Here is a 72,089-nt window from a genome sequence, read left to right on the forward strand (position 1 = left end):
GCGTGGGTTTTCTCCGGGTGCTCCGGTTTCCCCCACAGTCCAAAGACATGCAGGTTAGGTTAACTGGTGACTCTAAATTGGCCGTAGGTGTGAATGTGAGTGTGAATGGTTGTCTGTGTCTATGTGTCAGCCCTGTGATGACCTGGCGACTTGTCCAGGGTGTACCCCGCCTTTCGCCCGTAGTCAGCTGGGATAGGCTCCAGCTTGCCTGCGACCCTGTAGAAGGACAAAGCGGCTAGAGATAATGAGATGAGATTTAGGGACATATCCATTTACAGGCGGCACGGTGGTGTAGTGGTTAGCGCTCTCGCCTCACAGCAAGAAGGTCCGGGTTCGAGCCCCGTGGCCGACAAGGGCCTTTCTGTGTGGAGTTTGCATGTTCTCCCCGTGGGTTTTCTCCGGGTGCTCCGGTTTCCCCCACAGTCCAAAGACATGCAGGTTAGGTTAACTGGTGACTCTAAATTGACCGTAGGCGTGAATGTGAGTGTGAATGGTTGTCTGTGTCTGTCAGCCCTGTGATGACCTGGCGACTTGTCCAGGGTGTACCCCACCTTTTGCCCGTAGTCAGCTGGGATAGGCTCCAGCTTGCCTGCGACCCTGTAGAAGGATAAAGCGGCTAGAGATAACGAGACGAGATCTCCATTTACAATCTTATATACCATGCTCAATTCAATTTGAGAGACTCCACCCTCAACCATCCCAGCCTCTTACAATGATGAGGATCAAGGTGAGTTCTTGGGGGCAGATCCGAAATGGTCCTTACTAATTTATTTTGTGAGGTCTGGAGCTTGTTCTTACAATACCTAGTAAGGCCATTATACCAAGAGCAACTGGGTTCCAGCTTGCCTGCGACAGATAATGGATGGATGTTTGAAGACATTCTGCTTTGCGACAATGTTTATTGTTAAAAGCGCTACTATAGAAATAAACTCGACTCGATACAGCGCACTGTTTTGATGGACAGATTTCTCTGGTGGGTGATGGGTATCGAACACCACACGCATGAGCGGCCATCACATCCTGAGCCCGGCTCAAATCGGTCACGTGACGAGGGGATGAGCCGAATTAATGCTGAGACAGGAAGGGAGCAGGGGCTGAGCACAGCAGAGGGCTCTGAACGCATGACGCACTGGATGCTTTCGCTCTGAACGCACGACGCGCTGCAACCCATCGCCATTCGCTCTCTGACAGGCCTACATGAAATAACTGCGCCTCGTGTAGAAGCAGGAAGATGATTTCGCCTTGGGAGAGATGGTACACAACGAGCTGCTGCCTCTGTTGCCATGTTCGGACGGGCACCATTATCCTGGGGGTCTGGTACATGGTGAGTGGCATGAACGGCTCTGTGTGCGCCCTCTGTGCACCAGCTTTCACCATCATCCCTGAGCAGCAGAGAGCTGCTGGAGACTCAGAGCAGGACATTTTATTCATTCACAAGGGGAAAAACCACATCATTGATTCCAGCAGTAATGCTGTAGTATGTTCCTTGCCCTCCAATGGAGGTTTAGTCTCTTTCTTTCTCTCTCTGTCTCTCTCTCCAACTTAGAAAGCTGTATTAGAGCAGCTTGAACACTATTTCTATTATTGTATCATTGTAGTGATCCTATGACACTGTCTCCTTAATTATTAACATTCATTTTCTGCACCATTTATACCTCCTCCAGTATTATTTGCTCTGTTCTCTTCTCAGTTAGTTTGTAGGTCTTTGTACACCTAGTCCACCTTGGCTTATCTCTTCATCTGCACCGACACCGAACAAAGAATGACCCTTATAAATCCCTCCTTTATCTGTAATCGAACACATATACCTGAAATGATTCTAATTCCAGGCCAGGGTGTTTTTTTTTTAATTGAATCATTGAAATAATAGAATTGTAATGTTGTTCATTTATTGCAAATTTTGTTAGATGAATAATATAAATGCACCAGCTCTTGATTTTTTTATTAAATTAATCATTAATTTAATAAAAATAACTGTAAATTTCAAAATATATATCAATGAATAATTTATATTTTTACACTTAAAAAAATTAAGCCAAGTATATTATTTATTTTTCATCATTCAGTTGTATGCCATTGTTTTTTTTTATTAAATTAATCTTAGTTGTTAATTCATATATAAATATTTTCAGTTTAAAAAAACCCAAACCCTCTAGTGTGATGTTAATGAGATTAATTCCTTCTATATTTATGCAACACTTTTTGGGGAGACAAAAAACAACTCGTACTGATTTAACTAGAGTAAATTAATGTTTAGTAAAACTAATGATGTGTTAATGTACATATTGTTTTGTGAGTTGGGCTTTTTTTGTGTTTTGAAGCTGTATCTTCAGAGTTTTTTTTTTTTTTTTTAAAGAAGTGAGGGCTCTTTGTTATAAATAGACGCGTAATCATGTTAAATCCCTGACCTCATGCGTTAATCTGTGACCATACTGGTGCTGTAAAATATAATGCATCTAAAGCAAGTCATAGATATGTAAGGTGTATGAAATACGATCGAAAGGGGAAATAATTTCAGAAATAATTTTGTATTGAATCCAGTAATTGCATAAATAAATTAAATTAGGGGGTAGTGAATGTTGATTTAATGTAAATTTAGTTCATATTAATTATATAAGTGCACCTTATTCATTTTTATTCCACCTGTAATTTATTAAAATATTTAATTTTAATTTAATAAGGAAATGAAATACTTCAATCTTGTGAATATGAATAATTAAGAAATGTTGTACATTTACTTCAATTTATATAATATCTGTGCCTCAGTTTCATTTTTATGAATGATTTATCTGTAATAGTAATAAAATAAATACTTTATAATTTTGATTTACTTCTACAAATAAAAAATGTAGTTTAATCATATAATTTAAATTCAATTTTATAAATCCGCCAGGGTTAATATAATCAATCTGTTAATTGAAATAAAACTTTAATATTTGTATAACTTTATGTACATCTTTACATTTTATAGCTGATTATAGAATGTAAATTAGTTTCTTAAACATAATTAATTTACAAAATGACAGATGAATTATGCTATAATGTTTGCATATATTGTATTGAACAGATTTTTATGTTGGATTTGTTGTTGTACAGTTTTATAATAAGTACAAAGCCTGTTAAAGTGTCGAGAGAGATGGAGATGTTAGCGGATGTGCTCAGGTTCGCTCAGTCGGTTAGCACTGTCCAACATTTCAGCTTCTTTTGTCGGGCGACGACAGAGCGAGCCTGTCTCTTCATTTCTTCTGTGTATTTGTTGAGTATGAATCCATCTGATTATATCATCAGCTAGAATACATTTTATGTATCTGATTTATTTACATTCTAATCGACAGTCCATTCAAATAGACTGAAGTCATTTATGTTTATTTTTTAATTTATATAGCAGATGCTTCAATTAAAGACTTGCAGCTGAGGCGGAATGTAAATGAAGGTTACAGCTGAGCAGAAGGGGGGATAAGGGCTTAGGGTTTTGCTGTAGAGATAAAGAGCTGCTCTGCTGTGTGGCAGTGCTCTGGATATCTTATCATTCTTACAGAGTCTGAACTGCTGAAAGATGGAAAACTGCATTTTATTTTAGGATCATCTCATTTCTACCAGGGTTTCTCAGGACATAATGAGGTGTAGCAGATGGTGTGGGTCAGGTGATGCTCAGTGAATAATTAAGCAGAAACTTTCACATACACTGTCTGGCCAAAGATTTGTGGACACCTGATCGTCATGCTCGTATGTAGGTCTTCCTTGAATTGTTGCGCAGTTGTATAGGATTTCTTTGTATGCTGGAGAAGTACAATTTCCCTTCGCTGGAAGTAAGAGGCTCAAACATTTTATAGCATAAAACTGCTCTTGTTTTCAAGGTCCTTGAAGACATGGTTTGCCAAGGTTGATGTGGAAGAACTTGAGTGGCCCTGACCTCAACCCTACGGAACACCTTTGGGATAAACTGTTACTTGTACCCCAGGCCTGACTGTAATAATGCTCTGGATAAATCCCCACAGCCAGGCTCCAAAAACAATAAAATGGAACCCCTTTCAAGAAGAGTGGAAGTTATTATAACAGCAAAATGAGGACTAAATGTGGAACAGGACATTCAGTAAGCACATACTAACATGATGGTTAGGTGTCCACAAACTTTTGGCCATATGGTAGTGTAAGGTAGGTTTAGCTTTGTTACCACCAGACCAGTTCATCTTTTATGCAGCATCTGGGTTTATTTTATAATCATCGCTGCGCACCAGATTAACCATGCTTACTCCGTCTGTCTGTCTCCTACACAGCTCATAAATGCTGTGGTCCTGTTAATCCTGCTGTCTGCTCTAAATGACCCGGTGCAGTATCACTACCACCTCACCAGTGCCGAACTTGGCACAGACTTGGATGTCATGGATGACGCAAGTAAGTTAAAAATGTTCTCCCAGAATTCCTCAAAGTAATAAAGAGCTATACGGCTTTCCCTGGAAATAAAATACAATGTCCACATGGTCAACTGCTCACCAGGACAGGAATGTACTTCCTCTTGCTTGAAAGCTAGACTGCCTTTCAGATTTTTCAAGTGTAGGTCATAAAAAGAATTTTCCCCAACACCCAATTATTTTTGTTTAGTGGACTGAAAGCTGCTGAATTCGAATCACAGACTTCCAATTTTATTCGTTTAAAAAAAATAGAACAATTAATGAATTTAGAGCCACGTGGCCCTAAATTCTCCGTTATTTTTTCCTGCTTCACCATGACCCAATTCAAGATACCACGTCATGCATGACGTGGTGGGCTTTCCCCGTTTGCACCAGGCATTGTGGGATACAAATTTGAAACAGGAGAGAAAAATGGAGGATGTGAGCGTGCGAATGAAACGTGAAAGACCGACTACATTAACGGAAAGCGAGAAAAAAAGACGTTATGTTGTGAAGGAAAGGAAACGCAGGACCAAACTACAACCCCGATTCCAAAAAAGCTGGGACAAAGTACAAATTGTAAATAAAAACGGAATGCAATAGTTTACAAATCTCAAAAACTGATATTGTATTCACAATAGAACATAGACAACATATCAAATGTCGAAAGTGAGACATTTTGAAATTTCATGCCAAATATTGGCTCATTTGAAATTTCATGACAGCAACACATCTCAAAAAAGTTGGGATGGGGCAATAAGAGGCTGGAAAAGTTAAAGGTACAAAAAAGGAACAGCTGGAGGACCAAATTGCAACTCATTAGGTCAATTGGCAATAGGTCATTAACATGACTGGGTATAAAAAGAGCATCTTGGAGTGGCAGCGGCTTTCAGAAGTAAAGATGGGAAGAGGATCACCAATCCCCCTAATTCTGCGCCGACAAATAGTGGAGCAATATCAGAAAGGAGTTCGACAGTGTAAAATTGCAAAGAGTTTGAACATATCATCATCTACAGTGCATAATATCATCAAAAGATTCAGAGAATCTGGAAGAATCTCTGTGCGTAAGGGTCAAGGCCGGAAAACCATACTGGGTGCCCGTGATCTTCGGGCCCTTAGACGGCACTGCATCACATACAGGCATGCTTCTGTATTGGAAATCACAAAATGGGCTCAGGAATATTTCCAGAGAACATTATCTGTGAACACAATTCACCGTGCCATCCGCCATTGCCAGCTAAAACTCTATAGTTCAAAGAAGAAGCCGTATCTAAACATGATCCAGAAGCACAGACGTCTTCTCTGGGCCAAGGCTCATTTAAAATGGACTGTGGCGAAGTGGAAAACTGTTCTGTGGTCAGACGAATCAAAATTTGAAGTTCTTTATGGAAATCAGGGACGCCGTGTCATTCGGACTAAAGAGGAGAAGGACGACCCAAGTTGTTATCAGCGCTCAGTTCAGAAGCCTGCATCTCTGATGGTATGGGGTTGCATTAGTGTGTGTGGCATGGGCAGCTTACACATCTGGAAAGACACCATCAATGCTGAAAGGTATATCCAGGTTCTAGAGCAACATATGCTCCCATCCAGACGACGTCTCTTTCAGGGAAGACCTTGCATTTTCCAACATGACAATGCCAAACCACATACTGCATCAATTACAGCATCATGGCTGCGTAGAAGAAGGGTCCGGGTACTGAACTGGCCAGCCTGCAGTCCAGATCTTTCACCCATAGAAAACATTTGGCGCATCATAAAACGGAAGATACGACAAAAAAGACCTAAGACAGTTGAGCAACTAGAATCCTACATTAGACAAGAATGGGTTAACATTCCTATCCCTAAACTTGAGCAACTTGTCTTCTCAGTCCCCAGACGTTTACAGACTGTTGTAAAGAGAAAAGGGGATGTCTCACAGTGGTAAACATGGCCTTGTCCCAACTTTTTTGAGATGTGTTGTTGTCATGAAATTTAAAATCACCTAATTTTTCTCTTTAAATGATACATTTTCTCCGTTTAAACATTTGATGTCATCTACGTTCTATTCTGAATAAAATATGGAATTTTGAAACTTTCACATCATTGCATTCCGTTTTTATTTACAATTTGTACTTTGTCCCAACTTTTTTGGAATCGGGGTTGTAATAAATATCGGTGGTCAGAGAGCACCTTGGTGTGATCAGCTGTTCGTTTAGCGTCAGAATGATGGAACCATCTGTGCATGGTCAAAGGTAAACCTGCGCATGCACACATGGACTTCCTCTGTCTGCTTGACTGCACGAAGCGAGCGATTTCATGCACGTTATTGGCTTGGGAATCTCCTCAAATTAAATAACTTCTCAGTTACAGAACGGTCTGATATTTTGTGAGATGTAACAGAAATAAACATATATCGCAATGACCAAATTTCAGAGGGAACTAAATTTCACCGGTTTTATGAAATTGAAAGGCCGTCTAGCTTTAAGGTGAGAAAATATGTGTAAAGTTGTGCTTTAATGCCCAAATCAAATAGATTTTCAGATAGAAGAATAACAGATCTTTTTTCCCCCCCGAAAATCAGTATACTGTAAAATAATGAAGTTTTGTATGGGAACTGAGAGTTTATCTGTGTTGCGTGTCAGATTCTGACACAACACGATTAATCCTGATGAATTAGGGCAGTCCGATTTAAAGTTCAGACTTATTGCTGTTGGCTTTGGCCTTCTTACGTCTGGATTCTGCACATTCCTAAAGGGTTCTTTTGTTTGTCCCTGATGTCATATTTGATTGCATTTTATTTTTGTTTGATTATTAATTCTCTCTCTCTCTCTCTCTCTCTCTCCTCTGAACTTTTTAGTGTGCAGTCATATAGAGAAAAACACGTGTTGTGGGATGAAATGTGTATCTAGATCTATATTATGTTTACAACGTAAAATACAATCATATTTTTTACATTTTGTAACAAAAATTTAAGTTATTGTACAAAATCGAGTTGTACATGAGCCGATAGCCATAAACTATAAGCCATGTTCGATGAGATTGAGTGGAATAACTGTTTTATTCTATTCACATTCACTGGATTTTGAGAAATGGAGCATTTTTATTTTTTGCAAATTCGATAAATAAAAACTTTATACAAAATGTCCGACAAAATAATTTCCGCTTAGAATGTAAATAAACCGGTGAAATGACAGCATTTTCCACAAATTGCTACTATAATAATAATTCTTACCATCAAATACTTTCATTCCACGTTTTGTTGCTTTTTTTTGTATTTTTTGGGGGTTTTGTTTTCGAGTAGAGATTTTATTTCGTCCTCGGTTGGTTCAGCAACACGCTCCGCCATTTTGTTTTTCTCTACTCATGGTATATGAGCTGATAGCCTAGTAGTAGAGCAGCCAATCAGAGTGCACGATTGCTCATATCTAGTGAATGTGGATGGAATAATAGCTGTTATACACTGCTATATGGCATAAGTGATGAATGTTTTTAAAATGTGAAAGGTTTTATGTTCTGAAATTGAAAATTTAGTTCACTAACGTTTTTAGGTTGAACTAACGGAAGTCAATAAGAGCTAAAGGAGGATTTGTCACTTGTACCTCCTGGATTTTGCTCTCAGCCTCGTTTTCTTTCCATAGACATGTGTATCGCTGCTGCAATTTCCCTACTGATGATATTGATTTGTGGGATGGCGACCTATGGTGCTTATAAGGTACGGCTACATTATTTACTGTTAATAATGTTATCAAATGGAGAAAAAGTAAATAATAATGTGATTGCAAAATAGTACCTTTGACCCATTAATTATTGCTCCTTATTTCCGCAGTGTTACATGCAAGTTACATATATTATCATGTAACTTTTTTTTTTTTTTTGGACTTTTTAAAAAAAAAGATTTTTTGATGCTGGATCATTATTTAAACATGGACTGCATGTGATAAGTGGATTGTTAAGTGCGTTTCACTGTGTCTTTTAATCATTGGCTCGAATTATAACAAAATGGCTAACAATAATCCCTCCTGTTATCTGCTATTTAATTTTTTCCTTTGTGTCAGTGTGTTTGCAATATTTCAGCTTGATAGTGTAAACCGAAACACCAAGTGTAGATATTAACCGTTGCAATTCTTCTTCTCAGCAACATGCTGCTTGGATTATTCCATTTTTCTGCTACCAAATTTTTGACTTTGCCCTGAACACCCTGGTAGCAATAAGTGTCATGGTTTACCCGAACACCATTCAGGACTACCTTGAGCAGCTGGTAAGGAACGTTAACAATCTTTGGCCTTTAATTATTCATTTCCTCTCTTGGCCAGATATTGGGTTTCTTGCTGAACTGGTTGCTTGTGTTTTAACAGCCTGGGACCTTTCCATACAAAGAGGACTTGATGTCCACCAATAACATCTGCCTAGTGTTCGCGGTACTCGTCTTCATCGGCTGTATTCTGGCTTTTAAGGTAAATGCAGAAGAATCTGTGAAATTTTATACCGGATGCAGTGGCACCATTTCTGATACACTCCCATGACCACATGATATTTTACACTATCAGTACACTGAATACCTGACATTTTGCACTCATTCATTTTCAATGGCGTGTCAGCAGAAACCAGAAACTTGCAAGGGATTGGAAAGTGGCGAGAACCTGACTCATTGTGGGGAAAAAAAAAATGTTTTGGGTTAAAAGGTATGCAAATTAGAAGCAGCAAATGTGCAGCGGTGACGAGTCATGAGTCTAGAGCCAAGTTGCTGTTGTCCAACTGCAAGTAATGTCCCATGTAGATAGTTCCATCTGCCGTACGTTCCTCCCAAATAGCGTTTTCTATGGCATGGGTACAGTTTCTATCTAGAAATAATAATGAATACAATATTATTGTTATATAATGCACTGAATTCCATTAATGTAAAAATAATGAGCTAAATTTCAAACTGCAGCAGCAGCACACAGTCTAGCACTGGTTAAATCTACGTGACCGTTTTAACTGGAGTTGGAGTTGGATTGACAAACTTTGCTGTTGTATATAGCCGTAATGCATGCTTCTAATAATTTGGCAGTGACAACAGACGTTAACATCTTGGTAAATATAAGTGCCGGTGTTGCTGGAGATCACAGAAGTGAATGCTCTGTTCACATACTTGGCACATGTGCATCATGGCCAGTGTAAAAAAAAAAAAAAATTATAATAATAATAATTCTGGTGTATAATGGACTTTTCACAGCTGTAGCAATATCTCCAACTAAATATAAGCAATAGTTAATACATGTTACAAGACTGGATTGTCTTATACAGTGGTGTCTGAACATGTTTAACACAGAGTCTCTCTACAAACTGGGATTGAACAGTTTCCAAAACTGGGAGAAATCAAGAGTGAAGTTATACCGCCTGTACCAGGCAGTAATGTTTTAGTTTCGTTAAGTGCTTGTGAAGAGATGTTCACTCATGCTACACTACCGTTCAAAAGTTTGGGGTCGCCCAGACAATTTTGTGTTTTCCATGAAAAGTCACACTTTTTTATTTCCCACCATAAGTTGTAAAATGAATAGAAAATATAGTCAAGATATTTTTCTGGCCATTTTGAGCATTTAATCGACCCCACAAATGTGATGCTCCAGAAACTCAATCTGCTCAAAGGAAGGTCAGTTTTATAGCTTCTCTAAAGAGCTCAACTGTTTTCAGCTGTGCTAACATGATTGTACAAGGGTTTTCTAATCATCCATTAGCCTTCTGAGGCAATGAGCAAACACATTGTACCATTAGAACACTGGAGTGAGAGTTGCTGGAAATGGGCCTCTATACACCTATGGAGATATTGCACCAAAAACCAGACATTTGCAGCTAGAATAGTCATTTCCCACATTAGCAATGTATAGAGTGGATTTCTGATTAGTTTAAAGTGATCTTCATTGAAAAGAACAGTGCTTTTCTTTCAAAAATAAGGACATTTCAAAGTGACCCCAAACTTTTGAACAGTAGTGTACATGTTATTGTAATAAACATATAGTACTTGTGCTGAGTAATATGTTCGCAGTGAAATGGTGGTGAGTTGAAAATGGCCTTCTTATACATCGTATGTTGTTCTCAAGTTGAAAACTGATACCGTGTTATTTATTTGCCAGGCTTATCTGATTGCCTGTGTGTGGAACTGCTACAGATACGTTAGTGGAAGAGGCACCACAGAGGTCTTGGTTTATGTCACCACTAATGATACAACAGTAAGTCAAGGACAATTTATGTCCTTACTGTCCTGTTATTTTTCAATGCAGCACATTCTGTTGCTGACATGGGATAAAGCGTTAAGGGGAGACCAAACAAGAAGCAGCGCGAGGGCATCTTTTATTAAACAACAATGAAATGTCAACATATTTGAACATTTTTGAGGTTTTGTGGAAACCACTGTTCAATTTTATTAAACTGCAATGACCAGTTTGACTTTTCCGTTCAGGAAAAGAATGAACATAAACTTCAGAGCTGCAGGAAAGCTCGACTGTGACACTTTCTCGGAGTTATAATTTAGAAATGTCTGAAGTTGCCAAGCTTGCGATGATTTATTTATTTAATCAAAATTGGAACCAAAAATGATAATTTCACTCAAAATGGATCTCTATATGCTTCAGTTTGTCTGTCAAAATTGCAACATACACACCAGGAGTACTACAGTTGCAGTCGTAAGTTTACATACAGTACCAATCAAAAGTTTGCACACCCCTACTAGGGCTGCAACGATTCACCACGGTGCACCGAAAATAGAGTTCATACCTCCCGTACCAATTATCGATCCATGTGGCTGTATTTTCGGTTCGATTCGGCGAGATTTTTTATTTCAATTTTTACTAATTTTTATAAATGCACTTTTATCGTGTAACCATTACACTTACATTGTTAAATGGATGCGACAAAGCGATCGGCCAGAATAGAGCACAGCTTTGCTTCTAAATAAAATGTGCAGTTTGATTGGTTTGGGTCCTTGCTCTTGTCCAATCAGAGTAGCCGACACTTTACATGGCAACGCCGTTGCTGGACACCAAAATGGCGGAAGCCAAGCTTAAAGATCCTTCGTCTCCTCTTAAATCGAAAGTTTGGCTACATTTTGGGTTTCGAGAAGACATGAAGGACATTGCACATGTTATGCTGATATGAATTATCAGGGAGGGTCAACTATCCATCCATCTGTTATCTGTAGCTGCTTGTCCTGTCCTGCAGGGTCGCAGGCTAGCTGGAGCCTGGGTCAACTACAAACCTCGCAAATTATTTAAAGCAAAAACACAACGTGGATGTAAATGAAGTAAATGCAGCTGAATTGAAAACTGAAAGTGTTACGAAAGTAGTAAAACCAGTTACGCAGGGACAGTTAAAACTGACCGATGTGGTCAACAGACCAAAACTGAATGAAACTAGAAATAAAGCTATTTTGAAGGCTATTGATGGCTACCTCGCCTATGATATGTGGCCATACTCTACCGTAAAGAATGATGGATTTAAAAACATGATAAATGTCCTTGAGCCAAGATATTCCATTCCTTGTAGGACATATTTCAGCAAAACTGTAATACTAGATATCATGCAGACAGTGAAAGAAAGGGTGAAAAAGCAGGTAGCGAGTGCTGACAGTATTTCCATGACAATGGATTTGTGGACATCTCAAGCTACTGAAGACTATGTGGCAGTGACAGCCCATTTTCTTTGTCCTTTTTATATTTAGTTGCAGAATCAAATCGAAATGAATCGAATCGGTGTCTTAGTGAATCGTTGCGGCCCTAACCCCGACTCATTCATTGGTTTTTCTGTATTTTAACCATTTTCTACATTGTAGAACAATACTGAAGACATCAAAAATATAAAATATCATATGGAACATGCATGGAATTATGTGGTAAACAAAAAAAGGTTAAAACAAAATGTTTGATATTTTAGATTTTTCATAGTAGTCAGTGTTTATCTTGACACTTTGCACACGATTGGCATTATCTTAACCAGCTTCATGAGGTAGTCACCTGGAATGCTTTTCAATTAACAGGTGCCTTGTCAAACATTAATTAGTGCAATTTCTTGCCTTCTTAATGCATTTGAGATCAAACAGTAACTAGTAAATAATAAGAATACAGTAAATAGCCCTATTTACTGTCTAAGTCTAAAGTCCTTCCTACACTATGCCCTGGTCTTCCCAGGCAGTCTCCCGTCCCAGCACTAACCAGGCCATTGAGGCACATTGGGCGGCACCAATCTCCGTTTCTGTAGCCCTCGGCCTCTCACCTATACAGCTAGGGTTACAGTGAGGAGGTGGTCCTCTGGTAACCACGAGAGTTTGACTCCCTACTCGCATCTGTATTGCAGCGTGCCTTGCCAGATGGCAGTTGGTACCATTTTTATGACGGTCTTTGGTACGACCCGACTGTGAGTAGAACTCATGATCTCCCGATCGTGCTAACCATTAGGCCAGTTCACGGTATTCTGCAACTGTAGTAATCCATATTATGTCAAGAACCGTTCAACTAAGTAAAGAGAAATGACATCCATCATTACTTTAAGACATGAAGTGTCTTTGAATTCATAAAAATAAAGAAAAAACATTGAATTAGAAGGCGTGTCCAAACTTTTGACAGGTACTCTCTATATAGACCTATAATGTCATCATTAAAACTTTTTTTTTCCAGTTGCAGATGTATGTTATACAATGATTCTGCCACAGAAAAAGAACCGTTCAAAGAAATCATTGAAAGCTCGATGTTGCCATGATATTCAGGTCCATGATGGCATTCATATCTGTGTATGTAAACTTCTGACTGCAACTGTAAATAACCTCAATTAGATGTGACTTTATTAATAAAACTAATTGTAATAAGAATTATAAGGTAATCATGTCATGGGTGATAATAATAATAATAATAATAATAATAATAGGTCTTCAGATCAAATCAAGTTTATTTGTATAGCGCTTTTAACAATAAACATTGTCGCAAAGCAGCTGTACAGAATTTGAACGACTTAAAACATGAGCTAATTTTATCCCTAATCTATCCCCAATGAGCAAGCCTGTGGCGACGGTGGCAAGGAAAAACTCCCTCAGACGACATGAGGAAGAAACCTCGAGAGGAACCAGACTCAAAAGGGAACCCATCCTCATTTGGGCAACAACAGACAGCCTGACCATAATATTAACAGTTTTAACAGGTATAACCCTCAACTGTCCTCATGGGGCCGTCCTTCACAGGAGCGGTGCGATAAAACTCCGACCAGACACAGGGCACCAGGATGGATCAAGCAGGTCCAAGGGGCAGAAGAGGCCAGCATCTCAATCCCAGGATCAACATGATCTTGATTGCATAAGATAAAAACACATATCCTATGTTACAATGAAAATATAAAACTAAAAAGGGCAGAAAAATAAAAAAAAATAAAACCCAAGTACAAACTAATTTATAAATACAAAAGTACAATAATATAATACTACATGAGATCAATGATAACTAATAATAATAATAATAATAATAATAATATACAGGATGTCCCAAAAAAATGTACTCACTTTTTTTTTTTTTAAAGAGTTTTTAAATGTGAGTACATTTTTTGGGACACCCTGTATATTAAATACAACTTCTAATAAAAAACTAAATTGTATCTAAAAATTAGGCAGTTTAAAAAGGAGCTCATTAAACACTGCGTGTTTAATTTAGGTATAATAATAATAATAAATACAGTGCTGAAATAATTATTTAAAAAAATAACCATATGATTAGATGCTGAAATTCTAATACTGGGTTTGGGTGGTGGTGGTGGTTGTTTTTGCTGTCATTTAATTTTATTTTTAAAAATAATGTTTAAAGCCTAGCAACCACCTAACTCGCTGCAAAAAATGATATCTTAGCAAGTGAAAATATCTTGAAAATAGTTTAAACGATTGAACATTTCCTATTAGAAGACTACAAGACACCGATTCTGAGATTATTAAACCTAGTTCTAGATTGCAACCAACTTATTCTAAGATGTCTTATCAAGTAAAAATATCTGCCCATGCAGCAAGATAATTTCACTACTATTAAGTCATTTTCTCCTCAAATTCAGTTTTCAATTATTTGCAGTGCTCTAATCTATAGTTTTTGCCTGTCTTGTTGAATATTATATTTCAAGTTGAATCACTGAATACAGTCACCCAGCTCTTAGTTTTGATAGATTTTCCGATTTATAATGTTGAGTGTTTCCTTCTGTCCTGTGTTGTGTTGAGTCTGTGTGACATGACTGTTAAGTCTCTAATCCTTTCTTTCTGCTTAATCAAAGCTATTAAATGGCCACGCCTTGTTTAATATGAGCTCTGTAATGTCAATGATGGTTAGTGTTTGTTAGTTATGTTGCAGTGCTGCTTTGGTTGGAGTGTGCTATTGAATTCCAGTGAAAAGCAGGGATTTTCTCGCTCTTCAGCTCAAACCTATTACATAACCAGCCATTATTGTTTAGTTCCTTTTGAAATCCTCTCACTGACTCAGTCAGACTCTGAAGATTACATTAGGATCCACTTAGAGCATAATTCAAATTAGCCCTTCTTTTTATAACGGTCTTGGTTTGTCTTGCATAATTATTCCCCCTTTGACCTTTTTCCACATTTTTTGTCGCAGCCTGAAAAGAAAATGGATTGAATTGGGATTATATGCCATAAATCTTCACATAATATTCACATTATATAATAGTGTGTGTGTGTGTGTGTGTGTGTGTGTGTGTGTGTGTGTGATTTCATAAGTATTCACCCTTATTCATATGAAACCAGTTGAAGACAGAAGGCTTAGGATTAGTTGAATGGAGTCCACAATTAGTGTTACATGAGCGCAATTTAAATACACCTGTTCTTGGAAGGTCTCTTGTAACAGTTGTATCTCTGCGTAGAGGAAGCCGTCCACCAAATTTAGTCACCAGGTAAAGATGGCATTAGTCAGAGAAGCAGCAAGAGGCCAATGGTAACTCTGAACATGATGCTCCCACCACCATGCTTCACTGTATGGATAATTTTCACAGGGTGATGAAGGTTTGATAGTCATGAATACTTATGCAATTACAGTTTTTTTTTATTGGAAAATATTGTACGTACTATATTGTTTGTGTGTGTGGGGGGGGTGAAAAACATATGCAAGGCACTGTAAGGTTTATCTGCCTATTAATGTCTGTTCATGTTGAAAGGCATTGAGCAGCAGCATGTTGCCCATGCAGTCACAAAAAAACCTGCTCACACTGTCTTCTGCTTTTTAGGTACTGCTCCCATCCTATGAAGAAGTTGTCGCAATTCCACCAAAGGAGCCGCCCCCTGAGTAAACCTCAGCACGAGACAGATGTTTTTTCTCTCTCAGACTCCCTCAGTCTTCTCCCTAAATATCCTCCAAAGAAAAGATTTTGTCAGTGTTTCCTATTTCCCCACTCAAGCCTTCCATTTTGCACTCTGATGTGTCTATCCTTTGCTCCCTGAAGGCAGTAGTGTGATGTTCCCTTCCCTCCGCGAGTCTTCCCAGCCTTCCTGGCAGCCCAGTGCTGTGTGTCAGCTCCAATTTGGATTTGCACTTTCAGCGTTCGCTGATTATGCACAGCACTGACCTTCCCTTTTTTAAACTGTGAACTTCTCAGCACTGCTGTCAGCTACTGAAATACCTGACGTTAAAATGTGGCAGGTGTAATAAACACGCGAGTTACTTAAGAGCACTTTCCGACTAGCAGTTTTCCCAGGAATATGATGAACGTGGCAGCCAGGGTAATTTATATCTAATATATAATCAATCCATCTTTATATTAAACACTAAATTGTGAGAAATCAAAAGATCCCGAATGACCAGCCGACAACATCTTAAACAGGATTATACCAACAATAGGCAATATTTAATGCAATTTCAAAGTTACTAATAGAAGTATGTTTCAAAATAAGTTCCTACTGATGATTTAACAAAAATATTTAGCAATTATTCTATCCACATTCACCGGATATGCACAATTACGTGGTCTGATTGGCTATTCTGCTACTAGGCTATCAGCTCATATACCGTGAGTAGAGAAAAACAAAATGGCGGAGCGTGTTGCTGAACCAACTGAGGACGAAATAAAAACTCGACTCGAAAACAAAACCCCCCAAAATAAAAAAAAAGCAACAAAATATGGAATAAAAGTATTTAATGCTAAGAACGTCTTTTTTTTTTTTTAATAATTATTATAGCATTTTGGGGTGGCACGGTGGTGTAGTGGTTAGCGCTGTTGCCTCACAGCAACAAGGTCCGGGTTTGAGCCCCGTGGCCGGCGAGGGCCTTTCTGTGCGGAGTTTGCATGTTCTCCCCGTGTCCGCGTGGGTTTCCTCCGGGTGCTCCGGTTTCCCCCACAGTCCAAAGACATGCAGGTTAGGTTAACTGGTGACTCTAAATTGACCGTAGGTGTGAATGTGAGTGTGAATGGTTGTCTGTGTCTATGTGTCAGCCCTGTGATGACCTGGCGACTTGTCCAGGGTGTACCCCGCCTTTCGCCCGTAGGCAGCTGGGATAGGCTCCAGCTTGCCTGCGACCCTGTAGGACAGGATAAAGCGGCTAGAGATAATGAGATGAGATTATAGCATTTTCACAAATTACTACTGTCATTTCGCCGGTTTGTTAAGCGGGAATGATTTTGTCGGACGTTTTGTATGAAGTTTTTATTTATCGAATTTGTAAAAAATAAAAATGTTCTGTTTCTTCAAATCCAGTGAATGTGGATAGAATAAAACAGTTATTCCATTCAGTCTCGTCGTACATGGCTTTATAGCCAACACGGTGCTATGCGCCTTGTCAGCTATCAGCTCATGTATGACGAGATTGAGTGGACTAGTTGCTAAGTATTCTAAATTCGAGATAAGAAAAGTGTGTGTGAGAGTGTGTATATAGTTGCAGTTTAACAAAAAAAAAATGTGGTTTTACAGGTTTTAAATGTGAAGGTAATCTAGTCATTTTCACATCTTCATTACCTTTCATAAAAATTAAAAAAATCTGAATGTGGTTATTTCACACACTGTTGATGACGCACCGTATTGCTGATTTTTATTTTTAAACCATACATCCAGTGACTTATGCCCAGACGCCACATCGTTTTTGCACACAAGTCTTAATAATTCATGTTGTACGTTCTCTGTTCAATAATGAAGGCAAGTTAGACTGTATGTAGCACAGTAACGTAGTGACGCAGCTCTGAGTGACATGAAAAATCTCCTGAAGTCTTCCCAAGCTTAATTCTGCTTAAGATTTGAAAATGAATTTGTTAATGTTATGTAAAGATCTATGCAACAACTATGCAGTATTATGTTAAATTGTACTGTGTTTCAACACTGAGCTCTTTAGTATCGCTGCCTTAAAGGAAGCCTGCAGACTCTTGTTCACTGCTCTGTGCTAGGGTTATATGATTTCTCCAGAATTGGCATTTTCCACTGACCAATTATTTATAATGAGTTCACTTTTCTAGATTTCTGTCATTATTCATTAGGCGTTTTCCTCTTTGTAGCTCTCGGGAGCAAATTTGGAATAGAAGGAAATTTGCTTATTAGTAGTAAATGACACAGGGACAAAATCTTAGAAAACTACCAACAATAAATAAACTAAAGGTTTTTATATTCTTACATTTTTACAGTAAATACATTGATCACATCTCTCTGTGTCAAGTCAAGTTTATTTCTATCGCGCTTTTAACAATAAACATTGTTGCAAAGCAGCTTTACAGAATTTTAATGACTTTAAACATGAGCTAATTTTATCCCTAATCTATCCCCGATGAGCAAGCCTGTGGCGACGGTGGCAAGGAAAAACTCCTTCAGATGACATGAGGAAGAAACCTCGAGAGGAACCAGACTCAAAAGGGAACCCATCCTCATTTGGGCAACAACAGACAGCATGACTATAACATTAACAGTTTTAACATGAAGTCAGTTTTGTTGATGTTATAAACTCTTCATTGATGGAAACTTGAGTGCAAAACAACTGTAGTCCTCCGCCATAAAAGCATTACTGTAAGAGTCCAGAGCGTCTTCCAAGTGCAACTTTCAACTGTCCATATGGGGCCGTCATCCACAGGAGCGATGTGATGAGACTCCGACCAGACGTAGGGCATCAGGATGGATCAGGCAGGTCCGAGGAGCAGAAGAGGTCAGCATCTCGATCTCAGGATTGACATGCAACTCAGAGGGACAGACGGGGGGGAAAAAGAGAGAAAACTCGGGTTGTTAAGTATGCCCAATGTCACCTGGTGAGTAGGAATGGTATACGTTATAACAGTAACAGTAAACAGTGTGATGTATGGTATAAACTATGTAAAGCAGTGACAGAATGTCTGTCTGCTCCAGTTAAGTCTTCCATACAAAAGAGCTTTGGGTTGAAATGTAAAAAAATAACCACCTGTAGTAACCGTATTTGCCGTTTTCTTATCATGAATCAAATCATTATTCAGATTCAATCATTTTGTCCTGTGGTGTGTTTAGGTTCCTCAACTCTAACATTATAACCTGATCCAATCAATCACATTAAATTTGTGGGTGTGTGTGTAATGTGTGCTTAGGAAAAAAAAAAAGTCAACTCTGAAATTTCTTACTGGTTTTTACTGTTGGTTGTATGTTTTGTCTAATTTGAGGTGATTCGAATTTGACATTCTATCAGCTACATTTGTTTGTACTGAACGGTTCTTAAAATTAAACAATTCTCATGTTGAGTTCATTGTAGTTTTTTACTGAACCCTACACCAATCCAGGCAGCTTGGTGGTGTAGAGCTGAGTTGTAGCGTTGCCATCTTGCAGCTCCACGTTCCCCAGTTTGATTCCGAGCTCGGGCTACACACCCAGTGTTCCCAGGATTGGCTACGGATCTTGCATGAGCCGGACCACGATAGAATGATTACTGAGGGTTAAAGAATGAATACAGCAATAGAGTTATAAGTAAGAATTCTTTTGTCCAAGCATTGTATATTGTTTCCTTTTTTAACTTGTAAAAGTGATTAACAATTAGTTATTCCACGAGATTGAGTGGAGTAACCGTTTTATTCTATCCACATTGACTAAATTTTTTTGCAAATTCGATAAATAACTTTTTATACAAAACGTCCGACAAAATCTTTTCCGCTGAGAATGTAAACAAACTGGTGAAATGACAGGAGCAATTTGTGAAAAATGCTATAATAATTCTTGAAAAATAAAAAAGATACATTCTTGGCATCAATTACTTTAATTCCATACTTTGTTGCTTGGTTTTTTTTGTATTTTTGGGTTTTTGTTTTCGAGTAGAGCTTTTATTTCGTCCTCGGTTTGTTCGGCAACACACACCGCCATTTTGTTTTTCTCTACTCACGGTATATGAGCTGATATCCTAGTAGTAGAGTAGCCAATCAGAACGTGTGATTGCTCATATCCAGTGAATATGGATAGAATAATAGTGATTGGTCAGCATGGTCCTGGCTATTACGGAACTCTTTAGCTGGCCTAGAGGTGAAAGGTAGTGACCATTCTTAAAGTGCGTATCCTGGACCAAATTTGTTTTTGTTTTTTTTATATGAAAGTATGTCCCTTTACACACTCATCCAGAAGGGTAATTTTGCACAAGGCCATCTGTCTACAGCAGAAAAAAATAAAATAAAACGCATCTGGAAAAATCCCAAGGGAGTCTGGAGCCAGATTCATGACGTCACCTGCGGAAGCGCCAGCAGGCTGCGAGAGCTTTGCACGGTTTCAGTGCACAGCCTGTGTAGACCAAGTTTAGCAGCTAGCGATTTTGCATTGAAATATGGAATTGTCACCTGAGCGCAATGTGGGAAACGGTGAGCACTAATCCCATCAAGATTGGTGTTGCTACACCCTCCTACGATACATCTGTTAACCATTTTAATAATTACGTGATAACGTTGAAGAAATTTGCAGGAAACCACCAGGTCGTTTTCTCATAAACAAACCAGCTCTGATGTAGGATTCAGAGGGAGGCGTCCCGCACGCGACGTCACGAAAATCAATATTTCCTGGGAAATCCAAATGCCAAGTTTTTTCAGAGGTGGACCAATTCGCCTCAAATGGCTTGATTTCAACTGAATTTTTCTGGTATTACGCAAGGTAAAAAAATTGCAACAGATATTTGACCAAAGTTTAATATAAAATAAGAGAATTACATTGATATTGCGCCTGAATTTACCCGTGATGTGCACTTTAAGGTGCACATCTCATCAGATGATCCTTTTCAGCTGTCTGAATATTGTTCATCTGTACAATGTGGAGTTAAAGAAGATTTGGGTGCCAGAGCAATATTCTCTCAGGGGGCACAGAATTCCCAGCTCCATGTGTTTCCATGTACTGTCCCGCTATGTTTTTGTCTCTTTTACCATCCATCCAGGAACGGAGAAATGAGCAGATTTATGGGAAATGATCTCCAACTGTGATATGGCATTAGAGAAGACTTTCTAAACTACAGTGGGGCAAAAAAGTATTTAGTCAGTCACCAATTGTGCAAGTTCTCCCACTTAAAAAGATGAGAGGCCTGTAATTTTCATCATAGGTACACTTCAACTATGAGAGACAAAATGAGAAAAAAAAATCCAGAAAATCACATTGTCTGATTTTTAAAGAATTTATTTGCAAATTATGGTGGAAAATAAGTATTTGGTCAATAACAAAAGTTCATCTCAATACTTTGTTATATACCCTCTGTTGGCAATGACAGAGGTCAAACATTTTCTTTAAGTCTTCACAAGGTTTTCACACACTGTTGCTGGTATTTTGGGCCATTCCTCCATGCAGATCTCCTCTAGAGCAGTGATGTTTTGGGGCTGTCGCTGGGCAACATGGACTTTCAACTCCCTCCAAAGATTTTCTATGGGGTTGAGATCTGGAGACTGGCTAGGCCACTCCAGGACCTTGAAATGCTTCTTACGAAGCCACTCCTTCGTTGCCCGGGCGGTGTGTTTGGGATCATTGTCATGCTGAAAGACCCAGCCACGTTTCATCTTCAATACCCTTGCTGATGGAAGGAGGTTTTCACTCAAAATCTCACAATACATGGCCCCATTCATTCTTTCCTTTACACGGATCAGTCGTCCTGGTCCCTTTGCAGAAAAACAGCCCCAAAGCATGATGTTTCCACCCCCATGCTTCACAGTAGGTATAGTGTTCTTTGGATGCAACTCAGCATTCTTTCTCCTCCAAACACAACAAGTTGAGTTTTTACCAAAAAGTTCTATTTTGGTTTCATCTGACCATATGACATTCTCCCAATCCTCTTCTGGATCATCCAAATGCTCTCTAGCAAACTTCAGATGGGCCTGGACATGTACTGGCTTAAGCAGGGGGACACATCTGGCACTGCAGGATTTGAGTCCCTGGCGGCGTAGCGTGTTACTGATGGTAGCCTTTGTTACTTTGGTCCCAGCTCTCTGCAGGTCATTCACTAGGTCCCCCTGTGTGGTTCTGGGATTTTTGCTCACTGTGATCATTTTGACCCCACGGGGTGAGGTCTTGCGTGGAGCCCCAGATCCAGGGAGATTATCAGTGGTCTTGTATGTCTTCCATTTTCTAATAATTGCTCCCACAGTTGATTTCTTCACACCAAGCTGCTTACCTATTGCAGATTCAGTCTTCCCAGCCTGGTGCAGGTCTACAATTTTGTTTCTGGTGTCCTTTGACAGCTCTTTGGTCTTGGCCATAGTGGAGTTTGGAGTGTGACTGTTTGAGGTTGTGGACAGGTGTCTTTTATACTGATAACGAGTTCAAACAGGTGCCATTAATACAGGTAACGAGTGGAGGACAGAGGAGCCTCTTAAAGAAGTTGTTACAGGTCTGTGAGAGCCAGAAATCTTGCTTGTTTGTAGGTGACCAAATACTTATTTTACCAAGGAATTTACCAATTAATTCATTAAAAATCCTACAGTGTGATTTCCTGGATTCTTTCCCCCCATTCTGTCTCTCATAGTTGAAGTGTACCTATGATGAAAATTACAGGCCTCTCTCATCTTTTTAAGTGGGAGAACTTGCACAATTGTTGGCTGACTAAATACTTTTTTGCCCCACTGTATCTGTATGTGCACAACTAGGTCAGCTTTAATCAGGCATTGGAGTTGGAGCAAAAGGCCTACTTGAGAACTTTGCTATCTATTAGATGAGGAAGACAGACAAAATGCATTGTTTACTTCATAAATAGGTTTCTTTTGATGGCTGATGACATCCTGTTTCATCGGTGCACATCGTTACTCATTAGTTCTCATTTTGTCCTCCCCAACATATGGGAGTAAATTACATCACGTGCTCTCTATATGCTTTGTGCCCTTGTTAGTTTTTTAATAGACATAAAGAGCAGGCTTCGTAAGGGTAGTGTAGCGTCTATCTGCACTCGGGCTGTTTTTATTTCACAACAGCCAGCAGATCGGCTGAAGCAGCCACGTTTACACTCTCTCGTGCAAGGACACTTGTCTGTGAATCATCAGCATTCGACCAATTATGCAACCAAAAACTGCATCTATGCTTTTTATTATTTTAAACACTCCTGCATGTCTGAGGAATAGAGACTTCAGTAAACAGCAGTGAAAAACAGAAGCCTGCTTGGCTTCTAGTATAGCACACCACTTCAGTGTGCTATTTCTTGGCAAGCTGTGATGCAGGACCAAACTTAAACCTGTTAATCCTTTGATACTCCTGGTGTAAGGTTTACAGGGTATAGGCCATGTTACAGACACAACCCAAATGAACGATATGGGGGTGCTCGAACATCAGTGCAAATACTGTACACAGAAAATCTCATTGGTCACTGGGAATAAATCTCACTATCAAATATCAGATAGTCTTGAGTTTACAAGTAGAAATTACACGTTTAGGTGGCAGGACATTGTCCCCCCCCCAAAAGTAGTTATAAAGAAAGCTACTAATTTTTTTTTTTTTAATAGAACAAGAACCTGGAAGAATCTCCCCCTTTCTTCAGATATACCGTATATATTTATTCAAGGTCTTAACAATTGAATGCTCCAGCAAATCTTCCGTTTCGACAGTTCACAGTGTAGCAAAAGGGGAAGTTAATGGATACTTCCATTATGGATCCATAATGAAAGTACGTACACACACACACACACACACATATATATGTATATGTGTGCCAGCAGAGTATTCAACCAGTTTTAAGCTGTTACATGTGATGTGCTGGTGATGCAGATGCAAATCAGCCAAAACCTAAACCAGCATGACCTTGTACAGTCAGGCTGCTTGGGCCTGCATGAAGTGAATATTTTGTGACTCAGGAGGAGTGGTTAAACAATCACTAAAAATCTAGTCCAGGCCCAAGTTACAGCGCCTTGCAAAAGTATTCATACCCCTTAACTTTTTCACATTTTTCCACCTTACACCCACAAACTTAAAAGTTTTTTATTGAGATTTTATGTGACAGACCAACACAGAGTAGCACATAATTGTGAAGTGAAACGAAAATGATAAATCTCATCTCATCTCATTATCTCTAGCCGCTTTATCCTTCTACAGGGTCGCAGGCAAGCTGGAGCCTATCCCAGCTGACTACGGGCGAAAGGCGGGGTACACCCTGGACAAGTCGCCAGGTCATCACAGGGCTGACACATAGACACAGACAACCATTCACACTCACATTCACACCTACGGTCAATTTAGAGTCACCAGTTAACCTAACCTGCATGTCTTTGGACTGTGGGGGAAACCGGAGCACCCGGAGGAAACCCACGCGGACACGGGGAGAACATGCAAACTCCGCACAGAAAGGCCCTCGCCGGCCACGGGGCTCGAACCCAGGACCTTCTTGCTGTGAGGCGACAGCGCTAACCACTACACCACCGTGCCGCCCCAAAATGATAAATGGTCTTCAAAATTTTAAACAAATAAAAATCTGAAAAATGTGATGTGCATTAGTATTCAGCCCCCCTGCGTCAATACTTTGTAGAGACACCTTTTGCTGCAATTACAGCTGCAAGTCTTTTGTGGTATGTCTCTACCAGCTTTGCACATCTAGACACTGAAATTTTTGCCCATTCTTCTTTGCAAAATAGCTCAAGCTCAGCCAGATTGGATGGAGAGCGTCTGTGAACAGCAATTTTCAAGTCTTGCCACAGATGCTCAATGGGATTTAGGTCTGGACTTTGACTGGGCCATTCTAACACATGAATATTCTTTGATCTAAACCATTCCATTGTAGCTCTGGCTGTATGTTTAGGGTCATTGTCTTGCCGGAAGGTGAATCTCCTTCCCAGTCTCAAGTCTTTTGCAGCCTCCAACAGGTTTTCTTCCAGGATTGCCCTGTATTTAGCTCCATCCATCTTCCCATCAACTCTGACCAGCTTCCCTGTCCCTGCTGAAGAAAAGCATCCCCATAGCATGATGCTGCCACCACCATGTTTCACAGTGGGGATGGTGTGTGCAGGGTGATGAGCAGTGTTAGTTTTCCGCCACACATAGCGCTTTGCATTTAGGCCAAAAAGTTCAACTTTGGTCTCATCTGACCAAAGCACCTTCTTCCACATGTTTGCCATGTTCCCTACATGGCTTCTGGCAAACGAGACTTCTTATGCCTGTCTTTCAACAATGGCTTTCTTCTTGCCACTCTTCCAAAAAGACCAGATTTGTGGAGTGTACGACTTATAGTTGTCCTGTGCACAGATTCTCCCACCTGAGCTGTGGATTTCTGCAGCTCCTCCAGAGTGATCATGGGCCTCTTGGCTGCTTCTCTGACCAGTGCTCTCCTTGCTCGCTCTGTCAGTTTAGGTGGACGGCCATGTCTTGGCAGGTTTGCAGTCGTGCCATCCTTTTTCCATTTTTGAATGATGGATTGAACAGTACTTCTTGAGATGTTCAGAGCTTGGGATATTTTTTTATAACCTAACCCTGCTTTAAACTTCTCCAGAACTTTATCCCTGACCTGTCTGGTGAGTTCTTTGGTCTTCATGATGCTGTTTGTTCTTCAGTGTTCTCTAACAAACCACTGAGGCCTTCACAGAACAAGTGTATTTATGCTGAGAGTAAATTACACACAGTAGGACTCTATTAACTAATTAGATGACTTCTGAAGGCAATTGATTGCACTGGATTGTATTTAGAGGTATCAGAGTACAGGGGGCTGAATACTAATGCACACCACATTTTTCAGATTTTTGTTTGAAATTTTGAAGACCATTTATCCTTTTCATTTCACTTCACAATTATGTGCTACTCTGTGTTGGTCTATCACAAAATCTCAATAAAAAACTTAAGTTCATGGTTGTAAGGTGGAAAAATGTGAAAAAGATCAAGGGGTAGGAATACTTTCTCAAGGCACTGTACACACAGGGCACAGCCCTCATCCCCATTCTACCTCACTCAAGCTGTGAATCAGCAATCTTAAAATAAAACCCCACACAACCATGCAGGAGGTGAATAACAAGATCCATGAAAACGTAGAGGTGTTATTTTAATAAGGCTATATTCAGTTTTATTAACCCCAATGTCCTCAATAAGAGAACTCACTTTTGTGTGACACTTTGGTGCAATGATGTCTCACTTGGAAACTACATTTTTCCTTCAGTATGAGGAACCAAGAAGTGACGAGAGGTCATTTAAAGAAATTAAAGCACCCATGGAAGAATCATTAACTATCTGCAGACAATGAGGGCAAACAAACACCATGATCGTTTTCACCATATTTATTTATAACAACTTTCAGGAAAAATGGCTCTACTTCTCGCCCTGCTGTTGGTCCGGCATGCTCCTGATGATATCTGAATCGCCTGCGAAGAGAAGATGCAGATCAAAACATTACATTAACGGCATTTAGCAGACACTCTTATCCAGAGCGACGTACAACATACCCAGAGCAGCTTGGGGAGCAGTTGGGGTTAGGTGCCTTGCTCAAGGGCACTTCAGCCATTCCTGCTGGTCCAGGGAATTTAATTGGTGACCTTTTGGTCCCAAAGCTGCTTCTCTAACCATTAGGCCATGGCTTCCCCAAAACTTAGTTAAATCTTTGAACTTTAATTCAATCACAAATGTACATTACCCAAAAGCAAATACCACTTAGTTTTTCTAATGACCAGTGAAAATTATGACAAATAGTGAGTGGTTTAGACAGACACACTACAAAATTACTGTACTAAACTGTAAGTGTTGCTTAAAACGTTTCAGATTACTGTGTATGAGGTGACATTTACATACCAGGGTCAATGATTGCCAGTGTGCACACCCTGTAGTATTTACCACAAGCTGTGCCGAGCTCAATGTTGTTTCCACTGTAGTGGTGGACACCAGTCTTGGCCAACATGGCGTAGTACTCAATTTCTGATTTCCTATAAGGAAAAAAACAGTTAATCTCAACTCCAAACTCACACTGAACTCCGGGGCTACATTGCCTACAGCTACTTATTCCACACACGTACAACAATCTATAAAATACAATTAATTTCTCAACCAAGCGATAGTTAGAAACGAGACTCAAACAAAATCTCTTATTCAAACTTCAAAAACTATCCAGCGTTTCATCCTAAAATTCATTGTATAGCGTTACTTTATTCCAACATCAAATCACATGCCACAAATTCCAGAGCGTCTGTTTATTGTTGCTGTAAAAAAAAAAAAAAAGTTAACTTTTCAAAGCCATCTTCAAACTCAGGAGTGTATATAAACCTATCGCTGCATGAACAAAAAGACTCTGATGTGAAACCTGGTGGTGACACCAACACCTGCCCTGTGTCTGAAATTGCTCACTCGTTCACTACTCCCTACATAGGGAACTACTATATAGGACTATATAGTGAGCGCATTGGTAAAATGAAAAAATGCTTTTGTTCACTAGCTAGTATTTGTCATTACTGTCGCACAATTAAAACGTGCCAGATCAGTCGGCTGGTGGGTTTTCAAAATACAGGCATGTATTTTGGTGATAAATCCATATTATACTGAGCGTATTTCCCGCATTAATCAATACAAAGTACCTACACCTTTCAGTTCTTTTAAATCAAGGCTGAATACTTTCTTCTTTGCCACTGCCTTTTATTAAACCAAATTTGAGACTTTTAATTTGATTTCTTTCAGCGTGACCGCAATGCATGATGGGATATATTGCTTGGTTAGTGACCATCGTTGTACACTACTTTTCGTGATGCATTGTGGGATACTTTGAGTGCACTATACAGGGTGTAAATAATCCTCACTAAGATTTCGGACAGCACTATAAAATGGCGTCCCCACTATACAGTGCCCTATATAGCGAGTAAGGAGCGATTTCGGACACAGGGCTGGTCCAAGTCTCACATCTGATCTTTAGTCCTGGCTTTCATTTATTAAACCCAATCATAAACTGAATTATTTAAGACAGAGGACAACCCAAACCAAGTCATACCCAGACTAGTATCCTGATACATGTCTGAGCATAAGTTCCTATCCTGCACATCTATTACTTTTTTTTTTTTAAATCACTGTTTCAGTCTGAGAAAACAGATTTAACTCCTTTAAGCCACAAATAGACAAATTCAGTGTCAGAAATGCTTCGGATATGTGCATTCCGTGTTCATGATTGTCTGTACAGAAACTTCACCCAAACCCTGGATACGCTCACCAGGTGTATCATAAAAATACATTGATGACTCTGGCCATGTACACTTTAATTCGGGTCTATTAATATTTAGGTTATGGTTTCACATGTGATGTTTTAAGACTGTTGTGCCAGTTAGTCATCTGAAGAGTGGCGTAGGAACCATTCATATGACTACAATGTGGTGCTGATCTGAAGTGCACACTGTGTGAAAGAGACGCACATGTGGAGACATGCTAATCAGGCTTGTATTACTCGAGTCCAACACGCGCACTAATTTTAAGTACTTGCGACTTGACTTGGACTTGCATTCGGACTCGTAAACTGGAGACGAGGACTCCGATTTCTTTATTTTTTGTAATGTACCATAATTTGGCACAAAATATTTATATCTACATTAATTTTTGTACCAATATTGCACAAGAGTGTCGCGCCTTGGCACATGCATCAGATAGACTCTCAGGCACGCTTCGGACAGCGCACATGCCGTAAACGACTCGCACCTGCACAGGATTAAGGTGCAATCAACGCGCCTGTATAAAAACTGAACACACACACACACACACTTTGCAAAGTATTGAGTTGCATTGCTGACACATTACCAAGCCTTATTTTGTTTCCTGATCCCCGATTTCCTGTTTCTCGTCTTTGTTTCTGCAGAGTCTACAATAGCCCGTTTGTGCCTCCCTTGACCTATTGCCCGTTTCATGAGGTTGCCTGCCGTTCTGGATCATTTACCTGTCTTCACTTATATTAATAAAACACCTTCTGCACTTACATCTGTCTCCAAACCATCTATGACAGAATACTTTACACTCCTTGACAAAGAGATTGAACATTTACCTGTTCATACATCATGTTCAGAAACAAATTAACATTAATGGGGCGAAAACAGCCACCGTCAAGTGGTGCAGTTGGAGTCTTGTTCTCGGACTCAACATGGAAATTTTTTTTTTTAAATGACTGACTTGAACACCAGGGACTCAAGACTGGACTCGAGGTTTTGTGACTTGACTACAACACCGATGCTAATACAGATCACACAATATAGGTCTATATTGCAACCTCTAATTTACAGGGAGGGGAGGAAACCAAAAAACAAAACACCCCTCTATTGCCACTTTTCCACCAAAGCAGTTCCAGGGCTGGTTCGGGGCCAGTACTTAGTTTGGAACCGGATTTTCTGTTTCCACTGACAAAGAACTGGCTCTGGGGCCAGAAAAACCGGTTCCAGGCTAGCACAAACTCTCTGCTGGGCCAGAGGAAAGAACTGCTTACGAGTTGTTAAGACCAACAACAATAACAAGACTGCGAAAGATCGCCATTTTTAAGCGACGAGAAGCAGCAGCTGTACAAATGCAAAGTCATCCATTATTATTGCTGCTTCTTCCATGTTTTTGCTTCGATATTCGTGCCAAGGTTTATGCAAACGTAGCGACGTAACTGACGTATACAGTGAGGTAACTGACGTATACAGTGACGTAATGACGTGGCTTCCCTTAGCACCGCACGCTATGGAAAAGCAAACTGGTTCTCAGCTGGCTCGCAAGTTGAACGAGTTGTGAACCAGAACCAGCCCCGAACCAGCCCTGGAACTGATTTGGTGGAAAAGGGGTATATGTCTGATGTGTGTAGATACCTTAGAGCAGGGCAGTTGTTGGCCAGGATGACCAGCTTGGCTTTGCCCTGACGAATCATCTTCTGTGACTGTTTGTATCCCAGGACATATTTACCACTCTTCATCACCAGCTGCAGTCTGGAGTTGATGGACTCCAAGGACTTTTTCTGGTGGGGGAATTAAAAGGGCACATTATGACGATGACTGTGCGCACACACCCTCATTCAGTAAACCAGATTCCCAAACCCTGGTCCTGTATATTTCCTTAATCAAAGCAAATTCAACTCAGGAAGGCTTACTGATTCAGCTGGATTAAGTGTTGGAGTAGGGAAAAAACTAAAATGTGTAGGACCAGGGTTGGAAACCTGTGCTGTGGAGGTTTATTCAATATGATTACCCATCTAATAAAGATTAATCTGATCACAAACCCTGGCAAGTTAGTCTGTACCCCCCCCCACCCCACACCACTGACTCACTAATTAAAACGGAAATATGGCTTTATAAATGTACACGTTATTCATCTTGACATGTATTGGAATACAACCCCAGGTTGTTTAGTGATTAAACCTGTCATCAGGCTGTTAGCATGCTAGTTAGCTTACTAATGTGTTCAACACTTAATTACACCAAGTTTAAACTTCATCGCAAAATAAACGTATTTTCATGTCTCACTCATCCTCCTAGAGATTATAACAACACTAATGAAGTTTTAAACGCTGTGAATAAAGCTCGAGGCCTCGGTGTGTCACTTCCACGTGAAACCAGGCGCCATGCAGCAGCAGTGAAGCGGCTCTCTCTCACACACACACACTCACCGTCTTCTTTGCGGCCACCATTTTAACTCCAGTCCGTTCCGGGCGACCTGTTGACAAAAAATATCACAAATAAACGCTTTCTTTTTCGAAACATGACAAAAAATATTTACAAGACGCGTTTCAAAATGGATTATTTCTTCAATTTGAAGTAGAGCCTGACTTACTGCCTGGTTAGCTCCAAGATGGCCTCGTAGAGAAAGGATTACCCAGAGTGCACCGCGCTCGTAAACCACGCACAATCATCGCGAGAATACGGTCGAATTCCAAATGACTCACTCCGGTTAGTGCACTGTGTAGAGTAAAAGCCTCTGGCGTCCTATGTAGTGCACTAATCTTTTTGTATTCGCCTTGTTATCCCGAGATAACGACATAATTAACCTCCTAGGGCCTAGCGGTCACATACGTGGACAGCACTTTTTAGAAATTCAGAACAAGAATCCACATATGTGGACATACTTTTTCTCTAAAAGTACATCTTATCAAAGATGATGCTTAGTTTTTATTCTAATCAGGTTCTAATAAGCCCAAATAGCAAAAAGAAATAAAAAATGCATGTAAAAAAAACAGCTTGGGTCTTAGGAGGTTAATTCAGGATCTCGAGGAAACACAACTAATTCGAGATCTCGAGAAAACAAAACCGTTAATTCGAGATCTCGAGAAAACAAAACCGTTAATTCGAGATCTCGAGAAAACAAAACCGTTATTTCATGATCTCAGCTGGATCACTGTATCTCCATTGGTAGAGACGAAGCCGGGCCAGTCTTCTGCGGAGGTGCCGCAGACTAATTTTGAAATTATCCCTTATTAAAAGACTTAATGCAATCTCTCCCTGTGTCAACCCCTGATCAAAATATTGCCTTATTAGGTGATCGATTATTCCAGACATTCTAATGACCAAAGTTGCGTCTGTACAGAATGAGAAATAGCCCCAAAGTCAGCATGTCACAAGTCTCTTGGCGCACCTGAATGAACCATTTCTCAGCTGTTTACTCGAGATCACGGAATAATTGTTTTGTTTTCTCGAGATCACGGAATAATTGTTTTGTTTTCTCGAGATCACGAAATAATCGTTTTGCTTTCCCGAGATCTCGAAATAACCGTTTTGTTTTCTCGAGATCCCGAATTAGTTGTGTTGTTTTCTCGAGATCCTGAATTAATTATGTCGCTATCTCGGGATAACAAGGCGAATTAAAAAAAAGGATTATATGAAGGGCCTCTCTCGGCTTCCGTAGTGTTTTACAAGACATGAGATATTTAGGCGCCGTTTACACATGCCCGCATACATGTCAACTTATACAGAATGTCTGTATTTTATACGGATTTGATTCAATAAACGTAGTATACGGGCGTACAAATAAAGTTATACGGATTCTTTAAAAAAACTTTTAAGATTTATTTAGAGCTATAATCAATTCCCATGATGATAAAAGAGCGCATAACATTTACAAACGTACTGTACACCACAGAAAGCACAGACAGCCAGTAAAGAGTCTTATGAAATCGCGCGTTATCTTGTGGTAGCGAGACTTCGTTCCACTTCTGATCATGCGCACACCGCATTGCGAGAATCCCGCCAACCGGGAAGTAACATTTTGTTTGAAAAGCGTATTTCCACCTGAGTGACTTTCACTAGCGACTGAAAAGATTCTGAATGGGCACTCCGGCAAGATCAACACAGGCACTTGCTGTGACATGCAGCCTAGTGAGGTATTGGTGCAGAGTGCTAAAAAAGCTGTCATGGAGTACAATTCAGAACATTAGAGTGACACTTTGTGTTTTTGTCAAACATTGGAGCTTTGTATTCATTCTGAAGGTTTATTGTTATTAATATTGAATAAAAAGTAACTTGGATATATCATTGTTAATTATCATTCAAATTTTAGGTAAATTATTTTAATTTGCATCTTATACGGATTTTATAAGGGAAATACGGATTTTGGAGGTTGGTTATACAGGTTTGATTGACCAAAGGCTGACATGTGTGTACCCGGGTATTTTTAAAAACGCAGACCTTCGCCTTCGTTTGTGCCTTTCGTTTATATACAAACGGAGTTTTTTCCTCTGAAAACGATTCTTTCTAAAAACCCCGGCAAAAGTGGAGATTTTTTGAAAACTCCGTTTTGCGTTTGTGTGTAAAGAGACCAAACTGGAGTTTTAGGCAATCTTCGCGCCACAAAAGAGCGACCATTGTGCATATGACAAGCATGGAAACACTCAGAGTAGCAGCATTTCTGTTATTAAGAGCTATATTCGCCTGTTTGCTTTCTCTCTCATATATATACATACACTCCTCTCCCTCACACACACACTTTCTCTCTGTCTCTCACCCCCTCTCTCCGGCCAGGACCCGGAAGTGACAGTGCTGCCCTAAACTGTGTTAAATGGAACAGGGGGTCGGGCCTTTCCTCCTCGTTAGATTATTCCGGTGAACTATGGAATCAATTTTGTGCCAAAATGTTCATACAATACTTTTGAAATATCAAACAAAAACGACAAACGAGGAGAAAAGGCCCGACCCCCTGTTCCATTTAACACAGTTTAGGGCAGCACTGTCACTTCCGGGTCCTGGCCGGAGAGAGGGGGTGAGAGACAGAGAGAAAGTGTGTGTGTGAGGGAGAGGAAGAGTGTGTGTATGAGGGAGGGAGAGAGAGTGTGTGTATATATATATATATATATATATATATATATATATATATATATGAGAGAGAGAGAGAGTTTAACAGCTCTTGACAGCGTATTTATGCGGATCAATATAAACGTAATTAAAAAAAACGCAGCTGTGTGCACGAAGTTATTTTGGAAAACGGAGTTTAGAAAACATGCGTTTTTAAAAATACCCGGGTATGTGTAAACGGCGCATTGACTACCTATTCTATACCAGGGTCTCCGCGGATCCTTAAAAAGTCTTAAAAAGTCTTATTTTTAATATGTGTTTTTTAAGGTCTTAAAAAGCATTATATTTCGCTATTTTTTGAGCTATGGTATTAAATTTCACATGGGAGGTATTAAATTTCATCCGGGTAGCCTACGGTAAATGAAAAAAAAAACATATGTCTGGATTTTTTTTCCCGCGCTAACGTTATTTATTCAACCAGCGTCGTTTGTTATCAAGATGCTGAACAAGTAGCACAAGAGCCGTTGTGTGTCTAGCACTAGTTCTAATAGCGCAGGAACCACGCCACTGGGGGCAGTGTGTTCTTTTATCCATGTAGTAGACAGTGATGGGAATAACGGCGTTAGAAATTAACGGCGTTACTTTTTTTTAGTAACGAGTAATCTAACTAATTACTTTTTACATCGTTATAACGCCGTTCCCGTTACTTACAATAAAATACTATGCGTTACTTTATTAAAGCTGTTCTCATCTGGCACGCTGCTCGTTCAGCCTTTCTTTACTCTGCTTTCGTGTGGGGCGGGGAGACACGAGACAACGGCACAGTAAGCCAATCAGAGTAGATTTGGACAACATACGTAGGTAGGCCACGCCTACTGCACTACTGCGCGCTCTTTCAATCGGAAGAGCCAGCGATGGCGAGCGGTCAGCCCAGCACTGCGCTTTCACACTGGAAATACAGCCATTACTTTTCATTACTTGAAATAAAAGGCAAGAGTGTTTACGTGCAATGCACATTATGTCGAGGAACAAAGCGTTTGTCCTCGTCAGTGGCCAGTAATTAGTAACAATTTTAATAACTACAGAAATATATTACATTTGATAGATGTCTTATCTCACATTGTCACACAAAAATATTAATATAGTGTAGATAACATTACTAATTGGTTCTGTTAAGTGTCCATTTCAGTCATTAAACACATTTAACATTCACTTTTATTATGATTACACTAATTGAATTTGATTTTTTTTTGAGGGGGAACAAAATGTAACGGAATAATTACTTTCTCTGGTAATTAGTTACTTTTATGACAAAGTAACTCCGTTACTAACTCAGTTACTTTTTGGGAAAAGTAACTATAACTAATTACTTTTTGAAAGTAACGTGCCCAACACTGGTAGTAGAACCATTGAGAGTAGAGCAGACGAGGAAGAAGTGGTTGAACTTGAACATGAACAGAGATGGGGAAGTGTAAGTTTAGTAACAAGTGGCTTGAGGAGCCAAAATACAAAAGTTGGCTAACAACAGCAACTTCAGAATATGAAGCGAGATGTAAGGTATGTCGGAAAGACATCAAGTTAACAACAATGGGCTGTAAAGCCCTTGACGCTCACTCGAAAGGGGAAAAGCATATGCGCTATGCTGCTAGTCGGGCAACAACAGTCCCCAGAGGCAGTTCGATCAGTAGTCAAACTTCCTTGTTTCCTCACTGTTTATGTTCATGGCAGTACCCTACTATTAAAATATTGAGAAAGCAGTTAATGTTCTGTTTTGTTAACTGAAGATCAATTTGTTTCCTCACTGTTTGTTTACAGCAGTACCCTACTATTAAAATATCGAGAAGGCAGCTAATGTTCTGTTTTGTAAACTGAAGATGCACATTTTTTATAAAAAAAATGCTTTGAACTTAACCTAGAGTGTGCTTTTTTTTTTTTTTTTTACTGTACGTATTTGTTCCGCGGTAGTGGTCTTATTTTTTATACTCAGTGGTCTTAAAATGGTCTTAAAAAGTATTATTTTAGCTGGTCAGAAATGTGCAGAGACCCTGTATACTTCCTGCAACCTAATGACGGCGCTAGATCCATCATTATTATTAGGGCCCGAGCACCGTTCGGTGCGAAGACCCTATTGTTTTTCGAAGGATTATTATTATTCATTCATTCATTCATTCATTCATTCATTCATTATCTCTAGCCGCTTTATCCTGTTCTACAGGGTCGCAGGCAAGCTGGAGCCTATCCCAGCTGACTACGAGTGAAAGGCGGGGTACACCCTGGACAAGTCGCCAGGTCATCACAGGGCTGACACATAGACACAGACAACCATTCACACTCACATTCACACCTACGGTCAATTTAGAGTCACCAGTTAACCTAACCTGCATGTCTTTGGACTGTGGGGGAAACCGGAGCACCCGGAGGAAACCCACGCGGACACGGGGAGAACATGCAAACTCCACACAGAAAGGCCCTCGCCGGCCCCGGGGCTCGAACCCAGGACCTTCTTGCTGTGAGGCGACAGCGCTAACCACTACACCACCGTGCCACCATTATTATTATTATTATTATTATTATTCTGTCGCGCTTGGCTTTTTTTGAGGCATTTCCCATACACGAAAACTCATGAAATTTGATACACACATCAGTCACTGTAACCGCTTCTCAGCCACAGACGCTTGGCCCCAGGTATGGCCCAGGGACCTCATAGCGCCCCTTTTTCCATTTCCCATTGAAATGAATGGGTAGAACTTTGAAGTTCTACCCTTTGGATGATGTCACGCCCAACAGGAAGTGAGGTAATTGGGCTTATATGCGTTTGGACACATGATCATTTATAACATACTCCTCCTAGACGGGTCATCAGATTCATGTCAAACTTGGCAAACATGATGCCAAGAAATTGCGAAGGGATTTTTGATATCCCTTTGGGATTTTTGATTTTTGATATAAATGACGGACCCTAAAATGCTTTGCAGGATCATAAAGTCAATCAAGTGTAGGTCATAAAAAGAATATTCCCCGACACCTAATTATTTTTGTTTAGTAGACCGAAAGCTACTGATGATATTGACACGTCTAATTCACATGCCAAGCACAGTATCACCATCTGGCCAAGCAGGAAATGTGCCAAAGATTTTCAATGCTTTGACGGCTTGATCTATGACATGCCTGACATAGCGCCACCAACACACTCACACTCATATACATGTGGCACGCACACACACACAGTTGCAATCATATACACACATGAATACTCACGAGAATGGGTAACATATACAATTCTGTGCACACTCATACACACACAGTCATATGCATATTTATGCATACACACACAAGTATGCACTCACATGCACACACAACATCTATGAGCACACTCTCACACACACACTTTCTCTCTCTCTCTCTCTCCCTCTGACAAACAGACAGACACACACACACACACACACACACACACACACACACACACACACACACACAATAATAGTGACCTGCCATCATTGTGCATTTTGTTGCAGACATATGAAAACTCTGCATGTACACACACACACACTGCAGACACAGGAAAGCTAAGATGACTTAAGATTACAGTGTGAGATAGAGATAAGGAGGAGACACATGTATAGTTTTGTACGTATATAAATGTACATTTTCACACCACAGAAACACACACACACACTTACAGTCTTTGTCTGTCTATCTCTCATCCATCAAGCAGTCATGGCATTTGCAACATGCACATCACCTTTGAACATTTGATGAATATATGACATGTGACTGTTTTGTTGGGTGGCGGAATGTCCTGGGTTGCAGAACCACACGTGCGAGGGCCCGTCAAGGCCGCTAGCGGCTTTAATTATTATTGTATTAGGAAACCTAGTTTAATTCATTAAATGTAGACTAATTACACAAATGAATGCAGAGTGATCTATTTGACATCCTCTACAACAGCAGCTGTCGAATCTTTTGGGACCTTTTAACTATAATAATAATAATATTTACCACAAACTGAGTTGTGCATTATATATTAAATTCTAAGGAAAGAAATCAATAAATATACACAAAATATCGATTTAAAAATTCTTTTTATTGACTTTAAAACGATTTTATTACTTCCACGAAAAATAGTCTGTTAGGTTCTATGGTTCGAACTGTATCCATAGCAACGTAAACACTAGCCTTCCTAAGATTAGCCTACGTAATGTTATAATTCAGGATAACATTAAAATTAATAGTAGAAAAAAAAGTCTCCCACCGTGTTTTCCTATCTATCTATCTATCTATCTATCTATCTATCTATCTATCTATCTATCGTGCTTGAAAGTTTGTGAACCCTTTAGAATTTTCTATATTTCTGCATAAATATGACCTAAAACATCATCAGATTTTCACACAAGTCCTAAAAGTAGATAAAAAGAACCCACTTAAACAAATGAGACAAAAATATTATACTTGGTCATTTATTTATTGAGGGAAATGATCCAATACAGTGGGGCAAAAAAGTATTTAGTCAGTCACCAATTGTGCAAGTTCTCCCACTTAAAAAGATGAGAGAGGCCTATAATTTTCATCATAGGTACACTTCAACTATGAGAGACAAAATGAGAAAAAAAATCCAGAAAATTACATTGTCTGATTTTTAAAGAATTTATTTGCAAATTATGGTGGAAAATAAGTATTTGGTCAATAACAAAAGTTCATCTCAATACTTTGTTATATACTTTTGTTGGCAATGACAGAGGTCAAACGTTTTCTGTAAGTCTTCACAAGGTTTTCACACACTGTTGCTGGTATTTTGGCCCATTCCTCCATGCAGATCTCCTCTAGAGCAGTGATGTTTTGGGGCTGTCGCTGGGCAACACAGACTTTCAACTCCCTCCAAAGATTTTCTATGGGGTTGCGATCTGGAGACTGGCTAGGCCACTCCAGGACCTTGAAATGCTTCTTACGAAGCCACTCCTTCATTGCCTGGGTGGTGTGTTTGGGATCATTGTCATGCTGAAAGACCCAGCCACGTTTCATCTTCAATGCCCTTGCTGATGGAAGGAGGTTTTCACTCAAAAATCTCACGATACATGGCCCCATTCATTCTTTCCTTTACACGGCTCAGTCATCCTGGTCCCTTTGCAGAAAAACAGCCCCAAAGCATGATGTTTCCACCCCCATGCTTCACAGTAGGTATGGTGTTCTTTGGATGCAACTCAGCATTCTTTCTCCTCCAAACACAACAAGTTGAGTTTTTACCAAAAAGTTCTATTTTGGTTTCATCTGACCATATGACATTCTCCCAATCCTCTTCTGGATCATCCAAAAGCTCTCTAGCAAACTTCAGACGGGCCTGGACATGTACTGGCTTAAGCAGGGGGACATGTCTGGCACTGCAGGATTTGAGTCCCTGGCGGCATAGTGTGTTACTGATGGTAGCCTTTGTTACTTTGGTCCCAGCTCTCTGTAGGTCATTCACTAGGTCCCCCCATGTGGTTCTGGGATTTTTGCTCACTGTTCTTGTGATCATTTTGACCCCACGGGGTGAGGTCTTGCGTGGAGCCCCAGATCGAGGAAGATTATCAGTGCTCTTATATGTCTTCCATTTTCTAATAATTGCTCCCACAGTTGATTTCTTCACACCAAGCTGCTTACCTATTGCAGATTCAGTCTTCCCAGCCTGGTGCAGGTCTACAATTTTGTTTCTGGTGTGCTTTGACAGCTCTTTGGTCTTGGCCATAGAGGAGTTTGGAGTGTGACTGTTTGAGGTTGTGGACAGGTGTCTTTTATACTGATAACGAGTTCAAACAGGTGCCATTAATACAGGTAACGAGTGGAGGACAGAGGAGCCTCTTAAAGAAGTTGCTACAGGTCTGTGAGAGCCAGAAATCTTGCTTGTTTGTAGGTGACCAAATACTTATTTTACCAAGGAATTTATCAATTAATTCATTAAAAATCCTACAATGTGATTTCCTGGATTCTTTCCCCCCATTCTGTCTCTCATAGTTGAGGTGTACCTATGATGAAAATTACAGGTCTCTCTCATCTTTTTAAGTGGGAGAACTTGCACAATTGGTGGCTGACTAAATACTTTTTTGCCCCACTGTATTACATATCTGTGAGTGGCAAAAGTATGTGAACCTCTAGGATTAGCAGTTAATTTGAAGGTGAAATTAGAGTCAGGTGTTTTCAATCAATGGGATGACAGTCAGGTGTGAGTGGGCACCCTGTTTTATTTAAAGAACAGGGATCTATCAAAGTCTGATTTTCACAACACATGTTTGTGGAAGTGTATCATGGCACAAACAAAGGAGATTTCTGAGGACCTTAGAAAAAGCGTTGTTGATGCTCATCAGGCTGGAAAAGGTTACAAAACTATCTCTAGAGAGTTTGGACTCCACCAATCCACAGTCAGACAGACTGTGTACAAATGGAGGAAATTCAAGACCATTGTTACCCTCCCCAGGAGTGGTCGGCCAACAAAGATCACTCCAAGAGCAAGTCGTGTAATAGTCGGCGAGGTCACAAAGGACCCCAGAGTAACTTCTAAGCAACTGAAGGCCTCTCTCACATTGGCTAATGTTCATGAGTCCACCATCAGGAGAACACTGAACAACAATGGTCTGCATGGCAGGGTTGCAAGGAGAAAGCCACTGCTCTCCAAAAGGAACATCGCTGCTCGTCTGCAGTTTGCTAAAGATCACGTGGACAAGCCAGAAGGCTATTGGAAAAATGTTTTGTGGATGCATGAGACCAAAATATAACTTTTTTTGATTTAAATGAGAAGTGTTATGTTTGGAGAAAGGAAAACACTGCATTTATGCACAAGAACCTTATGCCATCTGTGAAACATGGTGGTGGTAGTATCATGGTTTGGGCCTGTTTTGCTGCATCTGGGCCAGGACGGCTTGCTGTCATTGGTAGCCTGGCAAGCCAGACTAAATGTGAATATTTAGTCTGGCCTCGCTCGTAGACATTTCCGAAGGGTGGGGGTGGAACAACCTGCTGTCTTTCAAACTGTCTCTGTGCGTATAGGCCAACGCTCTGACCAATCAGCGCAACAGTGACTGTGACATAGTCAGAGCAACAGAAAGCAGTGGGGGAGGCCTTGAAATAAATAATTTTTCAAAATGTGTATTAATTAATAAACAGGTTCTAGATATTAAGAAGTTTGGAGATAATGACCACTAGTTTGGAGTCTGTACCACATACTTAACATACACTTATTTTTTTCAAGTGTTTTTCAAGGGTTTGCTTAAACTGTTTTTGAGAGTTTTTATTTTTATTTAGTGGTGTTTGGTGAAATAATTTCCCTTAAATTTAAAATAACGGGAAAATAAGAAACAATCAAAAAGTAATGTTTCAAAGCTGTTTATTAATTCTTTGTACTGCACAAACTAGCCCCATCCTTTTGGCTACGAGCGGAGCTAGCTGGTAGATCAGACTTTTGCCATAGCCGGTCGGCAAAACAGCGAAAACGTCCTTCTTGAAAAGGAATGAGTGGAGAGCCTCTTCCTGCTCATGTTTCAACGAAAACTCCAAGTCTAATTCTTCTAAAACTGATTCCAAAGCGGAGTCAAACGTGCGCTGTTCACTAGCCGTAGCCATCTTTCCTGCTGTGCTTTCTCCAGCGTCGCGCAGCTTTGTCGTCACTCCTGCAAAAGCCCGCCCAAAGAATCCAAACAAAAACCTTGCGTTGTGATTGGCGGGCACGATTTGATGCCCGGGGTGTTTTGTTGATATGGTGCGAGGCTAGACCCACTCGCAGGCAAAAAATATTTTTGGCCGCTAGGCGGGTGGGTCTAGTTTACTAGGCTATGTCATTGGTGGAACAATGAATTCTGAATTATTCCAATAAATTCTAAAGGAAAATGGCAGGACATCTGTCCATGAACCGAATCTCAAGAGAAGGTGGGTCATGCAGCAAGACAACGACCCTAAGCACACAAGTCGTTTTACCAAAGAATGGTTAAAGAAGAATAAAGTTAATGTTTTGGAATGGCCAAGTCAAAGTCCTGATCTTAATCCAATTGAAATGTTGTGGAAGGACCTGAAGCGAGCAGTTCATGTGAGGAAACCCACCAACATCCCAGAGTTGAAGCTGTTCTGTACGGAGGAATGGGCTAAAATTCCTCCAAGCCGGTGTGCAGGACTGATCAACAGTTACCGGAAATGTTTAGTTGCAGTTATTGCTGCACAAGGGGGTCACACCAGATACTGAAAGCAAAGGTTCACATACTTTTGCCACTCACAGATATGTAATATTGGATCATTTTTCTCAATAAATAAATGACCAAGTATAATATTTTTGTCTCATTTGTTTAACTGGGTTCTCTTTATCTACTTTTAGGACTTGTGTGAAAATCTGATGATGTTTTAGGTCACATTTATGCAGAAATATAGAAAATTCTAAAGGGTCCACAAACTTTCAAGCACATCTATCTATCTATCTATCTATCTATCTATCTATCTATCTATCTATCTATCTATCTGCCACAGGGTTTTGCGAGTGAGTCTTTCTGCTTTTGCTCCTTTTACAAACTTTAAGGATCTTAAGTATAATTTTAATTCGTTCAAGAAAGAAACAAATTTGGGGGATGATTCTAGGATTCTATTCTTATATAAACTTCGCCAGATATAGAATTACATTACTCAAGAGTTCATCATGTTTGTTTTGCAAGATCATACCAAATGTTATGTTGTCTTTTCCTTAAAGTTTGTAAAAGGAGAAAAAGCAGAAAGACTGTGTGAGATTTTAAAACATTTTTCCACCGAATTAGATAACTGAGATAAGACTGTTTCCCCTTGTATGTGTGTGTGTGTGTTTTTTTATTATTAGGGCGGCACGGTGGTGTAAGTGGTTAGCACTGTCGCCTCACAGTAAGAAGGTTCTGGGTTTGAGTCCAGCGGCCGGTGGGGGCCTTTCTGTGTGGAGTTTGCATGTTGTGTCTGTGTGGGTTTCCTCCGGGTGCTCCGGTTTCCCCCACAATCCAAAGACATGCGGTTAGGTTAATATGGGACGGCCTTGGGCTGAGGTGCCCTTGAGCGAGGCACCTAACTCCCAACTGCTCCCCAGGCGCTGTTAGCATGGCTGCCCACTGCTCTGGGTATGTGTGTGTGCTCATTGCTCACGTGTGTGTTCACTGCTTCAGATGGGTTAAATGCAGAGAGGAAATTCACAAGTGTGTGATGAATAAAGTTTTTCTTTCTTTACTTGCTTTCCTTTTTTTCTAGAATGGGGGAGACCCGGAAGTATTACTTTCCCATAATAAACTCTTTATTGTACATTATCTCATCTCATCTCATTATCTCTAGCCGCTTTATCCTGTCCTACAGGGTCGCAGGCAAGCTGGAGCCTATCCCAGCTGACTACGGGTGAGAGGCGGGGTACACCCTGGACAAGTCGCCAGGTCATCACAGGGCTGACACATAGACACAGACAACCATTCACACTCACATTCACACCTACGGTCAATTTAGAGTCACCAGTTAACCTAACCTGCATGTCTTTGGACTGTGGGGGAAACCGGAGCACCCGGAGGAAACCCACGCGGACACGGGGAGAACATGCAAACTTATTGTACATTATTAAAGACTGAATTCAATTTGGTGGACAAAGTTAGTGATTGTTTAATTTAAAATATGTTTACCTAACATGTTAGTGTGGATTAATATTTTATAGGCTAAGGGTTTTCTTAGTCGCCAGAAATAGAAAAAAGAAATTTGGAGGTGGGGGGGGGAAAGAAATTTTCCTCCAACAGTTCTAATTACTATGAAAAAGTTCCTCTGGTCCAAAAGCGTCCAATCAAAACCATCCTGAACCTGTCAGAACCATCATCCTGTGATGCTCAGTATTTTCTAGAAATCGCCTCCAGGTGTCGCTATATTCACGGCAGCTTACGCCCCCTGCTGGAGGCTTCAATTAATAACAGTTCTGTTGAACAAAACTTCAAAACGTCCATCTGGGAAGTATATATCTTTATAGAGTTATTTACTTTTTATTATTATTTTTTAAAAACACTGTTTGTATCCTATACACATGCCTACGTGCTCTAAAAGGACAGGAGGCTGTTGAAGAGGCTCAAGACATTATTTACTTGTGATGCAAAGTCAGGCTGTGTTCAGTGAATCAGATAATTTGACTCGGATCAATAATAAGAGTCGACTCCTTCGGCTCTCAAGTAGCCAGTTGCCATTTTACGCCTAAACCGGGCAGATTTTGTAACGCTTTGACTAGTTATTGTTTAATATTTGCTTAAGTAAAGCCGGAATCGTTTCATAAAGTCTTATGCGACCTTCTAATGAACAAAATATTTAATAACATCTCTTTAAAAAGCTGTACAAATCAACGAATCACTGCAAACATCCCCTGCATTGTTATTATATCGATAACCTGTCTCTTCTGCTGTTACACTACATTCAGTCAGCAGGGAAAGATGGTAAAATGTGTTTCAAGTCGGATTCATTTCGATTAAATTACACTGCAAGAGTTTAAAAAGAAAAACAACAAACGACTCATCGACGTGAGTCGACTCTTCAAGTTCACTTCAAAGAGCCGATTCAAAAAGCGATACATCACTCCTATTTAATACACACCTACAGAGTGCTGTGTGCTTCTGAGTGAAGAAGGCAGGATGGGATGCAACTCCAGCACACGCACTGCAGTGCAAGACACATCACATGTGAACTCAGAATGTAATGGAGCCAATACAAATGGTGAGTGTTTTATTTTAGAACCTGAGTACACACTAATTTATTGTCATTTTTAAAGGTTTGAGCTCCTACTCATGGCCATATCCTGTAAGCTTTCTATTATGGATTAAGAGTTAATAGTTATTAAGCTTTGTGAATGATTATAGTCAGTCCTTGTATGCACACATTGTGCATAGACTTGGTGAATGGCTGGAGTATCAGGTTTGCATTAATTCTTTTGGATTTAAAAAAAAAGTAGTAGTAGTAGTATAACAATAACTTTACTCTATTAAGACATTTCATTGCTGGGTTTTTTTGTGTCTCTCTGGGGGAACCTTGTATAGAAATGTACAACAAAGTGTTTTTAGGAAGCCATTCTTAGTTTCCTAAAAAGCACTTTGTTGTACATTTCTATATAAGGTTCCCCCAGAGACAGACACACACAAAACCCCAAACAAACAAACCCAAAACCCTTCATGGTTTCACTGTTTGTTTCTTTCAAGAATGTTTTTTTTTAAATTCTCTATTAACCAAGACTGACTGACTGAGACCCACTACTGAGTCCCTGAGAGAAACCTGTAAGCTTTCACAAAACCTTGAAGAACCCTTTTTGCTAAAATAACACACAAATAAATTATTTGAATTGCATTGTGCCTGAGTTGCACATCATATTACTTTGGATTAAAATTTCTCTTCCAGCTGAAAAGCAGGATTATCATCATCATCTTCTCAGGGCCTCCCTGTTGGCGCTTTCAAAATCTCTTTGCTTGTTATCTGGTTATAAGAATCAATACTTCAACATCCGTCGAAGTAAAACACAGCTTCAGTATGGTATTTCTTGTACAAATATTGTAGATATAAGATGAACATACGGTAGGTGAGGCGTGATGCTACTGCATCATCAGGTTTGTACTGCCGTAACCTGTGTACCTAAAAATGTGTAAATAACAAAGTTTTTCTGCCTAGGTTGATATTTTTAAAAAAATGGCGTATTTATATAATACAGCCTGAAATAAATTTAAGACATTTTGACTTCGAATCATTTTTGTGACCTTTCCTGACAGCCATGATTCATCTAACCATAAATGTTTGTTTGTAGTTCAGGTGTATCAGATACCTTTTTTTTTTCCCCCCCCTCTCAAATTAAATGGCAATCACTCAGCACGGTGTCTATGATTTAGTTAGAAGTTAATGTATCAGCAGGAACCTGCAATGTCCTCTAATCATTAACAAAAAAGACCTCCAACAAAGTATGCTATAGTAACTATCAACACACTGTGTGTTATGAATTAGGAAAATGTTAGTGGGTATTAAAAGGCCTCTTGCTACACTGCGCATATATAAAACCATGCATTTTCTTATTTTGTGCAAGGTACAGTATATACCAAATTGAGAAGGTGGAAATAAATTAACCGGAAAGACAAGTCACAGTTCACAATTTCACCTGATGTTTCCTGATTCATGCTTTACCAATTCACTGGCTTCCTGTTTGTATTTAACTTTAGCCACCTCTCTGTATTGCTGCAGTGAAAAGCATTCGTATTTTCTACTTTGCCTGGGTATATATGAAAAAGAATACTTCTTAATTTTTCAATTCATTTCAAAGTACTTGATATATATTTTTTTTTCTACCCCCATGACAATCCAGTCAATTACGCTTCTGTGCGCTTTGATTTTATTTATTGAGTACGTTTAAAAGATCCATCCATTTGTCCATCCATTATCTATACCACTTATCTATCTGGGTTGCGGATGAGCTGGAGCCAGCGCCAGCTGACTCTTGGTAGGAGGCGATGTACACCCTAGGCAGGTCACCAATCTATCACAGGGCTAACACAGAGACAAACAACCATTCACACGCACATTCATGCCTACGGGCAATTTAGAATAGCCAGCTGACCTCATCCACATGTAGTTGGACTGTGGGAACAAACCGGAGCACCTGGAGGAAACTCACACAGGCATGGAGAGAACATGTAAACTCCACATGGAAAGGCCCCAGCTGGTCAAAAGGTTCAAACCCAGAAACGTTTTGCTATGAGGCGACAGTGCTAACCACTGCACCACCGTGCCACCCCACTTAAAAACTCCGAAAACCTCCTGCCCCAAATGCTCTTTGTTCTTTTAAATTCTTGAATGCATTTAAGGATGGACACTTTTTTTTAATGTAAAATAAAACTCATCAAAATTAGAATTGAGATTGACTTCCATTTAAAAACTGTACTGGACTTTTAAACAACATGCTGCCACCACCACCATTTCCACAGTAAATGTCATAAACTTTGGGGGAAAAATAATTTTAAATAAATGTCTAAATTTTTTTTTTTTTTAAATCTCAATATTTAAAGGAACGGCTGTAGAAAAAGCAGAGAAGGATCTGGATATTGAGTGTGCTGCAGAAGCAGCTGCTGTGAGCTGTGATGCTCCAGTGGCCGAGTCCCAGACGGAGTCCGAGTCCGTCGCCCTAAGCACTGCTACCGAACCAACACCAGCTGAAGACCAAGGTACATAACAGTCCTCTGCTCACGCTAATGCAAATACACCTGCCAGTTAAAAATCTCCATATGTAAAGCAAGTCACATACATTTAATATCCTTAGAAAAGAAACCTCTAGCTTTAAGATATATTTTGAAACTTGTATAGGTGACATAATTCATATCTACATGAATTATCTACAGGTTTCCATAAGCCAGTGTACACAATCCTGGCTCTCTGGCATGCTAGAGATTACAAATGTAAATACTGATTTGTTCTCTAATGCAAATGTGTGCTTTGGATGTATGAACAAACCAGACAGCATGACAGGAAGTGATAAAACGATCAACTTCAATAGCTAGTAAACGCTGAATTACTTTACTGTATCATTCATCCAAGCGCAAAAATTTGCATCTCCCATGCCCTGTGGGAGAAAAGACTGCAAATGGGCTTCTCGTTCCCAATTTGCTGTATGTACAAAACATAATTCTAAGAAGCAAAAATATCAAAAACACAAGGAAGTTTTAGTACAACATTCTTGGTCTTTTGGCCTGATTTGAAAAAGCCAGTATATGACATTTTGGCAGAGTTTTAACAGATACAGTATAAAAGGAGGAAAGGGTTAATATTATAACTGAAGAAATCCAAAATAACATCCAGATATTACATAAGTTAGAGGCAAAGGGAGGGAGCATGTAAATATTAGATATTATTATTATTATTATTATTATTATTATACACAGGACCCTTTCTCGATGGAATAAAAACATGTTCTATTCCCTTTTAGCGGGTTCATTCATTTGGTTTGATAGCATGCAGTATTGTTAGCATTATCGCATATCCTACATGTATTATGCCACTCTACCCAATGGAGAATGAGCGTTGAATATGGTTTATGATATTGCATGGTTGCCAAGACATGACATCACATGTCGGAGATGTAAAACTTCCGTGCTAGTGAGTGACCTGTGATAGTTTGTAAACAAACATGTCCGCCAGGTTCATTTTGTTAAATACGGAAGATTTGGAGAGAATTTTGAAAGAGACACATTGAACACCCAAAAGGAATGTGTATGTATAATAAAAAAGCCATTATTATTATTATTATTTGTGGTATATCAGATATATTCCATTCAGCTAGCATGATATTGAACTCGTCTTCGACTCATTCAGTATCATGCTAGCTGAATGGAATATATCTGATATACCACTCAAAGCCAGCCAATATTAAATATTTAGAGCCCTCTCTGTTTCAATACAAATGAAAACACATTGAAAAGATATAAACTTTTTTTTTTTTTTCTTCTCAATTATAGTTTAACATGTACTATCTGAACATTTTGTTAGATCACACGGCCATAGGCTGGTGAGCTTTTGCCATCACGTGGCGTCCGTCTGTCCATCCGTCCGTCCACAATTCACAAAAATTGCTCCTCCTCCCTGAGTTTTCAGTGGCTTTTGATTCTAATTGTTTTGTTTGGAAGATCTAATTATTCTCATGAACAATTTTCCTAGTTATAAACGAGTCTGGTTTCTCATGGTATGGCCGTGTGAGCTCCTGACGCACTGATGCTCTGGTTACTTGTGAGAAAAGAAGGAACAATTGTGAAACCGAACGCACTCAACACTGTTTTTACAAATTTTGAAATTAATTAAATTGCTTTATCCATTTTCATTTAATTTTAAGGATATGCAAATGTTTGCGTACAGTTATGATTAACTAGGCATACAAGCTGAAATGTGTTACGGCCAAAAGCATTTGACCTGTTCAAACAAATGTTTATGATTTCTTGAGAAACCTAAAACAAAGTTATATGAGTGATTCCACGCTTATGGGTACTGAAATGGGGACATGAACTTATTTTTAAAAATTCACCTAAAACCATTTCTTTTTTTTACCATCAGGTCACAAAACATGTAATCTTTAATGAATGATATGTTAAAAGATAACTTTAATTTTCTGAGATGTAATAAAACATATTTATATGCCAAAGTCAGAACGTAACAGAAGTGTTGTGGACATATATATTCTCAATTTTAACAATGTAGAATTACTTTTTGAAACATAGGAAGGTGATGTTTTAGCAAATATAATTAATAAACATGTGTAGTAGAATAAACATGCACATTCAATAAGATTAACATGGTATAGAGCTAGATTGTAATTAATTTGTAACAGAAGTAATGTAACAGACATCATTTTGGAACTCATAGGCTTGACTTTGGCATATAAATGTTTTTATTACATCTCAGAAAATTAAAGTTATCTTTTAACATATCATTCATTAAAGATTACATGTTTTGTGACCTGATGGTTAAAAAAAGAAATGGTTTTAGGTGAATGTTCATGTCCCCATTTCAGTACCCATAAGCGTGGAATCACTCACAGAACATCACTGAAATGAGTCACTTTGACATGTGATCTGAGTCTGAAAGCTGTGCTGGCATGCTTTTGACTTCTAACAAGACCCAATTTCCAAAACTCTGCTAATAATGATTATGCTAACATGCTGTAGGTTATGTACTGTGCATCCTTGAGGAATATAATGCTTTTAGGTGTAACACACCATTATTATAGAGTGATAGTGGACACGTCTTGCATTCGGTTACAGGAAGTTGGTGGCAAACCAGTATAAACCTGTCCTTTTTCATTTATCCTTCAGAAGCTGGAGCTTCAGCAGCCGGCCAGTCGGAGCAAACTGGAGCAGAGGAAGCACAGGGTCAGGGAGATTTCTGAAGGCAAACCAAATGCATTATTTCTGATCTTGTTTCCATTCCTAACTCCTGTCTTTCTCATTCAGGCTCTTGCGAGAAACTCTAAGGCTCACAGACAGCATAGCTTTATTATGGAAGACCCTGGAAAATGTCTTTCACTACACGCAGGCCAACTAAACTATCATAGCTGTATGTACTTTAACTCACGCTTTCAGCAAGGAGACTTATTTGTGAATCTGCCGACACCTTGATGTACAGTATATGGAGTTCCTGCTACCATCCTGATATCATATCCCATCAGTGTTTTATTTCTTCTTTACAACACTTTGCTAATGATGACAAATGATGCATGAATGTCATCACCTGTTATAGCTTGTCATATTACCAAGAAACCAGAAAGTCCTGAAGACTTTCCTATGGTGGAAAACTGTTGCAAAGTGCTGATACTGGAGACTTCTTACATAAATGTTTAATAAACTTCTCCTTAGTAAAAGCCTCAAACAATATTGCATGTATGTTTGTTAAATAGCATGGTTTTGTTATTAGGCTTAGTCTTCTCCATACAAGTCTCTGTGAATGAGCTGTTATTTCCCTAATGACACATTTGAACGAGCGAGCGCATTAACCTGCAGTTTAAATTGCAGCCTAGTACAGTCAGAGCTGCTGTTATGGAACAGTAGTTAAGACTGACCAATCAGCTTTGAGAATTCAAGAGAACTGTGGTGTAAAAGTAAATAACTTTTTATATAAACGTTGCCTCAAGATGACCATCAGGGTTGCCACATTGGATCGACTTTTTTTTTTTTCCCCTTCTCGGTATCACTTAGCCTGGCAAGCCAGACTAAATGTGAATATTTAGTCTGGCCTCGCTCATAGACATTTCCGAAGGGTGTGGGTGGAACAACCCGCCGTCTTTCAAACGGTCTCTGTGCGTATAGGCCAATCAGCGCAACAGTGACTGTGACGTAGTCAGAGCGACAGAAAGCAGTGGGGGAGGCCTTGAAATAAATAATTTTTCAAAATGTGTATTAATTAATAAACAGGTTCTAGATATTAAGAAGTTTGGAGATAATGACCACAAGTTTGGAGTCTGTACCACATACTTAACATACACTCTTATTGTTTTCAAGGGTTTGCTTAAACTGTTTTTGAGAGTTTTTATTTAGTGGTGTTTGGTGAAATAATTTCCCTTAAATTTAAAATAACGGGAAAATAAGAAACAATCAAAAAGTAATGTTTCAAAGCTGTTTATTAATTCTTCGTACTGCACAAACTAGCCCATCCTTTTGGCTACGAGCGGAGCCAGCTGGTAGATCAGACTTTTGCCATAGCCGGTCGGCAAAACAGCGAAAACGTCCTTCTTGAAAAGGAATGAGCGGAGAGCCTCTTCCTGCTCATGTTTCAACGAAAAGTCTAATTCTTCTAAAACTGATTAGAGCGGAGTCAAACGTGCGCTGTTCACTAGCCGTAGCCATCTTTCCTGTTGTGCTTTCTCCAGCGTCGCGCAGCTTTGTCGTCACTCCTGCAAAAGCCCGCCCAAAGAATCCAAACAAAAACCTTGCGTTGTGATTGGCGGGCACGATTTGATGGCCGGGGTGTTTTGTTGGTATGGTGTGAGGCTAGACCCACTCACAGGCAAAAAATATTTTTGGCCGCTAGGCGGGTGGGTCTAGTTTACTAGGCTAGGTATCACTACAAAACTTTCAGTGGACTAAACTTACACTACAACCAAAACATTTCCATTGGTGTTATATCCATCAGCACAAGGTTATGTAACTTTTCCTGAATAATAGGTCTAAGAATAGAATTTAGGAGGCACAATCTGGCAACCCTGATAGCCATGTAAATCCCCATGAAACTGAACATTTATGTGCATTCACAATACATTTAAACAAGCAACACTACTTCAAAATGGGGTTGTATTCATTTGTATTATTAGTACTGTAGTGTGAGAAACAAATACAGATCAGTCAAGTGTTGATTTAAAAGAAATTTAGCAAGGCAGTAATTCTGTATTGTAAAAAAAAAAAATCTAATTAGAACTAGACCTGTATTATGGAATAGATAAAGTTGATGCACAGTTAAATCATGGAAAGTACAGAAAGGGGGAGAATCAACAGCACTTCAAGCGCACAATTAAAACAGTCAGTGGAATATTGCTGTGTAGAAACCAGAAAGGCCTGTTAGGATGAAGGCTGGCTGTGATCTGGTTTCAGTCGTATCCTGGCTTTACAACTTGTGCATGTTTGTGGCGGTCAGTCAGGAGGAGTCTGTTATGGATCCCAACACAGCGACTGCCTCAATCTCAACAAGGCCACCCTTTAGAGAGAAATACAGTATGTACAAATTACAATAAAATAAATTGAAGCAGTGCAAAACATTTCAGATTAAACTGTGCTTGACTAACTAAACTGCTAGAAATAAACATACTCTGGATGAATGTTTATGTATTAAGGTAGAAGCAATGCAAAATGTACCATCAGAAGTTACAGTAGTGTTTTCAGATCCTGTTATGTGCCTTAATGATATTTCTCTACATTAAAAGGTAGACTGCCTTTCAGATTTTAAGTGTAGGTCATAAAGAGTTTTCCCCAACACCCAATTATTTATTTTTGTTCAGTGGACTGAAAGCTACTAAATTCAAATGACAGACTTCCAATTTTATTAGTTTTTTTTAAAAAAAATAGAACAGTTAATGAATTTAGGGCCATGGTGCCCTAAATTCGCTGCTATTTTTTCCTGCTTCACCATGACCCAATTCAAGATATGACGTCATGTATCATGTGGTGGGCTTTCCCTGTTCACACAAGGCATTGTGGGATACATGTAGTGGAAGTTCATTATGTCTATCTAATTATAGATATTAAGTTTGTTTCTTAGACATTGTCTAAGAAACAAACTTAAAATATCTATAATTGTGGGATACAAATTTGAAACAGGAGAGGAAAAACCGAGGATGCGAGTGTGTGTGAATGAAACGTGAAAGACCGACGACAGTAACGGAAAGCGAGAAGAAATGTTCTTTACCAGCTGGGAGGTCCGTATTGTGAAATTTCACCATACGGACCGACCTTAAGCTGGTAAATAAATTTTTTTTCTTTACCAAATTCTAACAGAAAACGAGAGCGCCCGAAAGGGAAACCCGAGCTGCCATTTTGAATCCTCATTCATGGCTGTAATGCAAATTGCTTTCTCAGTATACAAGTGCACTTCCATGGCACGGCAGGAAAAAAAAACAAACTACATTTTGCCACCTATGTCGTCCCCTATTTATACAAATAGGAGTCATTCAGGATTCAGCCATGTTTTTGCTCGGCGTTAGCAAGTTAGAGGTTTTTAGCTTTCTCCCGAAATGTTTTATTTTTTCTTCCTCAGGGTAGTAAAACTCGCTTTCGCTGTGAAGACTGTCGTTATCGCTATCCATGCTCTAAAATTAATGCTATTCTCCTGAGAAATGCTGGCAAAAATGTATAAGATTTTTGATAATCTTTTAAATAAATCTTTTTTTTAATAAGTGTTGACAAAAAATGCTACTATGTTTGTTGTTGTGAACGAGCGAGTTGCCCGGGGTCCGTACCGTAAGATACTGACCCGCTCGCCAGCCAATCAGAGCACAGGATTTGGACCGCGAAAAAAATAAGACGTTATGTTGCGAAGGAAATGAAACGCAAGACCAAACTAACAAATATCGGTGGTCAGCGAGCATCTCGGTGTGATCAGCTGTTCATTTAGTGACAGAACGATGTGACTGTCAGTTCACGGTCAAAGGTAAGCATGCGCACACGGACTTCCTCTGTCTGCTTGACTGCATGAAGCGAGTGAGTTCATCTACAGTATTTGCTTGGGAATCCCCTCAAATTAAATAACTAACCAGCCACAGAACGGCCTGATATTTTGAGAGATATTACAGGAATTTCAGAGGGAACTAAATTTCACAGATTTTATGCAATCAAAAGGCAGTCTAGCTTTAAAATGTTCCTCAAACTAAAGGTGCAAAAGACACGCAGTATTATTCTGGCTGCCATCCCAGTGAGACAGGTTTGTCTGTTAAATCTGTGGTTCAATATAAATTATAATTCTAACCGTGAAGACTATAAAGTGAACTGAACTGTCACATTTCATTTACAAAGCAAATGATGATCTTTCGAGACAAGATACGGTACATGCCTGATATTTCCCTTGATCTGAACCCTGATCTTGTATCGGTGATGAAAGAAAGGAAAGTGAGCAACTCTATGAAACAAGCATTCACGTATATATGGCCAAGGATTTAAAGAAAAATTACACATTACCATCGGCCGAGACCAGTGTACTTACTCGGGGCAGGGCAGCAACTTGATAAGCAGCTCTAGCTGGGAAGTTTCTGCTGAAGACTGTTGAAGGAAAAAGAAATGAATGTGGGTGTATAATTAACAATTTGAAATCTAAATCCCTCTGTGATGGTACATGCTCACAGTGGTAAAACAGCGCCACCATGTGTGCCTCTGAGAAAGCAACACAAACTTTCTGTAGCTGGCAGATGAGTACTTACATTGCTTATAAACATCATTGACATTGTTGAAGTCATTCATGTCTGCCAACAGTACAGTTGTCTTAACAACTGCCAAAAAAAGAGAGAGCAACATTTATGTATGATTTGCGAATAATAGTTAAAAAAAAGGTCACTTCTCTATTTGCTTCCACTGGGTGTTTGAAAACTGCTAAATCAAAAAGTCCATATTACAATTCTAACATCAAATGCTTAACAAAAGTGATTTTAAGAAGACATTTATATATAAACTTCCATTAACATTTACTATATCTTTACTGTACAGCAAGGTTTTTTTTAATATTAATAAAAGTGTCTCTCTGGCATATTTGTCAAAGTATTGCATTTCTATTTTGTCTGACACATATCAGTGACCTACCATTTTCATATCCACATCCAGCTGCTTTCAGAATCTCCCCCATGTTAATAAGGGCCTTTGAAATGAAAACAAAATATGTAAATATACATTCAACATTCACTTTATTTATGAAGTTATCCAATCATGTTGCAGCAGCGCATTGCATAAAGTAGTGTAGTGGTTAGCACGGTCGCCTCACAGCAAGAAGGTTCCGGGTTCGAACCCAGCGGCCGGCGAGGGCCTTTCTGTGTGGAGTTTGCATGTTCTCCCCGTGTCCGCGTGGGTTTCCTCCGGGTGCTCCGGTTTCCCCCACAGTCCAAAGACATGCAGTTAGGTTAACGTAGGGCGGCCTTGGGCTGAAGTGCCCTTGAGCAAGGTACCGAACCCCTGACTGCTCCCCGGGCGCTCTAGTGTGGCTGCCCACTGCTCTGGGTGTGTGCGCGCGCATGCGTTCACTGCTTCAGATGGGTTAAATGCAGAGGATGAATTTCACTGTGCTTGAAGTGTGCATGTGACAAAGGTTTCTTCTTCTTCATCTGTAGCCGCTTATCCTGTTCTACAGGGTCGCAGGCACGCTGGAGCCTATCCCAGCTGACTATGGGCAAGAGGCGGGGTACACCCTGGACAAGTCGCCAGGTCATCACAGGGCTGACACAGAGACAACCATTCACACTCACATTCACAGTCGATTTACAGCCACCAGTTAACCTAACCTGCATGTCTTTGGACTGTGGGGGAAACCGGAGCACCCGGAGGAAACCCACGCAGACACGGGGAGAACATGCAAACTCCGCACAGAAAGGCCCTCGCCGGCTGCTGGGCTCGAACCCGGACCTTCTTGCTGTGAGGCGACAGTGCTAACCACTACACCACCGTGCCGCCCCCACTTCAAACATCAGAATGGGAAAAATTGTGATCTCCAAGTGTGTCTTTTACTGTGGTATGGGTGTTGGTGCCAGATGGACTGGTTTGAGTATTTCAGGAACTGCTGATCTCCTGGGGTTTTCACACACACACCACTCTCTAGAGTGGTGCGCAAAACAAGAAACACTGAGTGAGCAACAGTTCTGTGGGTGGAAATGTCTTGTTGATAAGAGAGGTCAGAGGAAAATAGCAAGATTGGTTTGAGTTGACAGGAAGGATATAGCAACTTATTTAAGAAAAGCATCTCAGCATGCGGGCGGCACGGTGGTGTAGTGGTTAGCGCTGTTGCCTCACAGCAAGAAGGTCCTGGGTTCGAGCCCCGGGGCCGGCGAGGGCCTTTCTGTGTGGAGTTCGCATGTTCTCCCCGTGTCCGCGTGGGTTTCCTCTGGGTGCTCTGGTTTCCCCCACAGTCCAAAGACATGCAGGTTAGGTTAACTGGTGACTCTAAATTGACCGTAGGTGTGAGTGTGAATGGTTGTCTGTGTCTGTGTCAGCCCTGTGATGACCTGGCGACTTGTCCAGGGTGTACCCCGCCTTTTGCCCGTAGTCAGCTGGGATAGGCTCCAGCTTGCCTGCGACCCTGTAGAAGGATAAAGCGGCTAGAGATAATGAGATGAGATCTCAGCATGCACAAAACATCAAACTTTGAGGTGGACAGACTACAACAGCAGAAAACTACATCAGGTTCTATTCCCATCAGCCAGGAACAGGAATCTGAGGCCATCATGGGCACGGACTCATCAAAACTGGATAGCTGAAGGTTAGAAAAGGAAGAAAAAAAAAGTCACCTGTTCTTTTTCCAGACTTCAACTGTCCAGTTTGCATGAGTCTGTGACCACGATAACCTCAGATTCCTGTTCTTGACTGACAGGAGAACCACCTGATGTGCTGTTCTGTTGTTGTAGCTCATCCACCTCAAGTCTGAGGTGTTGTGCATTCAGAGATGTTATTCTGCTCACCACAATCGTAAAGAGTGATTATTTGAATTACTATAGACTTCCTGTCGGCTCAGACCAGTCAGGGGTGGGTTTCCCAAAAGCATCGTAGCACAAAGATCATTGTTAAATGGTAGAGCGAGCGTCACAATGAACACTCTCTTTCTAGTTAAGATGCTCCTAGTCTTAAGAGGCTTTTGGGAAACCCACCCCTGGTCATTCTCCTCTGATCTCGCTCAACAACAAGGTGTTTCAAGTGTCCTCCACTCATGCCCCTTTTCCACCAAAGCAGTTCCAGGGCTGGTTCGGGGCCAGTGCTTAGTTTGGAACCGGGTTTTCTGTTTCCACTGACAAAGAACTGGCTCTGGGGCCAGAAAAACCGGTTCCAGGCTAGCACCAACTCTCTGCTGGGCCAGAGGAAAGAACCACTTATGTCAGCGGGGGGGGCGGAGTTGTTAAGACCAACAACAATAACAAGACCGCGAAAGATCGCCATTTTTAAGCGACGAGAAGCAGCAGCTGTACAAATGCGAAGTCATCCATTATTATTATTGTTGTTGCTTCTGCTTCTTCCGTGTTGTTTTTGCTTCGATATTCGCGCCAAAGTTTATGCAAAAGTAGCGACATAACTGATGTACACAACAACGTAACTGACGTATACAGCGACGTAATGACGTGGCTTCCCTTAGCACCGCGAGCTATGGAAAAGCAAACTGGTTCTCAGCTGGCTCGCAAGTTGAACGAGTTGTGAACCAGCCCTGGAACTGATTTGGTGGAGAAGGGGTATCACAGAATGTTTTTTGTTTTTCACACCATTCTGTTTAAATTCAAGAGACTGTTGTGTATAAAAGTCCCAGGAGATCAGGAGTTTCTGAAGTAGCATTTGGTACCAACAACCATTCCATGATCAAAGTTGCAGATATCACAATTTATCATTCTGATGTTTGATATAAACATTAAGTCCGCGACCTGTATCTGCACGATTTTTTGCACTGTGCTCCTGCTACACGGTTGGCTGATTAGATAACTGCATAAACGTGCAGGTGTCTGAATGTTCCTAATAAAGTGGATAGCAAGTATGTAAATGTAAAAAATATTTGTAAATAAAAACATGTTTAATATTTAAGTGTTTTAGCTCAGGAGGACACAAAACATTGAATTTCTATATTAATTAAAAGGGCTTTTCCCCCCATCACTTTGCTCTTGGTCTCACCTGTTTGGCCTGGGCCTGGACACCCCCTGCGACTAGCTGACCCGTTGCTGCGTCCATTCCCAGCTGCCCAGAGATGTACATAGTGCGATCCACCACCACGGCCTGGCTGAATTAATAAGCAACATTCATTCATTTGTTAATCAAAGATACGTCAAGGGTTTTGCATGTGTAATAATGTGACAGCAGCAACCTCCAAGATTAGTCTTTGTACGTTCTTACCTCCTCTTGTACTCAGGCTGAATATACTACTGTGTACACATCTATACAGCATTTATTTCTGCTACTGTAGATCTCATCTCATTATCTCTAGCCGCTTTATCCTTCTACAGGGTCGCAGGCAAGCTGGAGCCTATCCCAGCTGACTACGGGCGAAAGGCGGGGTACACCCTGGACAAGTCGCCAGGTCATCACAGGGCTGACACATAGACACAGACAACCATTCACACTCACATTCACACCTACGGTCAATTTAGAGTCACCAGTTAACCTAACCTGCATGTCTTTGGACTGTGGGGGAAACCGTAGCGCCCGGAGGAAACCCACGCGGACACGGGGAGAACATGCAAACTCTGCACAGAAAGGCCCTCGCCAGCCACGGGGCTCGAACCCGGACCTTCTTGCTGTGAGGCGACAGCGCTAACCACTACACCACCGTGCCGTCCCTACTGTAGATCATCTTAATAAATAATAATCCACTTGAAAGACACAAAACTATAGCACGGCGGCACGGTGGTGTAGTGGTTAGCACTGTCGCCTCACAGCAAGAAGGTCCTGGGTTTGAGCCCAGCGGTCAACGAGAGTGTGTCTGCATGGGTTTCCTCCGGGTGCTCCGGGGTGGTGTAGTGGTTAGCACGGTCACCTCACAGCAAAAAGGTTCCGGGTTCGAACCCAGAGGCCGGCGAGGGCCTCTCCACTCTGTGTGGAGTTTGCATGTTCGCCCCGTGTCTGCGTGGGTTTCCTCCACAATCCAAAGACATGCAGTTAGGTTAACGTGGGGCAGCCTTGGGCTGAAGTGCCCTTGAGCAAGGTACCGAACCCCTGACTGCTCCCCGGGCGTGCTAGTGTGGCTGCCCACTGCTCTGAGTGCGCGTGCGTTCACTGCTTCAGATGGGTTAAATGCATAGGATGGATTTCTCTGTGCTTGAAGTGTGCATGTGACAAATAAAGGTTTCTTCTTCCCTCACAGTCCAAAGACATGCAGGTTAGGTTAACTGGTGACTCTAAATTGAGCGTAGGTGTGAATGTGAGTGTGAATGGTTGTCTGTGTCTATGTGTCAGCCCTGTGATGACCTGGCGACTTGTCCAGGGTGTACCTCGCCTTTCGCCCGTAGTCAGCTGGGATAGGCTCCAGCTCGCCTGCGACCCTGTAGGACGGGATAAGCGGCTACAGATAATGGATGGAAAACTATAACACGGTGCCAGGGAAGGAACAAATTCCAAAAGTCACATTAAACCTGATGGCCTCTCTTACTGTCTATTGGCTGGGAAGGTGCCGCCCCTAAATAACAACCATGACCGTGTCCAGAATCCAGCATAATTACACATTTCATTTAAAATCCATAAGTGATCTCAGACAGCTTTTAAAGAGTGTTGCAAGAAATAATTGGTGTTATGAATCCTGTTGGGAAATCTTACACAAGAATAAAAAAAAAAAGTGTCCTTTTTTTTAAGACGTGCACCTGATGATCTAAAAAAAAAAAAAAAATATATATATATATATATATATATATATATATATATATATATATATATTGAGAGGTAAAATTCATCTCACCAATATGCCATGAATGTGCCACCTACCTGTATATGCCCTGTCTAATTGGGGCTTTAGGTGTATATGGTATATGTCTCCTAATTGAATCCATCTCATCAGGAAAGAAAAGAAATCTCCACAAAAGTTGCACAGCAGTAGATCTGTACTCTGTAAAGACCCGCCCCTGAACACCTTACTGATAATTAACTAGTGTTGATCATGTGGGACAGGGACACACAGATAGTCTGTAATATGATTGAGATCTGATCAAGTGCCCTTAAGATATGAACTGTAATAATGCAGGAGATTCAAACCCGAGATCAGTACTGTACTTTTCCTGACCTGTAAGGTCCGATTGCAGCTGGAGCAGCAGCAGTGTTGATAATCTTCCGAATTATTGCAGACATGTTGTTTGAAAGGCCGCAGCGTCTCTGATTTAAACTTTCAGTGGAGGGGAACAGAACCAATCACACTCAGGGTTGGACTTATGGCCGCTCTTCGACTATATTGTAGTGCGCATGCGCGGCAAAGTCCGCGCTTCGACTACATTGTAGTGCGCATGCGCGACATTTATTTTTTTAAAACCAGCGTACGAATGCGAAAGCATTGCACATGCGCAGTACAAATCGAGCAACGGCGCCGGAAATGACGCTTCATTTACTTATTGTTTGAATAATTTATTTTAAATACAACAAACGTAGAAAAAAACCCCCAAGTTATTAATAGTAGAAAAAGGAAGTATGACAGTTTTTAAATTTTTTTGTGTTATCATCCCTGGCAAAATCTACAGTATTTTATGTATTTTTTTTAACTCTCATTTATTTTGTTACGTTTATCATTTTTATGTACTGTTTTATTGCCAAAATCTCATCTCATCTCATTATCTCTAGCCGCTTTATCCTGTTCTACAGGGTCGCAGGCAAGCTGGAGCCTATCCCAGCTGACTACGGGCGAAAGGCGGGGTACACCCTGGACAAGTCGCCAGGTCATCACAGGGCTGACACATAGACACAGACAACCATTCACACTCACATTCACACCTACGGTCAATTTAGAGTCACCAGTTAACCTAACCTGCATGTCTTTGGACTGTGGGGGAAACCGGAGCACCCGGAGGAAACCCACGCGGACACGGGGAGAACATGCAAACTCCACACAGAAAGACCCTCGCCGGCCCCGGGGCTCAAACCCGGACCTTCTTGCTGTGAGGCGGCAGCGCTAACCACTACACCACCGTGCCGCCCATTGCCAAAATCAAATCAGATAAACTTAACACACAAATATGTGACACTGCCGTTGGGGCAGCACGATGGTGTAGTAGTTAGCACGGTCGCCTCACAGCACGAAGGTTCTGGGTTCGAGCCCAGCAGCCAGTGGGGCCTTTCTGTGTGGAGTTTACATGTTGTCTGCGTGGGTTTCCTCTGGGTGCTCCGGTTTCCCCCAAAGACATGTGGTTAGGTTAATATGGGATGGCCTTGGGCTGAGGTGCCCTTGAGCGAGGTACTGAACTCCCAACTGCTCCCTGGGTACTGTTAGCATGGCTGCCCACTGCTAATAAAGTTGTTTTTTCTTTCAAAATGCAGTTTAAAAAGAAAGCACAACTTTATTCAATCACACACTTGTGAAATTCCTCTCTGCATTTAACCCATCTGAAGCAGTGAGAAAACACACATACCCAGAGCAGTGGGCAGCCATGCTAACAGCACCCGGGGAGCAGTTGGGAGTTAGGTGCCTCGCTCAAGGCCACCTCAGCCCAAGGCCGTCCTATATTAACCTAACCACATGTCTTTGGACTGTGGGGGAAACCGGAGCACCCGGAGGAAACCCATGCAGACACGGGAGAACATGCAAACTCCACACAGAAAGGCCTCCATTGGGCTTGAACCCAGAACCTTCTTGCTATGAGGCGACCGTGCTAACCACTTATAACTGTTTTTAGGGCTTTGTTATTTGCCTAATGATATTTTTTATAAAAATGCTTATGAGTGAAGCAAATTGTATTCAGCTTTACTTATCAAAATAACATTCCCAATGCACTCACTCATTACTTTAAAGGTGCTGACTCACTGCAAAGTTGAATTCTAGACAATGTTCTGTTTCTATTGAGACTGAAGTTTTGAGATGTTTCGCTGCTGCACACACTGTGTATGCTGTGTGTAAATGTTTTTTTTCCCAGATAAAACGCATCCCGCATTTTACGTTAACAGATTACCAAAGTAAGTGAGCAACAATATCATGTGACCATCATGGAGTGTGCTTGATCTACTTTGAAGCAAATCAAGTCGGCATGGGCAAACACCACTCTCCCGTCGGCTAAAAGCCTAGCGTGTACAACTGCAAGACAGGGCAAGGTTAGATGATGACATTTTTCTGGACGGATAACTAAATCATTCTAGTTAGTGCTTAGCTAGCTTAGCCTTAGAATGCATGGGTGTGACTCCATGGTAACGAGTATGGAGTTATACACCTAATGTTTTGATCTTACAGAGAAAGAAACGATAACACAAAAGCAATAACAGAGAAAATATATATTTGTTTTTTGTTTCATGGATCTATTCGCGAATGTCAACCACAAATGACATACCTGTAACTCAAAACTCTCCGACATCGATGCAAAGGTACGATGTTTTCCATACGCTGCCATTCTGGTGTGACGCAGTTCCATAGTTATGCTAATCAGTTAAAGCTCCTCATGTTCGGCTATTTCCATAGGGTCATACTGTTTAACTCAAGAGGAAGGATATTCGGTCTCAAACTGGAGAAAAGCAACCCTCCGCACATCAAACTGATCACATCTCATCTGCATGACACTGTTCTTGTGAGACACAGGAAAATGCCATGCACAATAAATTTTTTTGTTTTGGAAAATTTCAGATGACTCTGCAGTCAGCACCTTTAAATTAAAATGTGTATTTGACAGGGTAGAAAAAGTTTATGGTGTTGTAATTACTCTAAATGTGATTAGTGCACTTTTACTTTAATGAAACACATTTAATCCCAAATCCTTCCCAGCTGTGCGAGTATATTCATTTTACTCCTTGGACAGAGCTATATGATCAAATGTATGCCTTTAAAAATTGTTTTTGAACAGTTAGTAAAACTAAAACTTTAATTCATGGTTATAACTGCTTATATGAAATATTTCATGTATAGCTACTTTCAGTGAAAAAAAGAGTTAAGATAAAAAGATAGCTGAGGTTGGTTGTAACAACTTAATTGAAATTATTTGCCTAATAGGCCTCTAATTTTTTTTAAAGCTACTTTCATAAAACACTATGGTCATTTTGTGTATTGGCCCTCAATTCTGAGATCATCTTTTTTGAAGATTTATTCCTCAAAATTTGAATGAAAAATTCAAACCTATGTGGATTCCATGAACGATTTCACAAATTTTCAATATGCGTGACGCCTGAAACCGACACAAACAGCCTTCCTCTTGGCACTTTTTGTGCTGTGTCCAAATCTGCATTGTGGTTGGTGCATTTTTAGAGAATTCTCTCATAAGTGCACACTGCACAGTCTTGCTCGACTGTGTTCGAGCGTACTCTAACACACAAAACGCCTTTTTTCCAGTGAATGGCATTTCTATACCTAAAAAGATAAAAACAAAAAATTAAATATAAAATTTTGACCCGTTTCCACACATGCTGTTAAAATTTGAGGTCAACTGAATGAGAATTGACAAAAGTTATTAGACTGAAATATCACATTTTTTGAAACACCATATATATATATATATACACACACACACACACACAGGCATGCAAAAGTTTGGGCACCCTTGCTGAAAATGTCTGTTACTGTGAATAGTTAAGTGAGCAGAAGATGAACTGATCACCAAAAGGCATAAAGGTAAAGACGAGACATTTCTTTTCAGCATTTTCTGCAAGATTTGTGTATTATTTTTGTTTTGTACAATTGGAGCGTTAAAAAAGAAAAGGAATACCATGCGAAAGTTTGGGCACCCCAATACATTTGAGTTCTCGGGTAACTTTTACCAAGGTTCCCGACCTTAATTAGCTTATTGAGCTGTGGCTTGTTCAAATTCTTCGTTAGGAAAGGTCAGATGATGCAGATTTCAAAGCTGTATAAATTCTCTGACTCCTCGAACTTGTCCCTAAAATCAACAGCCATGGGCTCCTCTAAGCAACTCCCTCGCATTCTGAATAATAAAATAATTGATGCTCACAAAGCAGGAGAAGGCTACAAGAGCATAGCAAAGTGTTTTCAGGTAGCTGTTTCCTCAGATTGTAATGTTATTAAGAAATGGCAGTTAACAGAAACAGTGGAGATCAAGGTGAGGTCTGGAAGATGAAGAAAACTTTCTGAAAGAATTGCTCGTTGGATTGCTAGAAAGGCAAATAAAAACCCCTGTTTGACTGCAAAAGACCTTCAGAAAGGTTTAGCAGACCCTGGAGTGGTGGTGCACTGTTCTACTATGCAACAACACCTGAACAAATATGACCTTCATGGAAGAGTCATCAGAAGAAAACCGTTCCTGCGTCTGAGCCACAAAATTCAGCATCTGAAGTTTGCAAATGAACATCTAAATAAGCCTGATGCATTTTGGAAACAAGTCCTGTGGACTGATGAAATCAAAATAGAACTTTTTGGCCACAATGTGCAAAGGTATATTTGGAGAAAAAAGGGTGCCAAATTCCAGGAAAAGAACACCTCTCCAACTCTGAAGCATGGGTGTGGATCGATCATGCTTTGGGGTTGTGTTGCAGCCAGTGGCACAGGGCACATTTCATTGGTCGAGGGAAGCATGGATTCGAATAAATACCAGCAAACTCTGGAAGCAAACATCACACCATCTGTTTAAAAAAAAAAAAAAAAAAAAAAAAAAAAAAGAGAGGACGGGTCCTACAATAAGACGATGATCTAAAAACACACCTCAAAATCTACAATGGAATACCTCAAGAGGCCCAAGCTGAAGGTTTTGCCCTGGCCCTCACAGTCCCCTGACCTAAACATCATTGAAAATCTGTGGATAGATCTCAAAAGAGCAGTGCGTGCAAGACAGCCCAAGAAACTTGTAGAACTGGAAGCCTTTTGCAAGCACGAATGCGCAAAAATCCCCCAAGTAAGAACTGAAAGATTATTAGCTGGCTACAAAAAGTGTTTACAAGCTGTGACACTTGCCAAAGGGGGTGCTACTAAGTACTGACCATGCAGGGTGCCCAAACATTTGCTTCAGGTCCTTTTCATTTTTTGGTATTTTACACCTGTAAATGATGGAAATAAAAATGTAATCTTGTGGAAAATATTAAAAGGAATGTGTCGTCTTTACCCTTACACCTTTTGGTGATCAGTTCATCTTCTGCTCACTTAACTATTCACAGTAACAGACATTTTCAGCAAGGGTGCCCAAACTTTTGCATGCCACTGTGTGTATATGTATATATCTGTAAAGTCGTTGTTTTATGAGACTGCAAAAATTGATTTTGACCCTAAAAGTGAGATCAGCACTTTATTGCACAGCAGTACGTTTTGGATTGCACCACTCAGGGTTTGTTTCTAATCCTACTTGAGACGACATTAGGAAGAGACTCAAAAGGGAACCTGTCCTCTTCTGGGTGCCACCAGATAATAGGATAATAAATCAGTTGTAGAAGAGTAAAATCAAACAGTACCCAGTGTGTAAAGGATGTTCAGCATGAGCGTATTGTCACAATAAGAGTCCTGGGATGAGGACAGGACAGTCTTTCTGACTTACAGCAGCAGTTCTTAGATCCAAACCTACATTATCCAGCTGAGATTATCCACTGAAGAAAGGGCAAGACTTAAACCATAATACACCAAATGTCGTTCTATGCATTTAATACACACACTACCATGAGCCGGAACATGACGGAACACGATCCGGAACCTCCGTCGTCGGATCCGGCAGCTATTTTCATTTCATTCGGTGTTCCGGCAGCTGTTTAAATGGATCAGATCACCTCCGTGACCATCACAAAGGGAAAAAAAAAAAAATCAAACAATAAATTAAATAAATAAGTAAATAAAAATTTGTTTAGTGTTCGGTTTTGATTTTGATATCTGTTGTTGATCTCTCTCCTATGACATCCACAAAATCTATGCGAAAGGGGAAGGGGGGGGGGACATGGGGTGTATACTTCCGTTCAATAGAACACCGGGTTTTTTGTAGCCGTTAGCTTGCGCTGTGGAAAAAATGGCAAAAAAACAAGAAAGCTTACTAAAATTTTTCAAAGTCCCAGGACAGCCGGCTCCTAAACGACCTAAAATGGACGACGTTGGACACAGCGACACTGCACCTGCTGCAAGTGTACCAGTCCGCGGGAACGAGGATGAGGATCAGGAAGATGGGACTGGTGATGGCGGTGAGGCAAGTGGGGCTATCTGGACCGATGCCCAGTTTAAAGGAAAAAAAAAAAACCGCCCCCCCGCCTTTTTTTTTTTTTTTTTTGAGTCGCCCACCTCCTGCGTTCCGGCCCGGGACCTCCCACTTCACAAATTAAGCACTGCACACTACTGTTTCCTGTACTGTCCTGTGTATTTAGTTTGGTACTCTGTACTTTTATTTCGCTTGTATTGTCTTCACTGTTCCTAGATGCAAGCTATTTCATCCCATTGTAAATGTATGTATAGATGGGACAAGTTAAAAAAAAAAAAGACAAGAAAGTGATGTTTATTAAAAGACTTCACTCTCAGAGGAGAGAGTGAAAATTTCTGGTGCAAGGAAACCTCTCTCTCTAAAATATCAATATTTTCAGGTGAGACGAAATCTAGAAAACATCACTGGGTGTTTTAACCATTCAGAGCTCAGCTGTGATGTATCGTGAGGAAATTAAAAGCATTCAAACATGCGTTTATGTTTAAGAAAAGCTTTCCTGCAACAGCAGCTATAAATGGATATAAAAATGCACAATAAATTAGAATAGAATGCAATTTTATAATACATGTCAGAAAGTATGAAATTGTTATAACTGATCAAAGACAAAAGTAAGGCATTTTAAGCACAGACAAACTCATTTCATAAGCAAGTACTTGTAAAACCAGTTCACCAAACAAGCTATAGGTCGCACAATTTTAAGACAATATTAGCAAAATGTCCACAATAGGCTTCAGTGGAAAACTGGTCATGATTATAAAGGTCCATGTACTACATCATTGTCTTGTATGTAACAGTTTCCTCCTCTATGACAGTATTTTTACAGCCATTTTTTTTTCGGATTGTGTGTGTGGTATTGCTTAAGTACCAGTAACAGACAGACCAAATAATAATGCTGGTCCCATAAACACAGAGGTTAGACGTCAGAAATGTCATTTCAAAACAATTAATTCAAATCAAGAGAAAGTACTGTTTATCAACCCCTGAGATAAAGTGACGGTCCGAGGGTGTGCGATTTGCACTTCTTTTCAGGAGTGTTTACTGAGCATAGGATTCGAAATTGAAATACATCGTTGTGGAAAAAGAATTTCAAAAACAAGAAAAATGACATTCAGTACAGGAATCAAATATGAAACAAATACTCCATGCATATTTACAGAGATTGGGTGATGTCTGTAGGGAGTACAATTATCATAATTGCTTGACGATATCCAGTTACTACTGCAAAGAGGACACTTCAAGCTTCGTTCAAATCCACAGTCTACTAACACCTGGTCCCGCAGCAGTAGAAACAGCACTTAGACCAATTCTAGACAACGTAAGGGAAGCCCAGTTAAGACTACAAGTTTGGGTCGACTAATGAAAGCTCTCCGTGATGTTCCACTAGTTTGATTGTCTTTGGTTTACTTTGATAAGTCTTAAAACTCCAACAGTTTCTCATGTGGTAATTCTTCCAAATGTGCATGTGATAGATGCAGAGGTGTCAAATCAATACCTATGGTTTAGACCAGGCGTTCCCAAAGCTTTTGGGCATACAATTCCAAATGGACAATGTGAATTTTCTGCGACCTCAAGCCTTGACCGACCACCCAACATTTTTTTTTTTTAATTCTAGATGCATGTAGGACTACATTTGAACATTTTATTAAATGTTGGTAACATACAGTACGGGCGGCATGGTGGTGTAGTGGTTACCACCGTCGCCTCACAGCAAGAAGGTTCTGGGTTCGAACCCAGCGGCCGACGAGGGCCTTTCTGTGTGGAGTTTGCATGTTCTCCCCGCGTCTGCGTGGGTTTCCTCCCACAGTCCAAAGATATGCAGGTTAGGTTAATTGGTGGCTCTAAATTGACTGCGCGCATGTGTGTCAGCCCTGTGATGAGTTGGCGACTTGTCCAGGGTGTACCCTGCCTCTCACCCATGATCAGCTGGGATAGGCTCCAGCTTGCCCCCCGCGACCCCACAAGGGATAAGTGGTTACAGATAAAACTAAAACATACAGTACCAGTCAAATGTTTGTATTTTGACTATTTTCTACATTATAGAACAATACTGAAGATATCAAAAACTATGAAATAACATCTGGAACAAATACGGAATTATGTGGTAAACAAAAAAAAGTGTTAAAAAACAAAACACGTTTCATATTTTAGATTCTTCAAAGTAGCCAGCATTTACCTTGACGCTTTGCACACTATTGGCATTATCTTAACCAGCTTCATGAGGTAGTCACCTGGAATGCTTTTCAATTAACAGGTGCCTCGTCTAAAGTTAATTAGAGCAATTTCTTGCTTTCTTAATGTGTTTGAGAGCAAATAGTAAATAACACAGTAAATAGCCCTATTCCACGACTGTCGTAATCCATATTATATCAAGAACCGCTCAACTAAGTAAAGAGAAACGACATCCATCATTACTTTAAGAGACGAAGAGTCTTTTAATTAATAAAAAGAAAAAAAAAAAAAAAACCCATTGAATTAGAAGGTGTGTCCAAACTTTTGACTGGCACTATATGTACATGTAAGGCAAGTGACTTAAAAACAAAGGAAAATCCCTTTACGTCTCCGTTCTGTTTTTATAGGAAAATGATCCATGCCAGGATTGCGAGACGTGAAGCAGAGAATTCTGGTTTAAACTTGACGCATGATTTTGTGTGCGTGTGCAGAAGCAATGGTAACGTGAGCAGCATTATTATTCACACACCTGGGGTGTATATTATGCACATTTAAAAGCAACATTCACTAGATGGCACATCAGAGCCAAAACACCCATGTCGGTCATGTTTCCACGTTGAACTGTAAAACATTTAGCGATTTTGAACATAGTGACGAGCTGTCTCTTATTAAAACTTTCTGCTGGCATCATGATCATCATCATGGGCTGCATGTCAAATGGAAACCTCTACCTTACACGGAAATGTATTTACTATTATAGAAAAATCCTGAACACTGACTACGTTTACATGCACATCCAATTCGAGCTGCTGTCGGTAATCGAGCTGAAGGTCCCAGCAGGGTGCCAGAGAAATCCAATCGTACATGCACACAACTGAAATCGGGCTATTGTGTGAAGTGCATTGTGCACCCGAGCCACAGGTGGCGCAACACGCCCCATCGTGTTGGTACACTTCCGGTTGTCGTCATGAAGAAGAGCTATTCAAGAGTGTAAACGAAGTTATCAGTTCCGTGTTCTCCATTGCGCGTTTTTCTCCCATCCATGAATTTTAATATATTCAACTCCTTAAGCTGAATGAGCATGAACTCTGTCTCCTCATTACTCCAGAAGTGCACGTTTCTGCTTGCCTGTGGCAGTGGGGGCGTGGTCAAGTGCCGGTCTGTGACAGGAGGGCGGAGCCAGGGAAGGTGAGTGGCAGAATCACTACACCTGACGGTAATTAACCTGTGTTTGTGTCTTTTCCCAGTAACCGCACCCTATTTAAGGAGGCAGAGGGAGAGCAGAGGGGACAGCTCATCCTGGGACTAGAACACAGCGCGCGTGTGTTTTTCTCTCAAGAATAAAAGTAGGCTGTTAAACTGAAAAGTCTGACAATAAAAAGCCTATTAGTACCAGAAGCTTTGTCCTGCCGTCCTCTGTGCTCCACCCACACTTCAGAGAGCTCTACATCGCCATTTTCTCTTCTTCGTTTGTTCCTCCTGACCTCTTCTGCTGCTCGCTACTACTGTTGTCATGCCGACCGAGGCTGTTGTGTTTCCCGCTTGTGGTCTCGTCACTCGTCACTTCCGGAAGTAGCTCGACTACTAGCTCGATAGGGTATACATGCACAAAGTAGCTCGGCAGAAATCGCATAAACTAGGTCGTGTAGCTCGATTCCGAGAAATCAAGTTCGGTTCAATTTCAGCCGAATTAAGGTGTATACATGGCATTTTGAACTTCGATTTCAGTCGAGCAACGGCAGAAATTCGATTCTCTCTATGTGCATGTAAACGTAGTGACTGATAAGCAAAACAGAGCTTTCAGTTGGTTTGAAAGTGAAATTCAAACACTAACAACATTATTAAAACTGGTTAATTTTAGTACGCAAACAACAATCTGTAGGTTCTAAAGAAGGCAACTGGACTCGCTTGAAATCCTTGAAGACGTTTCACCTCTCATCCAAAAGGCTTCTTTAGTTCTGTCTGACTAGTAGAGAGTTCCAGGTATTTATCCTCTAGTGGACCAAAAGCAACCCTAAGGAGAGTCGTTGAGGTCACATGGGCTATTGACCTAGTCTGGCTAACGCAACTTCAAAGCTCTGCGAGCATTGGTCTGGCAAAGATATTAAGCCCAACCGTTTCCCAAAGCGCGTGGTTGACCCGCCTCCCTGAAATGCCTCAGTTTGCTACTGGTTGAAGCCAGAAAAAGCTGTGACGAAGCTTAAACCAATCACATCACTCTTTCCTCTGACGTATGTGACGCGACGGAAACTGCTTGAGTAACAGGAAGAAGAAGGAGGAGAATAAATACCTCCAGGGCTGCTCTTTGCTCCGTTTTCAATGAGAACTTCCCGTTGAATGCTTTCAATACAGCATCTACCGCTGTGTCAAAGGCTTGCCGCTGCTCCATGTTCGTAATGTTTCTAGTGAATGAAGCGCTTCCGGCATAGATTCTGTAAACAATCTATGGCTTCCGGTCGCAGTTCTACTACGTCACTGCCTTGAACACGCCTCTACCCAGGGCCGTTGGAGATGCTCAAAGTTGATTGGCTCCCGATTTTTCGGGAGCTTGGAAGAGCTGGAGATAGCTTGCCTTGCCAGACTAAGTTCGCAACAGGCCCTCGTGTTGCGTCACACTTAGGATGGGCGGGCCCAGGCTACTATTGACCCTCTCAGGCCCTGTCCACATGGCAATGGATTCAGGTGAATCTGATAAAATTGTTTATCGTTTCGGCCTGGCGTCCACACGGCACCGGCGTTTTGGGTGCCCCAAAACGAAATCTTTTGAGAACGGGTTCCAGAGTGGAAAAATCTGGCAACGGCCCCGTTGCGAAGTGGTCTGGATGAGTAGAACGGATTTGTTTACGATGACGTCACAACCACATGACTGTCAGTGCTTCACACCAGGTAGAAGTGTAACGAACTCGATGCGAGTTGTCAACAAATCCTATAACTTGGTTCATGAAACGCGCTTACAAAATATTTGCACTGTGAATATTTATTGTGTAATGGTGCAAAGTGAGAGAGAGAGAGAGAGAGAGAGAGAGAGAGAGAGAGAGAGAGAGAGAGAATAGCCCTTAGGGCAGAGTCTTTAGTCCAAACACTGCGGAAGTACTGAGTATAACCAAACCGCGCACCGCCCGTGCGCTTTCCAAAAACAAAAACAATCCTGCCAGCAAAAATAGGGGAAAAAAAAAAAGGAGCGATCTCACCTCTTCAGATGTTGGTTTAAGTCCGACAATACATTCCTCAAAAAGGGCGTAGAAGAACAAAGTAATCCATCAATGTGTAGCATTCAATTTATTCCGGACCATTACAGAATTCTGGAGGATATCAGAATGTTGGCGTACTGGCTTCCATCTACCCCCATTCATTCCTCTTTCCGCGTCTTTCGTTTTACGCTACTGATTAATAATCAAAACTTTGTGGCTGATGCTACAGAAGAAGGGGTTTATGCGCATGCGTCTACTTCTATTGTTCTGGTGTCTCCGATGGGACCGTCTTACAGCGCACGTAGAGGTGTGGCATGTGTATTGCATCGTTTTCAGCAAGCGTTGCGTTGCCATATGAACCTGATATTTTACTGATCCGTTGCCCATGTGGACGCGATATTTAAAAAAAAAAAAAATCTCGTTGTCGTGTGGATGTAGCCTCAGCCATCCTGCAGGTTGTTAGGGTCACTGGAGGCTGGGTGTGGATGGCTGAGAGGGTCAATAGCCCACATGACCTCAATGACTCTCCTTAGGGTTGCTTTTGGTCCACTAGAGGATAAATACCCATACATGTCAACCTATACGGAATGTCCGTATTTTATATGGATTTGATTCAATAAACGTAGTATACGGGCATATAAATAAAGTTATACGGATTCTTTAAAAAAACTTCAATATTTATTTAGAGCTATAATCAATTCCCACGATGATAAAAGAGCGCATAACAATTACAAACGTACTGTACACCACAGACAGCCAGTAAAGAGTCTTATGAAATTGCGCGCCATCTTGTGGTAGCGAGACTTCGTTCCACTTTTGATCATGCGCACACCGCATTGCGAGAATCCCGCCAACCGTGAAGTCATAAACATAGACGCCGCCTTCTGCGTAGAATCATACGTCATCCTCGCCACCATATTGGATGTGGCAAAGTGGAGATTCAGCCGAGAATAAAGATGCCTCATTCATGTGCTGCGTTTAACTGTACCAACAGGTTTACCGTCCAAACGAGATCACAGGTGAGACTGGAAAAATACTTTTCATTGTATTTGGCCATTATAATGTAATTTTACGAACAGATTTTCCTGACTTTGTAGCTAATATGAAGTCTCGCGCATAATAGCAGCTCGGTGAAACCTGTCTCCAAACAATGAAGTATTTCCTTCGTAACTACGCTGATAACACTTTGTGTTTTTGTCAAACATTGGAGCTTTGTATTCATTCTGAAGGTTTATTGTTATTAATATTGAATAAAAAGTAACTGGGATAAATCATTGTTAATTATCATTCAAATTTTAGGTAAATTATTTTAATTTGCATCTTATACGGATTTTATAAGGGAAATACGGATTTTGGAGGTTGGTTATACAGGTTTGATTGACCAAAGGTTGACGTATGAATACCTGGAACTCCCTACTAGTCAGACAGAACTGAAGAAGCCTTTCGGATGAGCGATGAAGCGTCTTCAAGGATTTCAAGCAAGTCCAGTTGCCTTCTTTAGCACCTACGGATTACAATGACCTGGATGACTGAAAATCTTCACAGACATATTCAAATAACAGTGTAGAATAATACACAAAGTATATGACTTGAGAAATAATGCTAGCTTGTTCTATGGAGGCGGATGGATGGGGAAATTTGCTTATTTATATTGCTGAACTATGTTAATGCTACGTCATAATAGTGAAAAAGACTAAAATAACAAACCTTGTTCATTTAAATGTTGCTTCTCTGAATGTCACTCCCAGTAACATTTCAAAATCTTAATACATTTGATATGTTGTAAAATGTAAAACAATTGTGACCCCATTTGTAAATCAAGCGATCCCCATGTGGGGTCGCATCATCTAGTTTGGGAATGCCTGG

The 72,089-nt window shown here is 40.4% G+C and overlaps 4 protein-coding genes across 5 annotated transcripts in view; 1 reads left to right on the plus strand and 3 right to left on the minus strand.

Annotated features, from left to right (window-relative positions):
* Positions 1 to 1,154: 1,154 nt before the first annotated feature.
* laptm4b (lysosomal protein transmembrane 4 beta) lies at positions 1,155 to 16,643 on the plus strand. The gene is made up of 7 exons (XM_060942025.1): positions 1,155 to 1,324; positions 4,278 to 4,395; positions 8,009 to 8,082; positions 8,506 to 8,628; positions 8,726 to 8,824; positions 10,484 to 10,579; positions 15,600 to 16,643. Exons 1-7 carry the CDS (start codon positions 1,232 to 1,234, stop codon positions 15,660 to 15,662), a joined length of 666 nt encoding a protein of 221 aa, XP_060798008.1. The 5' UTR covers positions 1,155 to 1,231; the 3' UTR covers positions 15,663 to 16,643.
* A 9,339-nt stretch (positions 16,644 to 25,982) lies between these two features.
* Positions 25,983 to 30,538, minus strand: rpl30 (ribosomal protein L30). Its single transcript, XM_060942707.1, has 5 exons — positions 30,478 to 30,538; positions 30,314 to 30,360; positions 29,520 to 29,665; positions 26,506 to 26,636; positions 25,983 to 26,081 (listed from the first exon to the last, which is right to left on the minus strand). The coding sequence occupies exons 2-5, from the start codon at positions 30,332 to 30,334 to the stop codon at positions 26,029 to 26,031; spliced, it is 351 nt and encodes a 116-aa protein (XP_060798690.1). The 5' UTR covers positions 30,335 to 30,360; positions 30,478 to 30,538; the 3' UTR covers positions 25,983 to 26,028.
* Positions 30,539 to 50,703: 20,165 nt separating this feature from the next.
* rida (reactive intermediate imine deaminase A homolog) lies at positions 50,704 to 59,014 on the minus strand. The gene is made up of 6 exons (XM_060942026.1): positions 58,845 to 59,014; positions 56,750 to 56,855; positions 53,699 to 53,753; positions 53,323 to 53,391; positions 53,109 to 53,164; positions 50,704 to 51,110 (listed from the first exon to the last, which is right to left on the minus strand). The coding sequence occupies exons 1-6, from the start codon at positions 58,907 to 58,909 to the stop codon at positions 51,051 to 51,053; spliced, it is 411 nt and encodes a 136-aa protein (XP_060798009.1). The 5' UTR covers positions 58,910 to 59,014; the 3' UTR covers positions 50,704 to 51,050.
* Positions 59,015 to 65,141: 6,127 nt separating this feature from the next.
* Positions 65,142 to 72,089, minus strand: part of stk3 (serine/threonine kinase 3 (STE20 homolog, yeast)) — a 41,684-nt gene continuing 34,736 nt past the window's right edge. Inside the window, exon 12 of one of the 2 annotated variants that reach the window (XM_060942709.1) lies at positions 65,142 to 71,727. The gene's annotated coding sequence lies outside the window, so the exon portion shown is untranslated. The other variant, XM_060942708.1, reaches the window with a different exon arrangement.

This window comes from Neoarius graeffei, chromosome 16 (assembly GCF_027579695.1).
Source record: "Neoarius graeffei isolate fNeoGra1 chromosome 16, fNeoGra1.pri, whole genome shotgun sequence".
In the NCBI taxonomy this organism is placed as follows: Eukaryota; Metazoa; Chordata; class Actinopteri; order Siluriformes; family Ariidae; genus Neoarius; species Neoarius graeffei.

Coding starts and splice junctions, on each gene's coding strand:
- laptm4b (XM_060942025.1), top strand. CDS start 1,232: ATGATTTCGCCTTGGGAGAGATGGTACACAACGAGCTGCTGCCTCTGT. Junction 8,629..8,725: donor AGGACTACCTTGAGCAGCTG/GTAAGGAACGTT, acceptor GTGTTTTAACAG/CCTGGGACCTTTCCATACAA. Junction 10,580..15,599: donor TCACCACTAATGATACAACA/GTAAGTCAAGGA, acceptor TCTGCTTTTTAG/GTACTGCTCCCATCCTATGA.
- rpl30 (XM_060942707.1), bottom strand. CDS start 30,334: ATGGTGGCCGCAAAGAAGACG. Junction 29,666..30,313: donor TGGTGGCCGCAAAGAAGACG/GTGAGTGTGTGT, acceptor TTCCCCCACCAG/AAAAAGTCCTTGGAGTCCAT. Junction 26,082..26,505: donor ACTGGCAATCATTGACCCTG/GTATGTAAATGT, acceptor TTCTCTTCGCAG/GCGATTCAGATATCATCAGG.
- rida (XM_060942026.1), bottom strand. CDS start 58,909: ATGTCTGCAATAATTCGGAAGATTATCAACACTGCTGCTGCTCCAGCT. Junction 53,754..56,749: donor TCCAGGCCCAGGCCAAACAG/GTGAGACCAAGA, acceptor TTCATTTCAAAG/GCCCTTATTAACATGGGGGA. Junction 51,111..53,108: donor AAGTTGCTGCCCTGCCCCGA/GTAAGTACACTG, acceptor TTCTCTCTAAAG/GGTGGCCTTGTTGAGATTGA.